Raw genomic sequence first — 72,089 nt, 5'->3', positions numbered from 1 at the left:
GTGGATAATTGGGATGGGCCTGATGTAACGGGGAGTGAGTCTCAAGGTGGGCATCCGTAGTCGAATATGACAGGTGCTAAGCCAGACCTTGTCCCCTGGCTTCAATTGTGATGCAGGTCTATGGTGTGCATCTGTGGCCTTTTTGGCTCTCCCCACCACCTTCTGGAGCATCTCCTCAGTTTACACCCAAAGTTCCTGGAGCTCCTGAGCAGTCAACTGAGCCACAGGTGAGGGGACGGTCAATGGATTCGATAATGGGGATGACAGCTGTCTTCCATACACAATTTGAAAAGGAGTGGCCCAGATATCTTGGATATCATTCATGTAGGTTCCGAGGAAGCCTTTCTTTGTCCGATTGGTCCACTCAGACTGGCCATTAGCTTGGGGGTGATATGCCAGCATATATTCCAAGGTGATGTTAAATTTCTTACAGAGGGAGCACCAGTAATTGACTGTGAACTGGGTGCCACTATCCAAGATGAAATGTTTGGGCTGACCATGCAGGCAGAAGATGTGGTGAGTGAATAATCGAACCAACTCTGGCACCATGGGAAGGCCAGGAAGAGGGATAAAGTGAGCCATATTTGAGAACCAGTTGACTACAACCCAAATAATTGTGCAGCCATTAGAGGGGGAGGTCCACCACAAAATCGATGAACACATGGATCCAGGGTTCCCTGGGGGCTGGCAATGGCTGTAACAACCCTCATGTCCATCCCACTAAGGATTCTGCTGTGCGCAGATGGAACAGGAGTCCACGTAGGCTAGGACATCTCTCTGCATTGGGGGCCACCAGTAGTATTGCTGGAGCCAGGTGCAAGAGTTCGGGTCCCAACCAGGGTGACCTGCAACATGGGAATCATGAGACCACTTTAACACTTTCTCTCGGAGTTTGCATAGAACCACCATCTTCCCTGGTGGAATGGTCTTGGTGGAGGTAAGGAGGATCCGAGCTGGATTGATATTGTACCTGGGTCAATCCGGGGTGACCTCTGCCAGGAAGGACCAAGAGAGGGCATCTGCTCATATGTTCTTGGTGGCTGGACGATACCTCAGTTCAAAGTTAAAACGTGTGAAGAACAGCGACCACCAAGCTTGTCGAGCATTCAGTCATTGAGCATAATGAAGATGTTCTAAGTTTTTGTGATTGGTGCAAACAGTAATGCGGTGTTGAGCGCCTTTGAGCCAATAGTGCCATTCCTCAAGTGCAAGCTTGATGGCCAAAAGTTCTCTGTCCCCAATTTCATAATTGCACTCCATGGGGGAGAATTTCTGCGAGAAGAAAGGGAAGGGGCGAAGGACCCCCATATCAGAGTGTTGACTTAGAACTGCTCCTACTCCCAACGAGGAGGCATCAACTAAGAGACATGTGGGATCAGGGTGGTGGAGGCATGGTTCTTGTAGAAAGGCGTTCAACTCTTATAAGGCAGTAACCGCTTCAGAAAGCCAAGTTTTGGAGTTGGCTACTTTTCGAGTGCACGTTGTGTGTGAGTGGAGCCGCAATCCGGGAATAGTTATGAATGAAATGCTAGTAGTAGTTAGCAAAGCCTAGGAATTCTTTGCAAGGCACGAAGACCTGGAGGGTTGCAGCCAGTCTTAGATGCGCTTGACTTTATCTGGATCCATATGAAAGCCCTTGTTAGAACAATATATCCTAGGAAAAGGAAGACTCTCCTTCTTAAAAAGGCATTACTCCAGCTTTGCGTTTCCCACCGTCAGGATATTCACCTAGTCCTCTGGAGGACTAGGTGAATATCCTGATGGTGGGAAACGAGGTCCTTAGAGAAGATGAGAATATCATCAAGGTACATGAAGACACAGACATTTAGATAGCCATAGTTTGATGGGACACAGTCAGCATGATTTACCCAAGGGAAGTCTTGCCTCACAAATCTGCTTCATTTTTTTGAAGGGGTTAATAAACATGTGGATAAAGGTGAATCAGTAGATATAGTGTATTTGGATTTTCAGAAGGCGTTTGACAAAGTCCCTTATGAGAGGCTTCTAAGAAAACTAAAAAGTCATGGGATAGGAGGCAATGTCCTTTTGTGGATTACAAACTGGTTAAAAGACAGGAAACAGAGAGTAGGATTAAATGGTCAATTTTCTCAGTGGAAAAGGGTAAACAGTGTTGTGCCTCAGGGATCTTTACTTGGACCGCTGTTTTTCAATATATTTATAAATGATCTGGAAAGGAATATGATGAGTGAGGTAATCTAATTTGCAGATGATACAAAATTATTCAGAGTAGTTAAATCACAAGCGGATTGTGATAAATTGCAGGAGGATCTTGCAAGACATTGGACATTCAAATGGCAGATGAAATTTAATGTGGACAAGTGCAAGGTGTTGCATATAGGGAAAAATAACTCATGCTTTAGCTACACGATGTTAGGTTCCATATTAGGAGTTACCACCCAGGAAAAATATCTAGGCATCATAGGCATCATAGTGGATAATGCATTGAAATTGTCAGCTCAGTGTGCTGCGACAGTCAAAAAAGCAAACAGATTGTTAGGAATTTTTAGGAAGGTAATGGTGAATAAAATAGAAAATGTCATAATGCCTCTGTACCTCTCCATGGTGAGACCGCACCTTGAGTACGGTGTACAATTCTGGTCACCACATCTCAAAAAAGATATAGTTGTACTGGAGAAGGCACAGAGAAGGGTGACCAAAATGATAAAGGGAATGGAACAGCTCCTGTATGAGGAAAGGCTAAAGAGGTTAAGGCTTGGAGAAGAGATGGCTGAGGGGGGATATGATAGAGGTCTTTAAATTCCTCAGAGGTCTAGAACGGGTAGATGTGAATCTGTTATTTACTCTTTCGGATAATAAAAGGACTAGAGGCACTCCTTGAAGTTAGCAAGTAGCACATTTAAAACTAGTCAGAGAAAATTCTTTTTCACTCAATGCACAATTAAGCTCTGGAATTTGTTGCCAGAGGATGTGGTTAGTGCAGCTAGTGTAGCTGGGTTTAAAAAAGGTTTGGATAGGTTCTTGGAGGAGAGGTCCATTGACTGCTATTGGGTTGACTTGGGGAACCGCCATTGCTATTGCTGGCAGCAGTAGATGGAATCTATTTAGTGTTTGGGTACTTGAACCTAGATTGGCCACTGTTGGAAAAAGGATGCTGGGCTTGATGGAACCTTGGTCTGACCCAGTATGGCAATTTCTTATGTTCTTATGTAGGAAGTAAGATGTGAAACTCCCTTAGTAGACTGGTGTCTAGAAAGTTGGAAGCAGGTTCCTATGAATTTTCTTCGGGTCATTCCCCTTCCAGGAGATGAGGTATTCCCGCCTCTTGCTTCTGAGCCGGAATCCAAGATTTATTTTACTTCATAAATCGTGCTTTCCTCACTACTCATTTCTTGTGGTTTAGGTGGTGCTCTAGAAGGCCAGGAGAATACTAGTGGCTTTAATAAGGATATGTGAAAACGTTGCTAATGCCCAATGTAGGTGCCAGTCTTAACTCTTAGGTCATGGGTCCTATTTGTTGAAGAATGGCAAAAAGCCCTATGTATCTTGAAGCGAAACACAGAGGGCACTCTAAGGCCTAAGTGGCAATTGCTTAACCACACCTTTTCACCTGCCTTGAAATGAGGCAAGGGCCTCTTGAGTGCATTGGTGGTCTTCTTGGCCTTTTCAGCTGCATTTTGAATTAGGATATTGGTGCAGGCCCAGAGGTTCTGGAGTTCCAGGCAGATAGCTAGGCTGCTGGTAAAGGTACTGCCACGGGGAGAGGCTGAAGAGGCAAGGATTGCTTCCCATAAACCACTTGGGATGGTAAAGAACCATAGCGCTACAGACATGGGATTTGGGCAAGAATTTTGCTCAGGGAAGAAGGGATGCTCAATTATCCTGGCATTCATTAGTGTAAGCCCTGAGGTAGGTTTTGAGCATCGAGTTAGTCCATTCAGACTTTCCATTTTCCTGTGGTGATATGCTGTAGTGAAGGTCCAGAGTGATATTGAATTTCTTACACAGTGAATGCCAGTATTTCACCATGAATTGTACTTCCTGGTTGTACAAGATGTGTTTGGTTAATCCGTGCAAGCAAAAGACATGGAGAGTAAAACATTGTGCTAGATCCTGTGTGGAAGGGAGTCCTGGGAGTGGGACAAGATTGTTATGATTCCTGCCCGCAGAGCTACTCTCTGTGAGCAGGCCTCGCCACCTACCTGCCCAGACGCCAGCAAGCAGAGCTTAGTTCCGTGACGGGATGCCACCCGACGCCTTTCTCCGCAGCCTGGGCGCCGCCCCCATCTTCAGCCCTGCACTCCAGGGCTGAGCCTCCCAAGAGCCGTCCTTCGTGGCTGCCGCCGACGCTGCAGCTCCCGGGGTCCTCGCTGGGCAGAGAGGCTGCCTTTGCTTCTGCCTCCCTCCCCTGCCTTCTTCACAGCCTAGTGCTGCCGCTGAGACCTGCGGCCTGGAGGCCGCACCTGCCAGCGTCCTGAGGCAAGGAGCCTCCGCCAGGGATCCTTTTCGAGCGGCAGGGGGAAGCCCGCTGCTGCCCTGACGTCATCGTGCAGCCTGGAAGCCGCCCCAAAGCCTGCCTGCTCCTGCGCGGCGGGGTGCTGCTGTCTGCGGTGCTGCAGCTCCCCTCTTCAGCTCTGGTCTTCTTTCGTGCCGGCGCGCGCCTCTTCACAGCATTTAAAGGGCCAGCCACAGGAAGTGTTGCTGGCTCCACCTCATGATGACTTCCTGCTTCAGCCCTATATAAGGGATTCTTCGTCAGTCTCTCGTGGCCTTCGGATCGGGTTCCACAGTTCCCTGTGTCTTCAGACCGGTCAAGGTCCTCCGTGGTCTTCTCTTGCTTTGATGGCTTCATGTTCAGTGTCTTCTTGTTCCTTGTTTCCAGTCCTGGTGTCAGCCGAATCCGGATGTCCGTGTCTTCAGCTGTTCCCATGTTCCAAATGTTCGTCGTTCAGGTCTTCAGCGTCTTCAGGTTCCTAACGTCTCCTGTCTCTGTCTTCAGATGTCTTCAAGTTCCCGGTACCTGATGTTCCAGCCCTCCTTGATGTTTTGCTCCTGTGCTCATGAGCCTTCTGTTCTGCCGGCCATGGATCTCTGGGTGACACGTCTCTATCTGTGGAGATGCCGGCAGTGGACTCTTGTCCTGCACTCCTGAGATTCCTGACCTGCCAGCCTTTGTGGTTCTCCGGATGACACCGGCTCCATCATCAGAATCTCGCCTCGACTGGATTCCTTCCTGCGCTTGTCCCGCTCTCCATGTGGTCCGTGACCAGCCTCCTCGGGCTGTATAGGGTGCGCAGTGGGACAGGGTGGTCCGTGACCAGCCCATTGGGTCCGCCCATGAAGGTGGGCTGTGTAGGGCACCCTGAGAGACAGTGCCAATGTCTACCTTCCCAGCTTCTCGCCTTGTTTGTGATGCCGTTGCATCAAGCCCTCGCCTGTGATGTCTTCGTCCATGATGCCGTCGCATCAACCCTTGTCTGTGATGCCGTCACATCAACTCTCATCTATGATGCCGCCACATTAACCCTCATCTGTGATGTCTTCACATCAGTCCTCGTCTGTGATGTCTTCGCATCAGCCCTCTTCTGTGATGTCTTTGCATCAGTCCTTGTCTGTGATGCCGTCGCATCAGTCATAGTTCCAAATCTTCTGTGTTTCAAGGACTCAGTCTACCCTCGTCCTCATTCCGGCCTGCCGCCCATTGCTGTACCCAGCGGCAGGGCCGAAAGGGCTTGGAATGGTCGGAGGACTGTTCATCAATCAACATTGCGTTGTTGGTTGTCCGGAGTGTGCAGATCCGGTTGAGGGTCAGCTCTTGTACCCGAGTCCTTGCATATGCCATGTCTTGCCATGTACCCATGCTCGCACCAGCTCACCTCCCATGGTTTGGCTTGGGGCTCCTCCCTGGGTCATGCCGTGGCCCAAGGACTCACAACCCTGTTTTAGAGATGACCGCGCCTCTGTGCCTCAGAGTGTGATGGCCGACGGAGATCGCACTTGTAACAAAGGTGAGCCATCTTTGAGAAGCGGTCAATAACCACCCAGATTATGGTGGCGCCGTCTGAGAGAGGGAGATCCACTATAAAATCAATGGACAAGTGGATCCAAGATCAACCCAACAGAGTCTTCTGCTGTATGCAGTTGGGGCAAGAATCTATATAAGCCTTAACATCTTGCTTCATTTGAGGCCACTAATAGTATTGTTGGAGCAGTGCAAGAGTTCGGGCCAGTCCAGATTGACCTACAAATTGGGAATCATGGGCCCATTTCAGTACCTATTCATGGAGTTGAGTAGAAGCAACCATGACTGGAGTCATGGAGGCCACTAGGAGGATCCTGGCTGGGTTAATGATGTGTCCAGGGTGGTTCTGAGGTGTCCTCTCCCAGAAAGTAGTGTGATATTTTTGAGAGCTGCACGATACCTCAGTTCAAAATGAAAATGGGCGAAGAACAAGGACCAACAAGCTTCTCGTGCATTTAGTTGCTGGGCATGATGAAGGTGTTCAAGATTTTTGTGGTCCTTATATACAGTGATACAGTATTGAGCACCATCTCAATACTGTATTGAGGAAGGAATCCACCTCAATACTGTATTGAGGAAGGAATCCACCATCTCAATACTGTATACAGGAAGGCATCCACTCTTCTAGTGCTAGCTTGATTGCCAGGAGTTCTCTATCACCGATTTTGTAGTTATGTTCTACGGGCAAAAGTTTTTTTGAGAAGAACGAGCAGAGAAGGAGGACCCCCCTTAGTTGAATACTGGCTTAGTATGGCCCCCTACGCCTAGGATGGAGGCGTCCACCTCCAGGATGAATGAGTACGTAGGGTCCGAGTGGTGAAGGCAGGATTTCTTCAAAAAGGCATCCTTTAGTTCTAGAAAGGCTGCTACAGCTTTGGGAGGCCAATCCTTACAAGTGAGAGCAGTGATTAGTGCAGCAATAGCTGAGTAATTTGCAATGAAGTGGCGGTAATAGTTAGTTAGTGAAGCCCAGAAACCTTTGTAGGACTTGCAGCCCTACTGGACGGGCCAGTCTTAGATGTTCTTAACTTTCTTGGGGTCCATATGGAATCCCTCTCTGGATACGATATACCCCAGAATATTTATGTTCACCACTTACTTATTAGCAAAAGATACAGGCAGTGTAGAGTCAGTCACATCTATGTGCTCTTTTTCTATATCTATCTGAACTAGTTCAGCCTTAACCATATCCTCTCTAGTGGGATATTCTAACTTCCCTGTTTTGCAAGTATCTGAACCATGCAATTCTGATTGACTATTGGCTTTCCCTCATGTTCTATCTCCTTTTTAAAAGTTAGTGCCTACAGCCTGGTTCCACCATGGTTAAGGGGGATACTATGCCATCAGTATAGGCTCCCCCCTCCCCAGAATGTTCCCCAGTTCCTAACAAATCTAAAGCCCTCTTCTCTGCACCATTACCTCAACCACGCATTGAGACTCTGCAGCTCTGCCTGCCTCTGGGGTCCTGTGCATGGAATGTGGAGCATTTCTGAGAATGCTACTCTGGAGGTCCTGCATTTCAGTTTCCTACCATTTTATTGCAAACATATAAGAATTTACTTGCCTCTTACAAAACACAAATCAAAACAACGAAGAAAGAATATTTTTCTAAATTCGAGCCATAGGTTATTCAAACTTGCAAAAACATTAACTAGTAATCCTACCTTTTCTGAGGTTCATTCAGTGAACTCTTTTTCATTACCAACCTGTGAAGATTTTCAACAATTTTCAGTGCAAAAATTAGTACTTTGATGAACTCTTTCATTAACATTCCAAATGGTACAAGAAAATCTCAGCCTCTATAGAGATACATTTGTTATGGCTGGCGTCAGTCTTGAGCAAGCACTCGAGGCTCTGCGTAGCAAGGCTCTCTAGGTGGAAGAGAAGTAAGGTGTGCCCTTGCAGTGGTGAAGACGGTCCAAGTCCCGGCCACTCTGCCGACCCACACGCCCTGGGAGACCACACTATTATGGTGGTCTCTGAACAGTCCTCCGACCGTTCCCAGCCCTTTCGGACCTGCTGCAGGGAGCAGCAGAGGTGGCAGGCCGGACGGAGGTCAGGTTGGCACAGGACTAAAGTGGAGAAAGCAAGGCCTTGGAACTTGGAGCAAAGCACAGAGGAGTTCAGGACGAAGACAGGAACAAGAGGGATGAGCAGGACCCTCAGGCGCCCTACCATTCCATTGCCAACGGGCAGCCCCAATGGATGGTCGCGGACCACACTGTCTCCTTTGCGCCCTACACAGCCCAGAGGCTGGTTGCGCACCACGAGAAGAGCGGGAAAAGCTCAGGAGTCACTCGGTCCAGAGTGGTGGAAACCCCTCGGGTCCTCCAGAGTTGGAACTAGGAATCAGAAGCAAGAGTCTAGGAACTTGGAACAGAAGCAGGAACTCTCAGAGGCATGGGTCCCACATCCTGGAGCATCAGGACTGGAACATCAGGAGCAAGCAGGAACATCAGGAAGTCCAAGGGAGACACAGCCTAGGTAGACTAGCACCATTGCTGAAGCAAGGACTGAGAGCAGAGGAAGTCCTTTTATAGGACAGGAACAAGCAACTCCCTGAGAGGAGTTCAGATGAGCCACACCTGGCTGGCCCTATAACTGGAGAGAAGAGCTACGGGCCGGCCCCTAGGGAGAAGGGCGTGGCCCAAACCAGGAAGTCCAGGCGAAGACCGAAGCAGGCCTCAGGCAGGCCCCGAGGACATTGAAGGCCTCCCAGGCCAAGAAGCAAAACCTGGGCAACCAGATTAGGCAAGGCCCCGGCTTCAGAGCGGCCTCCAGAGAAAGGTGAGAGGCCTCCCATAGCTCCAGCTACGGGAGGAATTGTAACAACATTGGTGTTCATTTCAAGTAGTTTCAAGTGATGATGTTGTCAAATCAATTGCCAAGTTGAATTCTTCTTTTTGAGAATTTTTGAGACCTTTTGTTGAAGGTTTCTAAAGAAATCATTGCTCCTATACTGACCAATATTGCAAATGCATCTCTACAAGAAGGATTCATCCCTACTAGGGATGTGAATCGTTTTTGAACGATTAAAATTATCGTCAGATAATTTTAAAATCATCCAAAATCGTTAGAGTGCACGATACAATACAAATGCCCCCGATTTATCGTCAGGGGCATTTGTATTGTATCGTTAAATAGGGCACGGGAATTATTTGGGGGAGGGCGGGAAAACCGGCACACCAAAACAACCCCTAAACCCACCCCGACCCTTTAAAACCAATTCCTTACCCTCCCCCACCCTCCCGAACCCCCCAAAAATGTTAAATTACCTGGTGGTCCAGTGGGGGGGAGGGTGTCCCGGGGCGATCTTCCGCTCTCAGGCCATCGGCGCCATTTTGGCTGCCACTAATTAAAATGGCGCCGATGACCCGATAAAAAAAAAACCCACCCAACCCTTTAAATCGACCCCCCCCCCTCCCGACCCTTTTTTTTTTTTAGGAAGGCCCGCGCCGCTAAAAAAAACAAACCACCCGACCCTTTAAATCGACCCCACCCTCCCGACCCCCCCAAAACCTTTTAAAATTTACCTGGTGGTCCAGGGGGGCCTCGGGGGGCCTCGGGGAGAGATCCCCTATAGGGGCTAATGAGTAAAGATGGCCGGCGCCATCTTTAAAGATGGCGCCGGCCAGCCAGTGCTCCTACCATGTGACAGGGGCCAGCCAATGGCACGGATACCCTGTCACATGGTAAGGGCAAAGGGGCATCGGCGCCATTTTTTTTTAGAACAGGTGATGCCTGGGAACGGGACATCTGTCCCCGAGGCCCCCCTGGATCTCTCCTCTCCCCGAGGCCCCCCTGGATCTCTCCCCGAGGCTCCCCGAGGCCCCCCTGGACCACCAGGTAAATTTTTAAAGGTTATGGGGGGGTCGGGAGGGTGGGGTCGATTTAAAGGGTCGGGTGGGTTTTTATTTTTAGCGGCACGGGCCTCCCTCAAAAAAAAAATTTAGCAATGTGAATTGGAATCTGAAACGATTCCAATTCACATATCTTAACAATCAGATTCCCCCCCCCCCCCCCCCCAGCCGAATCTGATCGTTAAGACGATCTGGCAGACGATTCACATCTCTAATCCCTACATGTCTAAAACAAAACACTAGTAAGACCTCATCTAAAAAAGCCTGATCTTGATGTCTCAAACCCGGAAAACTACAGGCCTATATCTTCCTTATCATTTCTGGCCAAACTGATGGAAAATTTGGTCTTAAAGCAATTGACTGATTTTGTGGAAAAATATCAGAGTCTTGACTCTCACCAGTTTGGCTTTAGACAACACCTCAGCACAGAAGTTCTTATGGTCTCCCTGATTGACAAACTAAGAAGAGGTGTTGATAAGGGCGATAGTTATGTTCTTAGCTCATTGGATATCACCTCAGCTTTTGATACCATAGACCAGAGCTTTCCAAACTTTTCATGTTGGTGACACACTTTTTAGACAAACATAATTTCACGACACGGTAATTCAGTCTACTAGTAAACCAGAGGTTAAAGGTTAAACGAACGAAAAATATATTTCGACAATTTATCTATGTTTCCTTAAATATATACATAAATAAAATGTTTCACGACACAACCTATCTCATGAAAACCTTAAATTTATATTAAAAATATATATTCCAAGATTCATGTTATTGTTATAATTTATGAGAAACAATAATAAAACAAATTGTCTGTCCCCCACACCCTCATCTCTCTCCTCCCCCCAGCACATGTCTGGCCCCCACACACTCATATCTCTCCCCCTCAAGCACATGTCTGTCCCCCCAGCATGTTTGCCCCCCACTCACTCATCTCTCTCTCCCCAGCACATGTCTGGCCCACACACTCATGTACCTCGTCTTTTTGATTGTTGCCAGTTAAGTGCTTCACTCCCTTCCATGATCACCAGACACTGCTGCTTGCAGTCAGTACTCCTCATGGCCAGGCCTCATCGGCAGCAGCAGCCAATGCAAGGATGGCTGGGCTCGTTCCACCCACCAAGCCCCCCCAAAAAACGCAATTGACAGCAAAAATCACCCAATAATAAGCAACCCATAAACTGAAAAAAAAAGTGAATCTCTAGAAAAAAAAAAGCCCAAACTCGCATCAGAGTTGACCGGGCTTGCGCGACACACCTGCACACTGCAGGCGACACACTAACGTGTCCCGACACACAGTTTGGAAAGCTCTGCCATAGACCATAACATCTTATTATTTCACTTAAAAGAATCTGGTATAGCTGATACTGTTTTGGCTTAGTTCACATCTTACTTGTCTGACTGCTCCCAGCAAATTCAGCTCAATGGTAAAAAAATCTTCATGGTAGACTGTGCATACAGGAGTCCCGCAGGGCTCTACATTATCATCAATGCTTTTTAAACGGTTTGTAAGCTGTTGTATCCCCTTATAGATGGATACAAAATTTTTGCAGATGATATCCATTTTCCTGTTCATGTCCATTCAATTTCATCGGACACCTATGAGATCATTGGTATAAGTCTGCCGTCTGTCAGTCGCTGCATTACAATAAACTCGCTTTGAATCAGTCAAAATACAAGTTTATCCTAATTCAGAGTCCACATTCTAAATGGTCAGCTTCCAATGTGATCAATGATAAGACTATATACTCCTTGCTTCCACAACCTAAAAGCTTAGGTATTTAGATTGTCTCTGGTCTGACCTTTAAGCAATACATTAAAACAGTAATTCAATCTGGATTTTTTAAGCTACATATGCTTTTTGGTTTAAAACATCTGTTAGAACATGAGGATTTTCAGACTGTTGTCGAAGCTTTTATTTTACCTCTGCTCGATTACTTCAATGCCTTCTATGTAGGTTTACCTGTCCACCTTGAAGCCCTTAAAGCTGCAGGACTGATCGCAGGAATCAATTGTCACTAAGAACCATTGTGATGTACCCGCAAACGATGGTATATAAAACCCATTAAATAAATATAAAGAAAGAAAAAGCATAAGATATTCCATTCTGGGTCAGACCAAGGGTCCATCAAGACCAGTATCCTGTTTCCAGCAGTGGCCAACCCAAGTCACAAGTACCTGGCAAGTGCCCAAACACTAGATAGATCACAAGCTACTATTGCTTATTAATTACCATCATAGCAGTTTATGGATTTATCCTCTAGGACAGCGCTTCTCAACCGGTGTGTCGTGACACACCAGTGTGTCGCCAAGCACCGGCAGGTGTGTCGCGTGCTCCCAGTCTCTCCCACTGCTCTTCCTTCCCTACTGCCGTTGCCGCCAGGCTAACAGCACATTCAAACCCAATGGGAACGGCAGCATTGTTAGAGAAAGCTGTGGCACCCGCGGCTGGCCTTTTCTTCTTCCTGCGCCTGCCCCGGAACAGGAAGTGATACGCAGTGCAGTGCGCGGGAAGGAGAAAGAGCCGTGTCGTGTGGAAAAGTAGTGGCGGTGGCGGCAGCAGTATCGGCCCCCGAGCAGTAGCGTGGCCCGGAGTAATTGAAGCAGCCAGCAATCGGCAAAGGAGTCAGCAGTATATGCCTCCCTCGGCCGATGGGATTCTTCTTTCTTGGCCTGCAGGGGCTGGAGGAGGCTGCTGCAGCTACCATTTGTGCTGGGGGTGGGGGTGGGGGGGGGGAGGAAGTGAATGTGAGAGAGAGAGAGAGAGAAGACAGCCAGCTGTAAGTGAGAGAATGTGTGTGTGATTGAGAGCATGTATTTGATTGAGAGCATGTGTGTAATTGAGAGCATGTGTGTGATTGAGAGCATGTGTGTAATTGAGAGCATGTATTTGATTGAGAGTATGTGTGTAATTGAGAGCATGTATTTGATTGAGAGCATGTGTGTAAGTGTGTGAGAGAAAGCATGTGTGTGATTGAGAGAAACTGGTCAGAGAGATGATGTGTGTATATGTGAGAGACAATAAAAGTGACTGGTCAGGGAGATGATTGGCGTGTGTGTGAGTGAGAGATTGGTCAGGGAGGTGACTGGTGTGTGTGTGTGTGTGTGTGTGTGCGCGTGCGTGTGTGTGTGTGTGTATGAGAGAGAGAGAGAGAAAAAGCATGGAAGTGAGAATCTGGGTATGTGAGAAAGCATGGGAGTAATAAGCCTGGTGTTGTGGGGGGGGGGGGGGGGGGGTGAAAGAAAGCATGGGACTGAGAAGCCTGTATATGTGAGAGAGAGCATGGGAGTGGGAAACCTGTGTGTGTGTGTGCATGCATGAGAGAGAGACTGGTTGGTAAAGTGACGGTGTGTGAGAGAGAGAGACTGGGTTGTGTGTATGTGAAAGAAAGTAGGGATGTGAATCGTTTTTTGACGATTTAAAATATCGTCCGATATATTTTAAATCGTCAAAAATCGTTAGAGGCGATATATAATAGGAATTCCCCTGATTTATCGTCAAAAATCGTAAATCGGGGGAAGGGGAAGGGGGAGGGGAAGGGGGAGGGGAAGGGGGAGGGCAGGAAAACCGGCACACTAAAACATCCCTAAAAACCACCCCAACACTTTAAAATAAATCCCCCACCCTCCTGAACCCCTCCAAAATGTCTTAAATTACCTGGGGTCCAGTGGGGGGGTCCTGTTGTGATCTTCCACTCTCGGGCCACGGGTGCGTTGATAGAAATGGCGCCGGCGCTACCTTTGCCCTGTCATATGACAGGGCAAAGGTAGTGCCGGCGCCATTTTGCTTCCTGTCCCCCGACGTCACGCGCGTAGGAGATCGCTCCCGGACCCCCGCTGGACCCCCAGGGACTTTTGGCCAGCTTGGGGGGGCCTCCTGACCCCCACAAGACTTGCCAAAAGTCCAGCGGGGGTCCAGGAATGACCTCCTGCACTCGAATCGTGTTGCCGTAATGAAAAAATGGTGCCGGCCGTATGGCCATATTGCCGTAATGCAAAATGGCGCCGGCCATACGGCCGGCACCATTTTTCATTACGGCAACACGATTCGAGTGCAGGAGGTCGTTCCTGGACCCCCACTGGACTTTTGGCAAGTCTTGTGGGGGTCAGGAGGCCCCCCCAAGCTGGCCAAAAGTCCCTGGGGGTCCAGCGGGGGTCCGGGAGCGATCTCCTACGCTCGTGACGTTGGGGGACAGGAAGCAAAATGGCGCCAGCGCTACCTTTGCCCTGTCATATGACAGGGCAAAGGTAGCGCCGGCACCATTTCTATCAACGGGACCACCCACTGGACCCCCAGGACCACCCACTGGACCCCCAGGTTGATGGAAGATCACAACGGGACCACCCACTGGACCCCAGGTAATTTAAGACATTTTGGAGGGGTTCGGGAGGGTGGGGGATTTATTTTAAAGGGTCGGGGTGGGTTTTAGGGATGTTTTAGTGTGCCGGTTTTTCCCGCCCTCCCACTGGACCCCATGTAATTTAAGACATTTTGGGGGGGGTTCGGGAGGGTGGGGGATTTATTTTAAAGGGTCGGGGTGGGTTTTAGGGATGTTTTAGTGTGCCGGTTTTCCGCCCTCCCCCGATTTACGATTTACACGATATTTAAAAAAACAAAACTGCGATGATCCGATTCCCTCCCCCCCCAGCCGAAATCGATCGTAAAGACGATCGATCACACGATTCACATCTCTAAAAGAAAGTGATTAAGGGAATGAGAGCCTGTGCATGTGGAGAGAGCAAGCATGGGAATGAGAGAGAGACTGGTGTGTGTAAGAGAGAGAAAGTGATTATGGGAATGAGAAGCTTGTGCATATGGAGAGAGTGAGTATGGGAGTGAGAAACCTGGGTGTGTGGGTGTGTGTGAGACACAGTATGGGAGTGAGAAGCCTATATATGTAAGATAGAATACGGGAGTGGGAAGCCTATGTGTATGTATGGCATGAGAGAAACTGTTCAGGAAGGTGACTGGTGTGTGTGTGTGTCAAAGACTGGTTGGGAGATGATCGGTGTGTGAGAGACAGAAACTGGTCATGCAGGTGTGACTGGTATGGTGTGTGTGTGAGAGACAGAGAGACTGGTCATGGGCCTTAAGGATGAGGATCATGAGTATAGAGCTTAGCCACTACTGATGCTTCTGGTGTGTGCTACGGCCTGCATGGAAGAGGACAGGAGTAGGAGAGCTGCTGGAGGGGGTAAGTAAAGGTGGCTTTTTAAGTTTATCTTTTTTGATTAACTGCCATTTTAATTATTTAATATTATGTGATGTGTCTGCTTTTTTTGAAATATTTTATTGATGTTTGGAGAATTTTTAAAAGTTTTTAATAGTTTTTAATAGTTGGATGTTATTCTGTTCATAGCTGTTTTCAAACATTTATTCTGCTTATTAGTATAGTTTTACAATTATTTCTGTGTGCTAGTTCTATGTGCTAGTTCTGTTTTCCTAATAGAAGGTGTATTGGTGTTTAGGGTCTGATTTAATATTTGTAGTGTTGCCTTTTCATAGATAGGGTTGTTACTGGTTGAGTGCATTCCATAATACAGGTGTAACTGTGTGCGGATTAGTTTATGTACATAACTGCAGATCCTGGGAGTATGTTAGGTCGGTTCTGTGTGTGTTATTGAGGTGAGATATTTTACTAGCATGTAAGTGTTTGTATCAGTCTCATTTGTTGTGTTTTCTCAAGAGGACATGCATTGGTGGTAAACTGCTGTCTTTTCATAAGTAGGGCTATTGAGCCTGGTAGTAGAAGGAGTTTGAGTTGCTGTTACTGAGATGACACCAGAATATCTTTTTTGTAGGGTGAGTTGTATGGGGAATGTCGTAATTCTGCTTTACATCCATTATTGTGGGTCAGGGGAGGGGGTTCCCATGGGTGCAAACTGTACTTTTACATCTAGCCCCGTGACGATTATGGGTTCAGTGTATCATTCATGTGAGAACCATCTGTCAGGTGTGTCCCGACAGAAAAAAGGTTGAGAACTACTGCTCTAGGAACTTATCCAAACCTTTTTTAAACCCAGTTACACCAACTGCTGTAACCACATCCTCTGGCAATGAATTCCAGCCAACATACTGCTTCAGTTCTGATTCAGTTGCACTGACTCCCCATCAAATTTAGAATACAATATAAAATTGATCTGGTTACTTTTAAATTGATTAGTGCAATTACTTCCCCTTGGATTAATGCACTGCTGAGATTCTATCAGCCCATGCGATCTCACAATGCTCATCACAATGACATTTGCTAGATGTACCCTCAGTCAGTCTTGTCTGTCTGACATTAAAGAATGGGTTTTTTAGGTGGTTGCACCTATAATCTGGAATTCTTTGCCTGATGAGTTTTGCAGCATGGAATGTGTACAATCTTTTAGAGCCTTCTTAAGACCACTTTATTCAAGCTTGCTTTGGATTGACTAATATTTTAATAATCTGTTTAGACTTGAATTTATAAGTCTGATGTTGCCTATTTTATTTGTATTTTAACTTGATTTAATGTTATGGCATTTTAATTTTGATATTGGCCTTATATTTATAATATTGGTTGCATATTGTGTTGTATATCATGTCGGGCCTTTGCAACAAAAATTAATAAATGGCAATACACATAAACATAGTTATTCATTGATAACCTTCACTGAAGCTGGCTGGGTATAGCATGCAGTCAAGTGAGTGAAAATTCACTCCAGTTTACTATGAACCAATTATATCTTTTGTAAATGACTATAGCTAGTTACTTTAAATAAATAACATTTACAAGACTTTCCAAACCTCACAAGTCTGTTCTCATCACAGACATCCCTCAATGTGACAGATGTGACAGATGTTGGGAGCACTATGATATGGCACCTGTGTGCACTAGGCCAATGTGTTCACTGCAAGTCATGATTGCTTCCTAGAGAACATAAGAACATAAGAAATTGCCTTGCTGGGGCAGACCAAGGGTCCATCAAGCCCAGCATCCTGTTAACAACAGAGGCCAAACCAGGCCACAAGAACCTGGCAAGAACCCAAACACCAAGAAGATCCCATGCTACTGATGCTAGTAATAGCAGAGGCCATTCCCTAAGTCAACTTGATTAATAGCAACTTATGGACTTCTCCTCCAAGTACTTATCCAAACCTATTTTAAAAGCCATTTAGAGGCACATCCATTTGGTATAGGGTTGCCAACCGGCTCCAGATTTTTAGGACAGGGTGATCCAATCCTGGTTTTATCCCACTACGTGTACAGGCTTGTAGTCTTGCTTTCATACGGGATGCAATATCAAAATCAGAACCTCATGTCCCTGCAAAACACGGTGGTAAAATCAGGACTGGCTCAACCTGTCCTGAAAATCTGGAGCCAATTGGAAACAATAGTCTGGGATGGTTTAGGGACAGTGGCTCCTGTGAAGAGGGGGATGGATTAGATGACCTTGTGAGATCTCTTCTCTATTTATATTTCCCTCTCAATAACCAAATATTAGTCATAGTTAGGGTTGCCAGCCGACTCCAGATGTTCAGGGTAGGCTGATACAGTCCTGATTTTACCCCACTTGTACTAGTCCTGCTTTTATTAGCGAATGCAATAGGTTAATTAGAATTAATTACCTCCACATGCAGTGGGGGTAAAACAAAAAAAAAAAAATCTGCCTTATTTCCCTCTCAGCGTTATTCCAGTACATAACGTATGTTTGGGTTTTTTAAAATTACATCAGTCACATTCCACTATGACCACTCTCTTCTTGCCAGATTTGCCAGCTGCTCCCATTCTCCATATGAGTATCAGCTGCAGGAAATGGCATATAGAAGAGATGCTTGCTTATACTGCTAAGGGAGATGAAGAGAAAAATGAGCTGATATAACGTGCTCTTTCCAAAGCATGGGCTGCAGTTCTGAGCAAGAGACAGAGAGGGAGAGCAAGCAGCTAACATGTGGTGCTTACTTTGCCTGGAGTGTCAGTCCCTCCTTGATGCAGAAACACCTGAGATTAATGCAAAGTACATCGCTTGGGACCCATTTGGCAGTAAATTAATTTAGCACAGTCTCACTAAACTTGGTGGATGTGGGGATTATTACAATGCTTGGCAATAAGACACAGCGAAAGGGGCCTGCTTCTTTGTAAGAAGCAAAGCTGAAGATGGCAAGGCCTGACATGGCCTTCTAGCAAAGATGGTAGAGGCACATGAGTGGTAGAAAAAGGGCTGAGAGCACAAGAAAAAGACATGGGGGAGAGGAGAGAAGGTGTTGGGTTGCTTTTGGGAATTGCTATTTGCATCTACCCAAAGTGGAGGAATCTGAACCATCATTTAATATATCCCTTAGGGGCCGATGCTATAAAAAAACGCGCGAACAAATTGTGTTTATTCGGAACACACGCGGTTTTAACACGTGCACATTTTTTCACGAATGCAGTATTTAAATTTATCTGAAATTAAAAGTGCACGAAAATGGCGCTATAGACGCTCCGTTTCGGAGCGTCTATAGCGCCATTGTTATTAATGCATCGCTCGTGCGCTCAGTCTGCGTATATCTGTCAAAAAAAGGTTTGGCAAATGTAATACAATTGTTGAAGTACAAAAATCGATATTTAAAACAAATAATGCATATTTGATATCAGCTTTGCTCCTCCATTGTGCCTGTGACATCAGCAAGCGTGTCATAATCCTATCAGGAGCAGGATATATCAATTGCTGCAACCAGGCAAACTTCCCCTTTGTGTCGAGTTCGATTGGACCTGTACTGGCTACAGACTGGTCCCTTGAATTCACACGACCTGAGCTTCATTGAGACTTGAGCTTCATCGAGACTTGAGCTTCATCAAGATTCATTTCATCTCTTCATTTCCTTCATTTTGCAAAGGTAAGAACTGGTTGCTTTCTACTTATACAAACACTTTTTATATTTTATATTTTTTTTTTTTGTTGCGTATATTGTAAATGTATGTCCTTAAATATAGTGTTTGAGGATAGAGCGTGTGAAGGATCAACGTCCGAACATATGGGCATCGCAAAATCTATGGGTCCACTGGTATTGGAAACGTTTGTACAGTGGGGGCAAACTTTTTCTAAGATAAGCGTTCCTGAAAGCCGCTCATGTAAAATTTTTCTCGGTGTGTATTTTTGTCGGCGTCCTATTCCTGTATGCCCGGCTTGCATCATCACACGGCCATAAAATTGCATTGTAGATTGACATCTCATGCTTGAATGTTTATAATACCTGGAGGCAGCCACCCCCGGCACCGACATTCATATCCACTTTTCTTATCCACTTTTCGAAGTCTGTTAGCTTCTTAAAGGATGCTCGATCCCTGTACGCCGGTGACTCGGCATTAAAACCCTTGATTTCTTTTTTGTTATTATTTTGGGGTAGAAATCTGGAAGGCCTTTCTCTCTTTGTCTCTGTCCATGCTCTCTGGCGGGCCTGTGTTTCTTTGTCCTTCCTGGAGTTTTTCTATACACGTTCAGAAATTCCTTTCTGGCCCCTAGAAATCCATTTTGCGGCGCCGAGTTAAGAACATCTGTTAACTTAAGGACGCTCGATCCATGTCGGTGCCATTAAAGCCCGCCTTTTATTTTTTATTTTGTGGTAGCAATCTGGGAAGCCTTTCTCTATCTGTGTCCATGCTCTCTGGGGGGCCTGTGTTTCTTTGTCCTTCCTGGAGTTTTTCTATCCATGTTCAGAAATTCCTTGCTTTCGGGCCCCTAGAAATCCATTTTATGGCACCTAATTAAGAACATCTGTTAGTTTAAGGACGCTCGATCCGTGTACACTGGTGATTCTTATTTGGCACAATTAAAGCCCGCCTTTTATTTTTTATTTTGTGGTAGCAATCTGGGAAGCCTTTCTCTCTCTGTCTCTGTCCATGCTCTCTGGGGGGCCTGTGTCTATTTGTTTTTCTGTCTGTCCATGCTCTTTGGGGTGCCTGTGTCTCTTTATTTTTCTGCCTGTCCATGCCCTCTCATAGCCCTTTCTCTCTCTGTATCTGTCCGATCTGTTTTCTCATGTATCATAGCTGTTCTTTAAATTGCCACTAACTGGAGTACAATAATTTTCTTTCCTGTCTCTGTTTCGGTAGCGAGTAACTGACATGGAGAACAACGGTCGAAATGCCGGTGGTCAAGTGGATGGACATCAGAATGCCAATGGAAGAAAATGAAGCTTGCATCCGGATGAAGAGCAGGCGGGCCCTAGTGGTGTCCAACCACTTCCACAGAAGCGTGTGCATGATATGCGCTTCTCTGATGCGGAGGAGCAGCTCTGCCGGAGTGTGTGCGAAAACTACCGGACGCTCTTCAAATCAAAGTGCTCACAGTCGACCAAAAAGCAAATCTGGGAGCGGATCACTTGAGAGATCCATCTCCAGGGGTTCAAGAACAGGGATGTGAAGCAGATCCAGCACCGCTGACGTGACACCCACAGGGAGGTGAAGGAGAAAGCTGCCAAAATTGCAGCTTCGCGTAAACGAACAGGTGGTGGACCTGCTTATAGTCTGCAATTGACTGCCCTGGAGGAGCTGGTCCTCTCTACACTGCACCCAGAGGCGCTTGACGGAGTGACTTCACCTGATGGCTGGGACTCAGGTCGACCAGAAGGTACAATTTTCAAAATGACTACAATGTTTGCATTCTTTGTTTATTTCTATGTGTTTGGGCGAGTGACCTAACTAATTTTTGAATGTTTCGTCCATCTGCAGCTGCTGTGTCAAACCTGACAAGATACAATATGGTTGAGAGTGTAGAAGGTGATTCAGACTCTCCTTCCACACCTGAATTAATGTTCCCCGACATCACCGATGAGAACCCTCCCACTGAGACCCAAGTGGTCAAGGAGATGCAGCCCGAATAACTTTGGACGCTGACCCTGCAGGAGGACACCCCTCTGGAGGACGTCCCTGAAACACAGCTGGCAGAGACTACAGGGGCTCCAGTAGAGCAGCAAGTGGAGGAGATTGGCATGCCCATCTTCTGCCTAGATGAGCTTGCCAACAACATGGTGACCAACCTAATAGAACATCAGCAAGGTCACAACTCTGCTGTTGCGGAGGGGTGGACCGGAGTCCAATCAGTCCTCTAGCAGATACAGCGGGAGAATCTAGAGTTCCAAAACAACATCACTGCACTGGTGGGAAGACTGGTTCTGGCTGTGGAGGCCTTAAGCCAAGTCTTCACATCAGCAACACCACAGTAACAGTTTTATTTATGTCTTCTGAATAAATTAGTTCCCTGTTTTTCAAAGGCTGCAATGTCTCTCATTTTTACAGTGTTTTCAAGATGTCTATTTTTTACCTTCTTATGCTTTATTAGAGTATGATTAAAGGTGGGAAGCCTGCTAATAAAAACACAGGAGATAATGGCACAACCTCAGATTTTCATCACTTTTCTTACCTCTTCCCCCAACCGCTAGACATCTCCACCCCTTGCCTGGTATCTTCATGTACCCTCTCCCACTTTCGTGAAATTACCCTTGTCATTATCCTCTCCTCTAATCTCTTCCCACTCTATCATATTTTTCCCCTTGCACATTACAGGGACAGCACTGGAGGCTGGTGCTGGTCATTATACTGCAGAGCCAAATAATAATAATAATAATAATTATTATTATTATTATTATTATTTAAAAAAACTATTTGCAATATTTATATATGTACAGGAGGGGGTAGGGATAGAGGACAGGGATTGGGCATGTTTCCCGGGGGGGACGAGGAGGAGCGTCACTGGTGGGGCAGCTGGGGCCCACTTGGCTGGGGCTGGGACAAGACCATCAGCGATCCAGCTCCTGCCATGGTTGACAGAAGCTCAATCATCTGCTGCTGGCCATGTTCCAGCTCTGCCAAATTGGCCCCCACATACATCAGGAGCCCTTGCATTGCGTCAATTCTGCGGTCCAGCCGACCAAGCAGTGCTACGATAGCATCCAGTCATGCCTGGATTGAAGAAGACCTTCCTTCCTCACCAGGCACATCCTCGGATGCTGCCTCTTGCTCCTGCTGATCCCGGACCGCCGATGGAGCATCAATGGAGGGCTCCTCGTCCCTCCGGGACACGGGGCAGGGAATGGGGCTGTGGTGATGTTAGGGGTGGTGGTGTTGGGGTGTGGGGGCCAGAAATCGGGTGGTGGTGGGGGTGGGAGTGGGGGTGTTGGTGGTGGGAGCCAGAAATTGGGTGGGGTTGGGGGTGGTGGTGTTGTGGGTGGGGGCCAGAAATCGGGTGGAGTCGGGGGTGGTGGTGTTGGGGGTAGAGGTGTTGGCGATGGCCCTTCCTCCTCCTCCGTCTCTTCTTCCACCACAGCCTCCTCTTCCTCTTCCTCCTCCTCCGTCTCTTCTTCCACCACAGCCTCCTCTTCCTCTTCCTCCTCCTCCTCCTCTGAACTCGAGGTGTCTGAAATAGGAAATTGCAAACAATGGGGAAAAAGAAAGATGGAAGGATGCATTGATTTAACACAACAGATATAAATAAACCTTATTATCTCTTCTCACAACAATAATTGTATTGACGGAAAGCCAAGTAAATGGACAAGCGTCTGGTGCAGAGGGCCAGGTGTCACTCCTTCTCCTCCCGCCGCAGACACCTGGCCCTCTTTTTCAACGCCTCCACCTGGTGACAGAAATAAAAAATGCAAACATTACTTTATACACTACAGTATTTAATGCTGGGCTTGCTCCTCTCACCCATACTATAATTCAAGCTATAAATCAAGGCTTCAGCCATACTCACCTCCCTGGGGTATGACGCTTGGGCATTGAATCTCGTCCTGAGCACCAGCCAGGCAGCATCTGCCCTTTCCTGATTTTGCCGGAGCCCAGGGCGAAAAAAGAGGTGCCTCTCATCATCCACAATAAGGTTGGCCAGCAGCTGTACATCTCTCTCCGAGAAATTCGGGAGGTGCCCTCTCCTCGGCATTGCTGCAGCTGCTGGCTTGAACATGCACAAAATGGATGTATTAGGTGTGGCCGCGGGGATGAAACCTGTAAGTCATGCAGCCCCTCGTGGATGTCGATGACTATGCTGTCCCTTAAAGGCGCCAAATGGGTTTACGAACAACCTGACATTGGCGGCCCAAATCCGGCGCCTTTAAGGGACCCCCCCTGAACTAGTCTTCATGCGTCCCTTAAAAGGGTCAATTTGGGGACTGCCTTTCATGCATCCCTCATGGACATCTATAACCTCGGCGCCCTTTCTAGGCTGGCGATTGGACCTCAAAGAACGCCTTGGGCGTAAGCGTTCAAGTTTAGAATGTCAATAAAGATTAAAGCAGGGTTTCCCAAATTTTTAGCCAATGTGACCCCATTTTAGCACTTGAAAATTCACATGACCCCAGAGGATAACCAAACCTAATTAGCGGGGGTGTAGTTTGCCTTCAACAATCCCTCCACACACCTTCATCCCCCTCCAGAGGGCCTCTCAACCTCTGCCCATCCAGCTGATCCCTCTTACATCCCCCAGTTCCTCTCCCCTTCCCAGCCTAGCCTGTCACTCACCCACTCCAGCTTTTTACATCCTCCCCACTGAACCTCTCTCACCTCCAAGCCATTTTGTAACCCCAATTGATCATATGTCATCTCCTTCCTCTCTCTTTTCTCACATCCCCCCCCCCCTGTTGATATTCTTACCCCTAGTTCCTCTCTTGCATCCCCCTCTCACCTTCCACAGCCAATCCTTCTCCCACTGATCCAACCCTCAAACACTTCCTGTATCTGATCCCTCCCTTCAAACAGCCCCCATCCAAACATCCCCTTGACTAGGATCAGCAACAACATTTTCCTTTGGGCCTCAGGCGATAAGTGGATGACAACTAGTGGGAAGAGAGAGCAGGCTGATGACAGGGGCAAAATTTTTCTCTTAGGTAAGTTCGGTGATGGGAGATGATAGAGAAGTGACAACCTGCACAGACCTGTGCACACTCTGCCTACTCTTCCCCAATGACTGGTCCAATGCCTGATGTTGATCTGCAACTGGCAATAACATTAGTAATAGTCAGCACAGGATCTGTGAGCCAGTAAAAGCTTACAGGCCCAGGCTCCAGTCCCTCCTCACACATGGCTTCCTGTTAACGTGGAAACTCAAGCGAGGGTGGGACCATTGCAGGACCTGAGAGTGCATGCTAGCTCAAAGATCCCATGCTGATTTCCACTACTTCTGCTGCTGGTGATGTCTGGAGAGGGCTGCCCTTTGAGGAATTTGTGAGCCCGGCTGGAGGTTTTGTGACCCCATTTGGGGTCCCGACCCACAGTTTGGGAAGCTCTGGATTAAAGGAATTACATTAAACCACCGAAACACTCAGCTGTATAAATGTTATTTATTAACTATAAAGAAGTCAGAAAAGCAAGATAACATTATAAAATCATTGAAGATCCAATTACAACCCCAGAAATATAAAACACAATGGAATTTGGGAAATATCTTAGGAGAGGGGTTATTTGTAAGACTTCATGCAAAATACTCCTTGATGACCCTTCGGCGAACCTCTGAGCCTCGCATTGTGTTGTCCACTTCTGCAGTCGGTTGTTCAGGTGATCTGGGGGCAAGTTTTCTGGGACCTCCACTTCCAGGCCAAAGCGCAAGGCGAGGTTATGTAGCATGCAGCAGGCCATAATAATGCATGCAATCTTTTCAGGACTGTACTGGAGGGCACCACCAGACCAATCCAAGCATCTTAATTGCCCTTTCAGCAAACCAAATGTCCATTCGATGACAGTCCTAGTGCGTGTATGTACCTCGTATCGTCTTTCCGCCACGGTGTGCGGGGCCTGGAATGGAGTCAGCAACCATAGCTTATAGCCATATCCAGCATCACCTATAACAGAGGTAATAAATATTGCATCTTTGACACTGACAAAACAAACACCAGGAAACACATATCTACACAATAGTAAAAAAACACTTTAGGATAAGGCAATTTACTTCTACTTGTGCATTACCCTGTGCTACCTGGCTCTCTAACAAGGCTCCGGTTACCTACTGTTACTTACCAAGCAACCAGCCATCCCTTCCGGAAACCAGCCATCCCTTCCGGAAAATCGGTTCCAAGCAAGGAACAAGCAAGGATGTAGGAATTGTGGCAGCTCTCCGGAAACCTCAAAACTACATTCAGGATCCATTGACGGGCATCACATACTACCTGCACATTCATCGAATGGAATGACTTTCGATTGTGGAATGCACTCTTCTGTTCTGAGCTGGGGGTAAGTGCAATATGGGTGCAGTCTATTGCTCCCAATACATTGGGCATCCCAGCTATGTCAAAAAATCCATGCCAGATCTCCTGCAGTTGCACTGGGTCCACCGGGAAATAAATATACTGTCGAATGCATTTCATCATAGCCCTCAAGACTTGTCCATAGTGCCGCGAGACTGAGGACTGATTCATCCCACAAACTAGTCCGACTGTATTCTGGAAGCTTCCTGTGGCAAAAAAATGCAAGGCACACAGAAGTTTCACCAGCCCCAGGACAGCATGGTTGCGAGAGGCGACGGGATCTATATCATTGTGCAGGTCCTGGTACAGGGTCTCAATTGCTCTAGAGCTAAGACAGTATCTTCGCACCAGTTCAGGCTCCGGTAATCCTAGGATAGTTGTGCGTGGCCAGATTATCGCTGCCTCAGGGGTCTACGGATGGCTCTGGGCTGCACCTGGAAACAGAATAATGTAAGGATCATAAGACATATGGACCCTTGCTGCTGTGACCCTAAGGTGTTTTCTAACAGTTACACCAACCACATTCCCAGCTTACACAAGAACAGTTGCAAATAGACCCAGAACTAAAGAAATGTATTATTAAAAGACACAAAATTAATGAATGTTCAACGGTAAACCGTCGATGTAATCAACATCCAATTCTAGGATATCCTAATGGCCCAAAAACTGGATGTGAATTCAATAGATTTCAATGAAAATTTAAAACAAAAGTCATTTCCTTACCTCTGCCTGCTCCGCACAGTCTGCACGATCTTTCAGTCTTCTGTTGGCGGGGTTATTCGCTATTGCCCGTGTAGTTGCCCTAATTCTTGCTCACAGATGCAAGAAAAAGGTCAACACAACGAAGAATAAAGAGTATCCATTACAGAAACGAAGAAAAAAACCATAAACCAGAAGCTAACAGCACAATAATGCCAGTGTAAAACAGGCACAAAGTTTCAATAGCTAAAAAACTCGCTAAAGACACACAAACTTTCAGCATGCGTTATTGCATCAGGTACAAATATACCTAATTGGCACATTTAACTAAGAATTGCATGCCATTGGCATTATGCCATTCACACAGATTTTCCGCATGCGTTAAGGACGTGAAAAACCTGTTATTGCATTCGTGTTCCCTTTGCACTCGAAAAATGTGTGTTCAATTGCGCGTTCACGACCTTGCTAAGCTGAACGTCCTGTATTGCATCGGCCCCCAGACTTTATCTTTCATGCTTATAGTGTCTTCTCCCTCCTGGAGATATAGCTGGAGAAAGGAACAACATATGGTAAGACTGTGGGTGAGTTTCCATTGTTAGCCAAGGTTCCTGCTACTCTGTGGGCTGGCTGCGTTCGTGTGAGCAGTCATTCTTAGAGCAATGGCTTGGATTCAGTGCATGGACGTAGTGTGGGAAGTTCAAGAAGTCCTGGGGCAGGCACAGAGTTATTAGTGATGGGAAAGGGGTAAAGCTGGAAATTAGACATGCTCTGTGATACTACAGTAGGAAGGGAAGGTGGGCAGATTGCAGAGGGTTGGAGATTTTTATTTGCCATTGGGTTTTCACAGAGAAACTAGGTGTGTGGTACTTTCCAAGCAAGAGAGCAACCCTTAGCTTTCCTTTCAATGACTGTTTACTGTCTCCTGAAGATGCCAAAAAAGAAAAATAAAGTTCCCACCCTCCTTTTATTTTTTCATCAGGAAATCCAAAACAAAACCAGACTTGTCCTTCTTGGGTGAAGATACCCATCCCTTGCCCCAGGTGCTGAAGCAGAGAAGACAACAATTGAAACCGATGCACTTGAAAACCTAAGGAAGCTTCTGCTGTTAAGCCCAGCCCGTCAATGAGCTGTCACATCAAAGGGCTGATGTGTGTCGGCTCCTCACTCATAATCCGGACACAGAGCACATTCAGCTGGAAGTCCCCAGAGCTAATCTCTGCCAGATATTAACCACAAGGGTGAGCAGGTGCAAACGTTGAGGCCAATGGAAGGTGAACTGTGGCTAAGAGGAAAATCACTGGCTATCTTTTTTGTATTTGCCCTGATGATTCAAGGTAAGGAAGTTCTCGTATTATACTGCAGGGTGCTTGGAGCGGGAGGGTGGGGTTCGTGCAATCTGCATTTGAGGTCTTTGTTGTGTCTTTTGCCCTTTGAATATCACAACTCATTCCCACCACTTTTTGGGATATGAATCTCGCAAAGCAAAATGAACTAAACAAGATGCAGATTAAACCTGCCCCACTCCCCCAGCCAATAATTAGGTAGGCCATGAGGGTGCAAAGCCATTCTTATGGGGATCAAATAGTGGCAGCCACCCTGGGCCCTATGCTGTAGGGGGCCCCACAACACCACAGTAACCCTGCACTAGCACCATCATTTTCTATCAGTTTGGATATAGAACCGCACACATCAGCATTCCAGCGTCTTGCTGTGACTGATTTGCCCCAGGCTCTGCATCCCCTTAAAGACAGCCCTATATGGGTGCATGGTATCTTATTGCTTAAATAGTGTGAGCAGTGGTACATTATGGGGGAACTTAAGCACAAACTAAAATTGCAGTGTCACAACGAACTATGAATAGAAGGAAGGAATCCATAGAATTCCACTTTCTTCAAATACCACCCTTTGTTTTGCAACAATCTATAAGAAGGCGAAAAAGCAATCCTGCAAAGTTTTGGACAGTTGTGCTGATTGAGCTTTGACATGTCCCTTATGAATGCCCATGTCTGACGGTCTCTGATGGTAGAGTCTGGAAAACATGGGATAGCGATCTTTGTGGGAGAACTGATGGGTACCAAGATTGTTTCCAATGTTATGACCCAATAGCTGATGACAGAGAGCAATGGGTCCCAATCTGGTTTTATTTATTTATTTATTTATTTATTTAAAATCTTTTCTATACCATCGTTAAGTGGGTGCCATCACAACGGTTCACAATAGGGCACGAAAACTATATGTTGTATAAAGTGTCTGGAATTCTAACTCTTAAACAGGTGCCATTAAAATACTGTAACATAATTTCACAATAAATATTATTTGGTGGGTGTTATAAGTCAGGTCCAGTTTCCTCTTACTCAGCTATAAGATATAGTACTACTTTACTCTAGTTCTTTGTTGTTTAAAAATAAAAGGAAGAATTTAGAATATAAAAATGAGGAGCACACGCTTTAAGAAAAAAGGTGTGTGAGTGGGAATTTGACCGACCGCAACCAACATTTAAGAACATAAGAACATAAGAAATTGCCATGCTGGGTCAGACCAAAGGTCCATCAAGCCCAGCAAACTGTTTCCAACAGAGGCCAAACCAGGCCACAAGAACCTGGCAATTATCCAAACACTAAGAAGATCCCATGCTACTGATGCAATTAATAGCAGTGGCTATTCCCTAAGGGGTAGATTTTCAGACGAGCGCGAACAGCCTACTTTTGTTTGCGCTCCAGGCGCAAACAAAAGTACGCTGGATTTTAGTAGATACGCGCGTAGTCGCGCGTATCCACTAAAATCCTGGATCGGCGCACGCAAGGCTATCGATTTCGTATAGCCTGCGCGCGCCGAGCCGCGCTGCCTCCCCCCGTTCCCTCCAAGGCCGCTCCGAAATCGGAGCGGCCTTGGAGGGAACTTTCCTTTGCCCTCCCCTCACCTTCCCCTCCCTTCCCCTACCTAACCCCCCCCCCCGGCCCTGTCTACACCCCCCCCTTACCTTGTCGGGGGATTTACGCCTCCCGGAGGGAGACGTAAATCCCCGCGCGCCAGCGGGCCTGCTGCGCGCCGGGCCGCGACCTGGGGGCGGGTACGGAGGGCGCGGCCACGCCCCCGGGCCGTAGCCACGCCCCGTACCCGCCCCCAAAACGCTGCCGACACGCCCCCGGAACGCCGCGACGACCGGGCCCGCCCCCCGACACGCCCCCCTCCGAGAACCCCGGGACTTACGCGAGTCCCGGGGCTCTGCGCGCGTCGGGAGGCCTATGTAAAATAGGCTTCCCGGCGCGCAGGCCCTGCTCGCCTAAATCCGCCCGGTTTTGGGCGGATTTAGGCGAGCAGGGCTCTGAAAATCTACCCCCAATGTAAACTTGATTAATAGCCGTTAATGGACTTCTCCTCCAAGAACTTATCCAAACCTTTTTTGAACCCAGCTACACTAACTGCACTAACCACATCCTCTGGCAACAAATTCCAGAGCTTTATTGTGCGTTGAGTGAAAAAGAATTTTCTCCGATTACTCTTAAATGTGCTACTTGCTAATTTCATGGAATGCACCCTAGTGCTTCTATTATTCGAAAGTGTAAATAACCGAGTCACATCTACTCGTTCAAGACCTCTCATGATCTTAAAGACCTCTATCATATCCCCCCTCAGCCAAATCTTCTCCAAGCTGAACAGCCCTAACCTCTTCAGCCTTTCCTCATAGGGGAGCTGTTCCATCCCCTTTATCATTTTGGTTGCCCTTCTCTGTACCTTCTCCATCGCAACTATATCTTATTTGAGATGTGGCGACCAGAATTGTACACAGTATTCAAGGTATGGTCTCACCATGGAGCAATATAGAGGCATTATGACATTTTCCGTTTTATTAACCATTCCCTTCCTAATAATTTCTAACATTCTGTTATCTGTTTGCTTTTTTGACTGCTGCAGCACACTGAGCCGACGATTTTAAAGTATTATCCACTATGATGCCTAGATCTTTTTCCTGGGTGGTAGCTCCTAATATAGAACTTAACATCGTGTAACTACAGCAAAGGTTATTTTTCCCTATATGCAACACCTTGCATTTGTCCACATTAAATTTCATCTGCCATTTGGATGCCCAATCTTCCAGTCTTGCAAGGTCCTCCTGTAATGTATCACAGTCTGCTTGTGATTTAACTACTCTGAATAATTTTGTATCATCCGCAAATTTGATAACCTCACTCGTCATATTCCTTTCCAGATCATTTTAGGGATGTGAATCGTTTTTTGACGATTTAAAATATCGTCCGATATATTTTAAATCGTCAAAAATCGTTAGAGCCGCGATACAATAACAATTCCCCCGATTTATCGTCAAAAAATCGTAAATCGGGGGAAGGGGGAGGGCGGGAAAACCGGCACACTAGAACAACCCTAAAACCCACCCCGACCCTTTAAAATAAATCCCCCACCCTCCCGAACCCCCCCAAAATGCTTTAAATTACCTGGGGTCCAGAGGAAGGGTCCCGGTGTGATCTTTACTCTCGGACCTCCGTGCGTTGTAGAAATGGCGCCGGTGCTACCTTTGACCTGTGACAGGTCAAAGGTAGCACCGGCGCCATTTGTTTTTTGTCTCCCGACGGCAGGAGCGTAGGAGATCGCTCCCGGACCCCCGCTGGACCCCCAGGGACTTTTGGCCAGCTTCGGGGGGCCTCCTGACCCCCACAAGACTTGCCACAAGTCCAGCAGGGGTCCGGAACGACCTCCTGCAGTCGAATCGTGTTGCCGTACGGCCGGCGCCATTTTGCGCAAAATGGTGCCGGCCATACGATTCGACTGCAGGAGGTCGTTCTGGACCATGCGTTGTAGAAATGGCGCCGTGATACCTTTGACCTGTGACAGGTCAAAGGTAGCACCGGCGCCATTTTGTTTTTTTGTCCCCCAACGGCAGGAGCGAAGGAGATCATATGACAGGTCAAAGGTAGCGCCGGCGCCATTTCTACAACGCACGGAGATCCGAGAGTAAAAGATCACACCGGGACCCTTCCTCTGGACCCCAGGTAATTTAAGGCATTTTGGGGGGGTTCGAGAGGGTGGGGGATTTATTTTAAAGGGTCGGGGTGGGTTTTAGGGTTGTTTTAGTGTGCCGGTTTTCCTGCCCTCCCCCTTCCCCTCCCCCCCACTGGACCCCAGGTAATTTAAGGCATTTTGGGGGGGTTCGGGAGGGTGGGGGATTTATTTTAAAGGGTCGGGGTGGGTTTTAGGGATGTTTTAGTGTGCCGGTTTTCGATTTACACGATTTACACGATATTTAAAAAACCCAAACTGCGACGATCCGATTCCCTCCCCCTCTCAGCTGAAATTGATCGTTAAGACGATCGATCACACGATTCACATCTCTAATTTATATATATATTAAAACGCACCGGTCCAAGTACAGATCCCTGAGGCACTCCACTGTTTACCCTTTTCCCACTGAGAAAATTGACCATTTAATCCTACTGTTTCCTGTCTTTTAACCAGTTTTAATCCACAAAAGGACATCGCCTCCTATACCATGACTTTTTAGTTTTCGTAGAAGCCTCTAATGAGGGACTTTGTCAAACGCCTTCTGAAAATCCAAATACACTATATCTACCGGTTCACCTTTATCCACATGTTTATTAACCCCTTCAAAAAAATGAAGCAGATTTGTTAGGCAAGATTTCCCTTAGGTAAATCCATGTTGACTGTGTTCCATTAAATCATGTCTTTCTATATGCTCTACGATTTTGATCTTGAGAATAGTTTCCACTATTTTTCCCGGCTCTAAAGTTAGGCTCACTGGTCTATAGTTACCCGGATCGCCCCTGGAGCCTGGGTTCTACTCTCAATTTTCTTTGTGGTATGCTTGCTTAAATAGCCATGTTTTTAAACTTTTTCTGAAGGTTTTGATGTTACTTTGCAGTCTGATTTCTAACGGCATATTGTTCCATATTGGGGTTCCTGCTAGGGATAGGGCCCTATCCCTTGCCTGGGTAAGTCTGGCCATCTTGACTGAGGGAATAGTTAGCAGTGCTTTGTTTGCTGACCTCAGATTTCTGTGTTCAGCCACTCTGCTTTTTCATCGAGTATTAATTTATGTATGGTGCATAAAGTCTTGTATTGTATTCTTTGTTCAATGGGTAACCAGTGTAGTTCTATTAAGGTTTTGGTGATATGGTCTCTTTTACTTTTTCCAATTAAAATTCTTGCCGCTGTGTTTTGTAGTATCTGTAGTGGTCTTATTGTGGTGTATGGTAGGCCCAGTAGTAGGGCATTACAGTAGTCAGTACTGGAAAAGATTAAGGCTTGTAAGACTGAGCGGAAGTTGGTGGGCGTTAGTAGTGGTTTTAGTCTTCTCAGAGTCATAAGTTTGGCGTATCCTCCTCTTACTTTTTGAGATATATGTTGTTTAATACTTAGTTCTGAAACGATTATCACTCCCGGGTTTTGTACTTTCTCTGCTAGTTGTATTTTTTGGTTGTTTTTGAGTGTAATTGAGTTCTGAATGATTGCCATGTTTTTTCATTCTAGATGTAAGAATTCAGTTTTCTCTATATTGATCACTAGTTCCATTTGATTTAGAAGTTGTTTTATTATATCTAGGTACATGTTGGCTAAGTTTAATGTTTTCTCAATTGTGTCGTCGATTGGGAGTATTAACTGAATATCATTGGCGTAAATATAGTGTGAAATTCCTAAACCTGCTAGCAGGTGAAATAAAGGCAGCATATATATGTTGAATAGTGTGGCAGATAGGGCAGACCCCTGTGGAACTCCTGTTTGAAGGTTTATTTTCTCTGACATAACTTCTTTGATTTATACTTGGAAGTATCTGTTATTTAGGTATGATTTAAACCACTTGATTGTCATGTTGCTTAGTCCTATTTCTTCTATTCTATTTATCAATATGTTATGGTTTACTGTGTCGAATGCCGCTGATAGGTTCCTTAGACCATTGGTTCCTGATCTGGTCCCCAAGATCTACCCAGCCAGACTTGTTTTCAGGATATCTGTAATGAATGCAGGTGAGTTATACTTGCATGCATTGTGGATATCCTAAAAACCAGAGTTGTTGGGTGGGACTGGAGAATTGGTTTGGAAACCACTGTTCTCTATGATAGAGCTCCACATGAACACCTTCCCATCACTATTCTTCATATACTCTGGCTTAAGAGTGAGGTTCATTCTTTTCATAGTATGTGCAAAACAAACCTCATTTGGAGACCCTGACCTGCCACAGCAAGCCTTCCTTCCTTTCCCAGGTGCATTGTAACCCCCAGTGCAGAATCATGAGCCTGCAAGTCCAAATGATGGTGGACCAGAGCCTGACAAACAGAGGGGAGTATGACATTTGTGCTGCCATGTCCCAAATGCTGCCACTGATTGAGCTGGCTGCTGAAATGCAGAGAGAGCCTGTGCCCTTTTCCAGACAATCCAAAAAGGATCTTCATCTCTGGAGAAGACAGCTTAATTTATAAAGTTTTTATTTAAAAAATGTCCAATGCTTCTTAACAATTATTAGCAAAATGTTAAGACAGTCCCCTGTTCAGGCCTGTACTTTCAGAGGTTCTCAAATGAGAGTTTTTTGTTTTTAGTTTTCACAATTTTCAGGGCAAAGTGGCATGCAGCATTCATCGTTCTAACTGCTGTGCGCATCACTGAGAGAGGAGTGGTGTTCAGGCAATTTTCAGGGATACTAGCATTTTATCTTAAGGCCTGACCTCTATCCTCCTACCAAGCCAATGAGGGAACTGCTGAGAGAATGGGCAACTCCTTGATAGACTGGGGGGGAGAAGGGGTGGAAGAGCCAACTGGAAAAAAAGTGGCACAAAATGCCACATTACAGGTCTCTAACGTTTGTAGCCTACACCCTGCACAGAGTGTATCAGTACAGCGAATACATACGGCAAATAGTGCCAATCCACCAGACACACTGTGAGCCGGTCCTGGCTTTTAAAATCCCAGCCCCAAACATTCTGGGAACTATAGTCTTGCATTTCACTCTTACTAAGAGCAGGAAGAGAATGAATCCCAAAAAGTTAAGAGATGGGGAACCAAGCAGGACAGGCCGCATGGTGTCCCTGAGGGACTTGTGCTGGGATCCATGCAGCTGCTGGCCCTGGACCTAGTTAAAGCAATGATAAGAAACGTGCAGGGAGAGGCTTAAAGGCAGCTCTTCCCAGAACTTTAGCAGTAAAGAACTGTATCTTGGTGAAATTCAAAGTTCTTTGCACTATATGTGGAGCTACTGTCCCACAAAGACGTAAAGTGAATACCACAGAGCCTGCGGTGGCAAGGCAAGCAGGTGCACGTCTTGCTATTACATAAAGGCCTTTGTTCTGCTCACTGGCTTTGACATAATTAACCTGCAGGGAAAAAAAATAAGATCCATCCAGTCTGGGTGTGCTTGAACTAAACATTTCAGCAAACAAGGGAAAGGAGTTGGCAAGCAAGAGGATTTGAATTGGCCCTTTGTCCTTCCCCTCCAGGACAGACTGCTCAGGAGACTGGCAGAGGAACCAGATTTGTCTCCCAAATAGCTTATGAACTGATTGATTATGGGGGAGGTTAAAAGACTTGCAGAAATTTTAAGTACAAGAAATAGAAGTTGATTCAAATGAAAAGCAACTGTAGTTATGGCAGAGTTTATTTCCACAGACAATCATATTTTGATATTTATTTTCTTTATACAAAGTTATACATGGTTTTGTACTCTTTCAGTTATAATGTTATACTGTAAAGCACTATGCTGAATTAATGTTTGAATGTAAACCGAGGTGATGTTACTTACGTGCCCCGGAATATAAAAAAATCTGTAAATAAATAAATAAATAATTAAGGCTAACAAATGTAGGCAAATACTGCCAGCTACAGTGAGTGATGGTGTTAGCAATGGGATTGAAAACAGGGACTGTAGGTGTCACAGCTCTGAGTGATTCAATGCTGAAAGTCATACAGTGTGGGTTGGTTGCAGAAATGGAATTGGAAGCTCATTTATATGTGACACAGTTCTAAGTGATTCCATGCTTCTGGTCACACAGTAAGAGCTGGTTGCAATAGTGGGACTGGTAATAGAGTTTGCAAGTTTCACAGCTTTGAGTGACTCAATGCCAAAGGTCACACAATGTCAGCTGGAGGTAGTAGTGGGTTGGAAACTGGGTCTAAGTAACTATATGCTGATGGTCACACACTGAAAGTTGTAGGTGTAAATAATGAGATTGGAAGCTAATTCTTCAGGTCTCAAAACTCAGTGCTGTAAATATGCTGCTGTGTTTTCAGCCCGGATGATACATTTTTTTATATGGTACCTCCAGGAATTCAGCCAGATATCCAGAGTGCCCTAGAATGTTATAGTTGCATTGACCAAGGAGACCACGGATGCTCCATGGAAAAAGCCATGAAGGTGAAATGCCAGGAAGGACAGGAAAATGTCTGCATGGAGGCAGTATATACTGTGCAAGCAAGTAAGTAATTCATTTCATGTGAGCAAGTCCTCAAGCAATAAGCAACTTAATCTGAAATGGAACTCTTTACCTTCAGGACTTGGGGACATCTATGTGGTACAGGAATTCAAGATGCCCAAGTCAAGAGAAAGGGTCTTCCCACATTTAACTCTCACTGTAGGTTTCTACTGTAAATATGGAATTCACAATAGTTTCAGAATACAATGCTTTAGAACTGTGAATTAACCCAAAGCACTGCCATCTTAGGATACACTTGCACATCTTCTGTGTCACACCCTTCAGTATCACTCTTCCAAGATAGCCAGCCCTCTTTCACGTGGTGGGACAGACTCACATTTTGGTTATATAAAATGGTTTGACAAATATATTTACATTCCTTCCTGCATAAATCTTCATCCGTCCAGTGCATGATAAATGGCATGGAATGACTGCCTTATGAGGAAAGGCTAAGGAAGTTAGTGCCATTCAGTTTAGAGAAGAAATGACTGAGGGAGAATATGATAGAGGTGTACAAAATCATGAAAGGACTTGAATAGGTTAATGTAAATCGGTTATTTACTTTCTCAAATAATAGAAGGACTAGGGTCACACCATGAAGTTAGCAAGTAGTTCATTTAAAACAAATAGAAAAAAATTATTTTTCACTCAGTGCATAGTTAAGCTCTGGAATTCATTGCCAGAGGATGTGGTTATAGCAGTTAGTGTAACTGGGTTTAAAAAAGGTTTGGATAAGTTCCTAGGGAAAAATCCATAAACTGCTATTAATTAATAAGCAATAGTAGCTTGAGATTTATTTAATGTTTGGGTACCTTCCAGGTACTTGTGATTTGGATTGGCCACTATTGGTCTGACCCAGTATGGCATATCTTATGTTCTTATTTTCTTATGTGTATGTCCATGGGGATTGATTCCAACCAAACCCCTGCCAACATATGCGTCAAAAGCTGACTACCACACAACCCACTGGTGGAAATACAACACTCTATCTTGGATAGGATAGGTATCACTCTTTGATTTGGTTTCAGCAGCAACAGCAATCAATCAGGGAATTAGTGTGGCAGTATTCATATGTAACCCCTGCCGGATGGGGCACATAAAATATCTGAGGTCTGGCACCTGAGTGAAACAAATGCTGGCCTCTTGGGAGGGTTGAAAATGGAATGTAGATCAAGCAGATGGTGCAGAGTACCCGAGTCCAGAGGCAACAAGGGTATAAGCTTCCTGAACTGGCTAGGGATTTCTACTTTAGCAGCTTCCCCTCTATGACCCCTTCTGACTGCTTTCTCCTCCCTACTCCAAAATAGAGAATCACTCAAAAGATATATTCTAACAAATACAACTTTTATTTTCTGGTCTTACCAGTAGTTGGAGTATGCAACATAAAGTGGAAAGCACTGATTAAATCAGAGTGTATAGGCTTCCACAGCTAGGTTGAAATAGTTACAAAAATAGAAAAGAGTAAATGAACAAGCTCTTCAGCAAGCATATATACTTTCTCCTCTCTGTGAGAACTCTCTGCAGCTGCCTTTCTGCCAGCAGGGGCCCTCAGTGGGCCACGATCATGCTGCCCCTATGGCTTGGAGGTCCTGCTGGCAGCCATGTTTGCTGATGCCTCACTCACTGATCCCTGCCTCAGCTTGGAGTCCTTTCTCCTTGTGACCCTTGTCTTGTCCAGGCTTTAGCCTTGTTGTTGCTTTGTACTTGGCCTTCCTAGCTTTGCACTGGCCTTCTGTTTGTTGCTTGGCCCTAGTTTAGTAGCCTTTTGTCTTGTCTGTATTTGTCCCATTTGTTTGCCTCTCTTCTTGGTTGGCCCCGCTTTGTGGCCTTCTGTTTCTGTTTGTTTTGCTTTGTCCTTGTGGCCCGTTATGTGGTGCACTTCCTTGTCCTGTCTTGTGTTTCTATGTGGGCACCTTTCTGCCCCCTGTGTCCCCCCGCCCAGGATTGCTGTTCATTGGCCGGGAAAGAAAGGGGAGGTAAGAGGAAGGAATAATGTGCATCATAGAAACATGACAGCCTATCTAGTCTGCCCATTCACACCACCTACTAAGCTCTACAATCCTTACCACTCCCTCAGAAATCCTCTGTGCTTATCCCATGCTTTCTTCAATTCAGATACTGTCCCTATCCCCATCACCTCCACAGTGAGACTGTTCCATGCATCCACTGTAAAGAAATATTTCCTCAAGATTACTTCTAAGTCTACCCTTTTTCACCCTCATCCCATCTAACCCCTCCCTGCTAATCCACACTCTCTCCGCCACCCCACCCCCCCCTTGAGATGATCACAGTATTCTTCCCTTCCTCCCTCCCTAACCCCAGCATTTTTCTTGCTCTCATCCCCTTATAAGTCACAGCTCACAAACGTGTGCACCCTTATTCTGCTCTCAACTAAGCCGCAAGTCCTGGCATCAGAGCTGCAATTTCTCCCCACATGCTGCCTACAGTGTGTGCTCCAGGTTTACCTCTCTCTGCCTGCAGGCTTACTGAAGAGGAATGGCTAAAGCAGTAAAATGAGAATTCTGGAGCTTCATAGTATTTCCCCTGATATCCAGCAATTGATACAAATTTCTTGAGTCTCTGGGGGAAATCCAGAAAAACCCTCTCTTAACACCTCTTCCCACATTTTTCACCAGGCAAATGCATCATATAATTTTACAGAAAGGATTCCATCTAGTGGTCATTCTCTATACCATACCTTTCCCATGCAATAGAGGCAACATACAGCATCTGCTATCCTATAGTATTTCCACACTCCCCTTCAGATCTCAAACCAGGATTAAGAAGCCTCCCTTACTCAGAATCCTTCAGTGATGGAAAAGAGCTCCATGTTGGGAGACATGGGAGGATGGGCAACTACTAGCAAGTGGAACACATGTCAAATCCTGTTTACTTCTTCAGGTCATGGCACACATACTATAACCATGAAAGCCTGTGGGGCCAGCACCTCAGGACAGCTGAACAAAACTGAGTCCTACCATGGATTGACCCTCTTCATCCAGGTCAAGCAGTGTAACACCAGTTTGTGCAACGCAGAGGCCGACCTAGAATACCAGCTTTCCCCCTCAGGTCAGTGCTGCTGTACTTAGTGATATAGAGGTGGCAGGGTCCTACTGATGCCCATATGTGCTATACACAGACTACATGTCTTGCTCAGGAAGAAAAACTAGATTAGTAGAGATGTTACTGATAGTTCTCTCTGAGCAAGGAGTAGTTCCTCTCTCTAAGGTAAATCAAGCATGTTTTACCTACTTAAAGTCTCCCCTTGCTTTATTTAATTGAATTAACATTAAAAATGTATATTCCATCTTTCCTCCACATCCATTTGTGCAAAGCAGATTACAACTTAAAATTACAGCATGCATTGTCACAATTAGTCACATTAACCACACATTAGAAAGTGCTAAAATCAATATAAAACATTAGTAACCATGATTTTTGTCATAGACCCACTTCACACTCCAGAACCCAATTACATTCTTTATAAGCTAAATTCACATCATAACTGTAATCACCACACTGGCTTAAGGCTCCATAGCCAAATTGACTGCAGCCCACTCAACCACTACTTAGAGGTAGTTATTTAAAAGATAGCCATCTAGGAAAGTTATCCAAATAAACATATTCAGCTAACTTAGCAGATAAATATACCTGGATACATTTGAGTTAGCTGGATTGAGTTCATCTGGCCAGCTTTAGACAGCTCTATAGCAGATCTAACTTATCTGGCTAAGTGAGCCGGATAAGGCTGAATATCACCATTTATCCAGCTAACAGGCCGATACAGTAAAGCGCGGCTGCAGTTACCCCGTTTCTAACCCGCTTTGGATGCACAATTTGAACACATAAGGCAAACCTGCGATTCAGTATCCAGTTTTACGCGTCCTTACTGCTTCCTGAAATCGACGCGTATCCCTTTCTGCCCGCGGCATGTATATGATATGTTAATGATCGGATTAGCTATTCCCTCCGATACAGTAACATGCGCCCCAATTATCTCCTTTTTAACCTGCTATTTGCCGCGTCTTTAACCTGCTAATTTACCTCCTACCCTTACCCTGGCGTTAGTGTGGTGTTCAGTCAGCTTCCCACTGCCTTGAGCTGTATCTTCGCTCCCTCTGGATCCCTCCTTCAACCTTCTCTGCAGGTGACATACCCCCCCCCCACAAGGAGAGGGGGGGGGCAGTTTAGCAGGGAGGTCGCGGCATCCGTTCATGTGAAAATACTTAAACCCTGTCCTAAGTGCCTGGCCAGGTCCATACAGGAAACCCTATTATTTACTATATTTAAAGTATTTATGCTACTCACCCTCTAGTTCTTTGGAGGGCCACAGGGAGTCCTAGTTGTTGCTGCTCAAGGCTTAAGGCAGCGGGAGGTCATGGCATCCCTTCATGAAGCTAGAGTGTTTCCTTGAACCAGCGAGATGAGCCACGACCTCCCGCTGCCTTGAGCACCTGGCTGGGCGCCCAAGCAGCTTGGGCGCCTAGCCAGGTGCTCATGGCAGCGGGAGATATGAGAAGAAGCTAGAGTGTCTCCTTGAACCAGCGAGATGAGCCGTGACCTCCCGCTGCCATGAATGGACGCCGCAACCTCCCGCTGCCTTGAGCACCTGGCTAGGCGCCCAAGAGGCTTGGCCGCCCAGCCAGGCGCTCAAGGCAGTGGGAAGGTCCATGAACAGACGCCGGACGCCGCGACCTCCCGCTGCCTTGAGCCCAGCCTTCCCGCTGCCTTGAGCCTTGAGCAGCAACAACTAGGACTCCCTGTGGCCCTCCAAAGAACTAGAGGGTGAGTAGCATAAATACTTTAAATATAGATAGTAAATAATAGGGTTTCCTGTATGGGCCTTCCCGCTGCCTTGAGCGCCCGGCTGAATGCCCAAGCTGGACGTCCGAGGTCGTGGCTTGGTCGCCCAGCCTGGTGCTCAAGGCAGCGGGGTCTGTAGAAAAGAACTTACCTGGTGGAATGACATTTCAAATGACATTTCAAATGACATTTGAAATGACAGGTACCGGCGCACCCAGGATACTGTATAGGCACCATATACCGCTCTATACAGTAAAATGGATTGCGCGTGCCTACCGCTTCACAGACGCGCTTTGGACGCAGCTTGCATTTGCGTCTCATTTGAATACTGAATCAAGCGATATGTGAACCAAATTGTGCACGCGGCAAACGAGCGGGCGCCCGGCACTGCCGCACTTTTTCTTACGCATCCTTACTGTATCGGCCTGTATGTTAGCCGAATAAGTAGATCTTGATGCATTAGAATTAGGGCATCCTGACAGTGAGGTTCCAATAATAAGAAAAGTAGTCCAAGTGCCTGTAACTAAAAACTCACCTGAGCTAAAAAAAATTCTAACGTATCCCTATCAATTAAAAAGCAGAATGAAAATACAAACAAAAAACAAACTTTGAAATGTTTGTATACTAATGCCAGAAGTCTAAGAAGTAAGATGGGAGAATTAGAATGTATAGCAGTGAATGATGACATAGACTTAATTGGCATATCAGAGACATGGTGGAAGGTGGACAACCAATGGGACAATGCTATATCGGGGTACAAATTATATCGCAATGACAGAGAGGAGCACCCGGGAGGCGGTGTGGCGCTTTATGTCTGGGATGGCATACAGTCCAGCAGGATAAACATTCTGCATGAGACTACATGCACAATTGAATCTTTATGGATAGAAATCTTTTGTGTGTCGGGAAAGACTATAGTGATAGGAGTATACTACTGTCCATTTGGTCAAGATGGTGAGACGGACAGTGAAATGCTAAGAGAAATTAGGGAAGCTAACCAAATTGGTAGTGTGGTAATAATGGGAGTCTTCAATTACCCCAATATTGACTGGGTAAATGTATCATCGGTACATGCTAGAGAGATAAAGTTCCTGGATGGAATAAATGACAGTTTTATGGAGCAATTGGTTCAGGAACCACCAAGAGAGGGAGAAATTTTAGATCTAATTCTCAGTGGAGCACAGGATTTGGTGAGATAGGTAATGGTGGTGGGGCCACTTGGCAATAGTGATCATAATGGGGTAGATTTTAAAAAAGTGCGCCTTAGCGTACTTTTGTTGGCGCACCAGGCGCCAACAAAAGTACGCTGGATTTTAGTAGATACGCGCGTAGCCGCGGGTATCTGCTAAAATCCAGGATCGGCGCGCGCCGAGCCGCGCAGCCTGCCTCCGTTCCCTCCAAGGCCGCTCCAAAATCGGAGTGGCCTCGGAGGGAACTCGCTTTCGCCCTCCCCTCACCTTCCCCTCCCTTCCTCTATCTAACCCACCCCCCCGGCCCTATCTAAACCCCCCCCCCTACCTTTGTCGGGGGATTTACGCCTCCCGGAGGGAGAAGTAAATCACCGCGCGCCAGCGGGCCGCTAGCGCGCCGAGACGCGAGCTGGGGGCGGTTCCGGAGGGCGTGGCCATGCCCCCGGACCGCCTCGGGCCGAAACCACGCCCCCGGGCCCACCCCTGAAACGCCGCGTCCCGCCCCCAAAACGCCGCACTGATCGGCCCCGCCCCCGACACGGCCCCGACACGCCCCCTCGAAAAACCCCGGGACTTACGCGAGTCCCGGGGCTCTGCGCGCGCCGGCAGGCCTATGGAAAATAGGCGCGCCGGCGCGCAAGGCCCTGCTCGCGTAAATCCGGGCGGATTTACGCGAGCAGGGCTTTTAAAATCCACCCCAATATGATCAAATTTGAATTAATGACAGGAACTGGGATAGTAAGCAAATCCACGGCTCTCGTGCTAAATTTTCAAAAGGGAAACTTTGATAAAATGAGAAAAATAGAAAAATACTGAAAGGAGCAGCTACAAAGGTAAAAAGCGTAAGAGGTATGGTCATTGTTAAAAAATACCATCCTAGAAGCACAGTCCAGATGTATTCCACACATTATGAAAGGTGGAAAGAAGGCAAAACGATTACTGGCATGGTTAAAAGGGGAGGTGAAAGAAGCTATTTTCGCCAAAAGATCTTCATATAAGACAGGCTAAGAGAGGATTTGAAAAGAAATTGGCCATAGAGGCAAAAATTCACAGTAAAAACTTTTTAAAATATATCAGAAAGCCTGTGAGGGAGTCAGTTGCACTGTTAGATGATTGAGGGTTTAAAGGGGCACTTAGAGAAGATAAGGCCATCACAGAAAGATTAAATGAATTCTTTGCTTCAGTGTTTACTGAAGAGGATGTTGGGGAGGTACCCGTATTGGAGAAGGTTTTCATGGGTAATGATTCAGATGGACTGAACCAAATCACGGTGAACCTAGAAGATGTGGTAGGCCTGATTGACAAACTGAAGAGTAGTAAATCACCTGGACCAGATGGTATACACCCCAGGGTTCTGAAAGAACTCAAAAATGAAATTTCAGACCTATTAGTAAAAATTTGTAACCTATCATTAAAATCATTCATTGTACCTGAAGACTGTAGGATAGCTAATGTAACCCCAATATTTAAAAAGGGCTCCAGGGCAATCCGGGAAACTACAGACCGGTTAGACTGATTTCAGTGCCAGGGAAAATAGTGGAAAGTGTTCTAAATATCAAAATCACAGAACATTTAGAAAGACATGGTTTTGTTCCCTCATAAATCTGCTTCACTTTTTGAAGGAGTTAATAAATAAACATGTGGATAGGGGTAAACCAGTAGATGTAGTATACTTGGATTTTCAGAAGGCATTTGACAAAGTTCCTCATGAGAGGCTTCTAGGAAAAGTAAAAAGTCATGGTATAAGTGGCGATGTCCTTTCATGGATTACAAACTGGCTAAAAGACAGGAAACAGAGAGTAGGATTAAATGGACAATTTTCTCAGTGGAAGAGAGTGGGCAATGAAAAGCCTCAGGGATCTATATTGGGATCCTTACTTTACAATATATTTATAAATGATCTGGAAAGAAATACGACAAGTGAGGTAATCAAATTTGCAGATGATACAAAATTGTTCAGCGTAGTTAAATCACAAGCAGATTGCAATAAATTGCAGGAAGACCTTGTGAGACTGGAAAATTTGGGATCGAAATGGCAGATGAAATTTAATGTGGATAAGTGCAAGGTGATGCATATAGGGAAATATAACCCATGCTATAGTTACACAATGTTAGGTTCCATATTAGAAGCTACTACCCAGGAAAGAGATCTAGGCGTCATGGTGGATAATACATTGAAATCATCGGCTCAGTTTGCTGCGGCAGTCAAAAAAGCAAACAGAATGTTAGGAATTATTAGGAAAGGAATGGTAAATAAAATGGAAAATGTCATAATGGTGAGACCGCAACTTGAGTACTGTGTATAATTCTGGTCACCGCATCTAAAAAAAAAATATAATTGCACTGGAGAAGGTACAGAAAAGGGCAACCAAAATGATAAAGGGGATGGAACTGCTCCCCTGTGAGGAAAGACTAAGGAGGTTAGGGCTGTTCAGCTTGGAGAAGAGATGGCTGAAGGGAGATATGATAGAGGTCTTTAAAATCATGAGAGGTCTGGAACGGACCTGTGAATCAGTGGAATGTGAATCAGTTATTTGTAGGGATGTGCATTCGTTCTGAACGAATGCGCAATCCGCAATGTATAGGTCCCTATTCGTTGCATTCGTGGGTCCGCGAAACGTATCACGATCCCCCACGAATGCAACATATCATACGTTTCCATTCTTTTGGTTCGCGCCACAGTATTTGAGAAATAGAAGGCCATGTGATAAAGTAGGGGCAGATTGGCCTATCGGGGGATCGGGCTTCCCCCGGTGGGCCGGACTAGCAGATCACATGGCCTCCTCTGCTCCGGGCCATTGAGGGTGCCGGGCCGAAGAAATGAAGAGACCAGGCCGGCGGGGCCGAAGAAAATAAGATGGCCTTTGCCAGCCGCTGCCGGAGAAATGAAGACTGGCGCAGCCCGAGACTAGGCCGAAGAAATGAAGATGGCCACTGCCAGCTGCCGCTGGAGACGAGCTGTTCAGCTGGGGGCCTTTGTGTGTATATGTATTTGAGATCGGAAGAGTGCTTCTGTGTATGTGTATGTGAGAAAGGAATGGTGCTTCTGTGTAAGTGTGTGTGTATATGAGAAAGGAATGGTGCCTCTATGTGTGAGACAGGGAAGGTATTTCATGTATGTGAGGTAGGTAGGGTTCTTCTGTGTGTGTGTGGTGTGTATGTGAGAAAGGAATGGTGCTTCTGTGTGTGTGTGCTGTCATTTCAAAACACCACTTTGTGTTGTTTTGTGTCATTTTCAAATAAATAAAGCAAAAAAAAAGCCCTGAAATGAAAGATTTTCTGTGCACAGCTAGATAGTAGATTTGCTGTAAATAAATTTGGGTCATTCCCACTACACGGGACATTGGTCATGGCATAGTATAATGTGTGTTGTACTTCATGTCTCCCCACAGGCAACAGCAGCCAGAACTCCAGTGGTCTGCAGTGCCACAGCTGTATTGGGAAAGTGCCGGGTCAGTGTCTGCCCTCCAATGCTCCAGTTGTGGATTGCCTCCGTAATGAGAGCTACTGTTTTGACGGGAATGCCACCATTACCATAAGTAAATCCTGGGGAAAGGTGGAGGGTATATGGACTGGGATAAGTGTTCCTAATCCCATTAACCAAAATCCACAAGCCAGGGTGGCCTGTAGCATGTCCTAGACCTGGGCTATTACATCTATTAACATGTACTTCCAAATTCTTGAAGGAAGGCAGGAACTATGTAAACTATTGCAATCCGCTCCCCTCACAGGTCTCCTGCAAGCCATCTCTCTCCACTGCAATCTGTCCTCCATTCAGATGCACGACTTATCTTTCGCCAAAGACGCTACGCTCACATAACCCCTCTTCTGAAGTCACTGCATTGGCTCCCTATCCACACCCGCATACAGCTCAAGCTCCTCTTTCTCACCCTCAAATGCCTTCACTCTGCAGCACCTCACTGCCTCTCCTCTCTTATCTCTCTCTACACCCCTCCTCGTGCACTCCGCTCGTCAGATAAGTCACTCCTATCTGTGTCCTTCTCCTCTACCGCCAATTCCTGACCCCGTGCTTTTCATCTGGCTGCGCTGTATGCTTGGAATAGTCTTCCTGAACTGGGGCATCATGCTCCCTCTCTTGCCGTGTTTAAATCCCATCTAAAGACCGCTTTTAAATCGTATGCCTGATTGTCTACGTTTTGTCTTGTTAGCTTTCTTTTCTTTTTACCATTGTTTTGCTTTCTGAAATACCCCAAGTCTCTTGTCCTATATGTTTGTCTTATTAGATTATAAGCTCTATTGAGCAGGAACTGGTTTTTTTTTGTATCTTTGTACAGTGGTGTGTATGTCATGTAGCACTATAGAAATGTTAAGTAGTAGTAGAAGTAACTACAAGTCCTACAATTGCACTAGGGGTAACATTAGGTCTGGCTCAGCCTGTCCTTTATGGCAGCGAGACAGACCTTCTAAGAGGTGTTTCAGGCTCCCTAATTATCCATTCACTATTCAGGCAGGTAGACCACCTGGAGGGATGTAGAACACACATTATACTGTAAAGGTTTATACCAAAAAACCCAGAAAATTATAATAAAACCTTTCAAGTATCTGAAAGTCTGTATCATATCATCTCTGCTCCTCCTTTCCTCCAGGGTGTACATATTTAGATTCTTCAATCTCTCCTCATAAGTCATTTGATGAAGACCATTCACCTTTTTGGTCGTCCTTCTTTGGACCGCCTCCATCTTGTCTCTGTCTCTTTGGAGATACGGTCTCCAGAACTGAACACAGTACTCTAGGTGAGGCCTCACCAAGAACCTGTACAAGGGGATACTTACTCGATATTCCTCTCTGCAGGCCAGCATTCTTCTGGCTTTAGCTATCGCCTTGTCACATTGTTTTGCCGACTTCAGATCATTAGACACTATCACCCCAAGGTCTCTCTCCTTCTCCGTGCACATCAGCCTTTCTTCCCCCATCAAATACAGTTCATTCGGATTTCCACTCCCCATATGCATGACTCTGGCATTTGCATGACTTCTTGGCATTGAATCTCAGCTGCCATATCTTCGACCAGTCTTCCAGTTTCCTTAAATCCCATCTCATTCTCTCCACTCCTTCCGGCATGTCCACTCTGTTGCAGATCTTAGTGTCATCCGCAAAAAGACAAACCTTACCTTCTATCCCGTCCGCAATGTCGCTCACAAAGATATTGAACAGGACTGGTCCCAACACCGATCCTTGCGGTACACCGCTTAAAACAGCTCTCGCTTCAGAGAGAGCTCCATTTACCATCACACATTGTCTTCTGTCCGTCAACCAGTTTGCAATCCAGGCCACCACCTCGGCACTCACTCCTAAGCTTCTCATTTTATTCACCAGTCTCCTGTGCGGGACCATATCAAAAGCTTTGCTGAAATCCAAGTAGATGACATCGAGTGCTCTTCCTTGATCCAATTCCTTGGTTACCCAGTCAAAAAAGTCAATCAGATGTGTCTGACAGGATCTTCCCCTGGTGAATCCATGCTGCCTCTGGTCCATCAATTCTCCCGACTGTAGATAGTTCACTATTCTCTCTTTCAACAGTGACTCCATTACTTTTCCCACCACCGAAGTGAGGCTAACTGGTCTGTAGTTACCAGCCTCTTCTCTGTTCCCACTCTTGTGAAGCGGGACCACCACTGCTCTTCTCCAATCACTCGGCACCACTCCCATTTCTAGGGATCTATTGAACAGGTCACACAGCGGACCCGCCAGCACATTTCTGAGCTCCCTCAGTATCCTGGGATGGAACTTCATCAGGCCCCATGACTTTGTCCTCAGATTGACATTGCTGACAAGGCTCTGAATTGGTTCTCTTCTCTCAGATCGTTTTTTTCAAGTGTACTGGGATGATAACATTTCTATAGAGATTAAACTTCCATTTGGTGTGCATGTTTGTATGAGAGAGCATGAGGGTGTATGTGAGAAAGAGCATGTGTGTATGTGAGAGACAGAGTATGAGCCAGAATGTGAGAGAGAGAGATAGGGGGCACCCATCTCTTCTGAGTCATTTGTTAGAGAGAACATCCAAATATTTGAACAGCTTGCTCAAGATCACATGACCAAAAACAGCCAATCAGGATCTCCTATACACATCATTCTATTGAGTGAACTCACACCCCTTCAAAATACTTCCTCTGTGTCCCCTAAGCTTATCATCAGCGGAGAGTTTTTATTTGATGACATACTTAGGGGGTGCTCAGATCTACTGTAGGGATTCTAGTGATATTCAGTATTGTCTGTGGTCCGAATGAGGTGTATATTAAAAACAAATGCCTGAGCACTAAATCTAGCTGCTAAGAATTAGGACACTTGGCACTTTTCCTAAACTTAACTGGCTAAAACTGAAAATCAGCACAAGCTGGCCAAGTCCTCTCTCATGGATTGCATACAAATTTGATGTGATACCCAGAGCACCCCAATCCCCCTCTTCCATCCACCCAAAGAAATAAATTCTGTAGCAATCCAAGGGCACACTGTTTCTCCCTCCCATCTGCCCACAGAAATAAATTCTGTAGCGAATCAAGGGTGCCCCATTTCCCCCTCCCATCCAATAAAAAAATAAATTATATGTAATGTCTGGGTATTTGCCAGGTACGTGTATCCTGGATTGGCCACTGTTGGAAATAGGATGATGGGTTTGATGGACCCTTGGTCTGACACAGTATGTCTACGTCTTATGTTCTTAAATTCTGTAGTACACTAGACTAGAGAGTACTCTTTTCTAAATCTACCTGACTAATAATGTTTTATAGCCTTTGTTTCCAGGAACTCACCCAAATAATCAAACTTAATTCTGTAGCAGGCTGAAGGGCACCCCCTAATCACACTACCCTCCCCCCCCCCCCCCCCCCCCCCCCCCCCCACTCAGGGTAAATTTTAAAAAGTACACACGGGTGTCCATCTGCACGCGGTCCCGACGCGCACACACATGGACGCGCTGATTTTATAACATGCGTGCGTCACTATACGCATGTTATAAAATACGATCGGCACACGCATATGTGTGCGGGTGCCCACTCGCGCATGCAAGGGGGAGGATTTTATTTAAAAGTGTGTAGTGATGCAATTGGGCATTCACCAGTTCCCTCCCAATCCGCTCCAATAATGGAGCGGACTGGAAGTAAACTTTCCTAACCCCCTATCCTTCCTCCCTCTTCCCCTCTCCTCCCCAACCTCTAAAACTCTCCTATCTTTTTTTTTTTTTTTTTGCTACTTGCTTGCTCTCTGGATCAGTAGTAACTTCAGTGGGACAGCACTGGCTGCCAGCATGCGCTTCAGTGAGATAGCGCCTAATGGTGTTGTCCCGGCCGGTCTCTGCCCCACCCCCCCCTAGACCCCGCTCCCAGTCCGCCCCTTTTGGCTGCAGCCGGGTTTCCACACATACCAGGAGATACGGTGGCCGGGCTGCTTAGGAAATGCGCACGGCCCAGCCATGCACCCATCTCCCAGTATTTGCACGTGCCGGGATTTAAAATTTCCCTGTCAGTGAGGAAATACATTTCATAGTGGCCTAAGAGCACCCTGATCTCCATCCTCCCTTGCCCTGATGAAATCAATTATAGTCAGAGCAACAGCCAGGAGGAGGTAATTCTGTGTCCTTCTCCTTCTGGTTTGGCTGGGTACGTTTCAGAGAGGGGAGAGCGAGGCTTTGAGGGCTTCCAGCGGGTGGGAGGAAGGTAGGGATTAAGACATCCTTGACCCCCATCTACAAAACTTATTTCAGCAGCAGGAGGGAGGGGGGGATTAGGCTTCCCTCCACCCACTACATTATTTATTTATTATTCCCTCCACCCACTACATTATTCATAAACTGTTCCCTAACTCAAGGAGACTACCCAGATGAGCTAAAATCTGCATCTCTCAAACCCCTCTTGAAGAAACATAACCTGGATACAAAAGAACTCTCCAATTACAGACCTATATCCAACCTTCCGTTTCTAGCAAAGCTCACAGAGAAAATTGTGAACACACAACTCTCTGACTACCTTGAGGAACATAAAATACTATACCCCTCACAGTACGGTTTCAGGAAATCCTCCAGTACAGAAACCCTTCTCATCTCCCTATCAGACCATATCCTCTTGGGTCTTGACAAAGGGCTTTCATACTTACTGGTCCTCCTAGATATCTCAGCGGCTTTCGATACGGTAAACCATTCCATTCTTCTAAACCGCTTATCTGACATTGGAATCGCTGGACTCGCCCTCAGATGGTTCAACTCTTTCCTCAAAAACAGAAGCTACAAGGTTAGAGTCAACAACAGAGAATCACCAACTTATAAAGCAACGCTAGGCGTCCCACAAGGCTCTTCTCTATCACCTACCCTCTTCAATATCTAATTACTGCCCCTCTGCCATCTACTCACAAACCTAAAACTAACACATTACCTCTATGCAGATGATGTGCAGATATTGATCCCCATAAAAGATTCTCTACCAAAAACGCTCGACTACTGGGAAAATTGCCTGAAGTCCATAAAAAGCCTCCTCTCTAGCCTGAACCTGGTTCTAAACGCATCCAAGACGGAAATCCTTCTTATCTCCCCTGAACACTCGACCAACACCGACATTACAGCTCTGGACCCACAGATCTCTCAAACCAGAGATTTAGGAATTATACTAGACAATCATCTAAACCTAAAGAAATCAATTAATAATATCACCAAGGACTGTTTCTATAAGCTTCAAGTTTTAAAAAGAATCAAACCCCTTTTCCACTTTCAGGACTTCAGAACCATCCTTCAATCCACCTTATTTTCAAAAACAGACTACTGCAATGCCTTACTCCTGGGGCTACCCATTTCAGCCACAAAACCTATACAAATGCTCCAGAATGCAGCAGCGAGAATCCTAACCAACACCAACCGCCGTGCTCACATTACCCCCATCCTTCGAAACCTGCATTGGCTGCCAATAAAATATAGAATTCTATATAAAGCTCTCATGATAATCCACAAATCTATTCACCAACAGCTCACACTAGACCTTCAGAACCCTCTCAAACACCACTCGTCCGAAAGACCCATCAGAGAAGCTTATAAAGGGACCCTACAAGTCCCACCTTCAAAATACACCCGTCTAAAAACCACCAAAGAACGTTCCTTCTCCACAGCAGGCCCGGTCCTCTGGAACAGACTCCCGACCGACCTAAGACTGGAACCTTGCCTTCATACCTTTCGAAGACAACTGAAGACGTGGCTTTTCCTCCAAGCCTTCCCCTAGTCAAAATGCCACTTCGAACTCAGCCTAAGGAATGAGATAATTACCAATCTCATAACCAGTTATTTATTATTTATTTGTTGCTTATTTCCGCCCTACCTTTCTTCCTGGCTACTCTAGCCCCCAAGTTCAATGCCCCTGTTTTATGTAACTTTGCTTGATTCAGCCTTCTTGTTCTTGGTTACACTTGTTTTTCCCCCAAGTTCCATGTAAACCGGCCTGATGTGAATTTCTATTCGTGAAGTCCGGTATAGAAATATATATTAAATAAATAAATAAATAAATAAATAAATTTATTCTGGAGTCCACGTTGGTGGGTGGGATCGAAGTGTCATCAGAGAACATTTTAGATTCCACTGAGAGGAGAGATCATAGGGAGAGATAGTCTTGAGCGATGGCCGGCCATATTTAGGCTGCTATTGCAACACCTAGATCTGGCCAGCTACACTGAGTGCTAGTCACCTAACTTTCTACTCTCAGCCCAAATTCTCTCCCAGAATTTGCCCAGCCAAAGTTAGCTTCCTAGTGAAAATTAGAGGGCTATATTTCGCCACAGATTGTCAAAGGCTATGATCTAGCTGGCCCAAGTCCGTATTTAGCCAGCTAAATCCCTTTGAAAAATGTATCAGTTTATTACCTGTACTAAGAGTGGCCTGGGACAGCATGGATTTGTTAAATGCAAAGTAGGGTGTGATCTGGCTAACAGCCAGGGTGGGGAATACTAAAGAAGACCTGGAACTGTGGGATGCAGAAAGCAGTAACAAACCTCTGCAGTTTTGGGCAAGAAAAAGTCACAAGCACTATGGTGGAATTATGATTACCTCACCTTAATTGCCTTGAGCACATTTGGAAAAGTGAATGGAAATAAACCTCAAAAAGGAGAGGAGAAACCACCACCACAAGAGGTTTGCTATTGAGCGTGTTTTTATTTTTTTTGCAGGGTCTCGTGTTATGACACAAAGTACCTGGTAGTGGATGGAGTTTGTGTTGCTGTTACTGAAGTGACACCAGAATTTGAATGTTCTTGTTCTCTTTCCTGCCTCACTCCCTTTGCATTCCCGTGGCCTCTCTTTCTCCCTCCCTCCTTCTCTTTCTCTGCCTTCCTTGGTCTCTTTTTCTCTCTCTTTGCTCTCTCCAGTGAGTAATATTGTGTCCTGTATTTCTCTTCTCTTTAAGAGAACATCACCCTGGACCTGCCCATTAAGAGTTGCTCCACATCATCTGTCTGCTCCAAGCTATCCAAGGCATGGGCTGGTGTCTCCCTCACCATGCTAGGTGCCTGCTGCTTTGGGAATAAGTGCAACCAGGACTTGTCCCAAAACATACAGTACGGAAATCTACCCCCCCTAATTCTGATCCCCCGTAATCCGTTGACAACCCCAGGTCTCCTGGACAATGTCACTGGCCTCAACACTACCGAGGGAGCACCATCCAACACCAGCACAACCCACCTCGCCACATCCATCAGTGAAAGCAGCACCATAAAGGCCATCAGCGAAGCAATTATCAGCCAGACCACCAAGCAGACCCAATCAACAGGAGGCACGACAAGAGTCATCAGCTGTATTTGGTCAGCCATTCTCTTGGCTGCACTTACCTTATGATCAAGAGATAGATGGAGCAGACCTACCCTTCTCTTCCTCCTCTTCCAGTGCTGCCAGTTTAACTTGTGTTAAAAACATTGAGCTCCATATTCAGCTGCTAGCCAGCTAGGATACTTGTCCAACTAACTTGGCCTGGATATTCAGTGGCGTAGGCATGCTGCATAATATACCCGTTATCTTAAAGTTAGCCAGATAAGGTTATCAATTTAACATTTGAACTGCTCTTTGGCTGTCCTAAAGTTAACCAGCTATGACCTAGAGGCACTAAACCGCAATGTTTTATCGCAGGAGGTGTCACCACGATAGTGGGGCCCCTCCCCCGAAAAAACAATGCAGTTGTATGGTGCGTTCTTTTGTCTTACAGGTAAACACCGAAGAACAAAAGAACACAACGCACGGCTCTTTAACATGATGGCTGCCCCAACATCGCCTTAAAGGGCCGCTGGCAAACGGGGAGGTAGAGTGGGGATCATTGCTGAACCTATCTCAACCTGGGGCCACAGTCGAGGCAGCCCCAACACCCCCAAAATGTAAAAAAATAAATACGTAGGCCCGAAGCACACCGCCAGCCCTCCCCCCCCAAAGGCCATCATGGCCCTGGACCCCCCCACCCCCACAAAATGTAAAACATAAAAAATAGAGTCTCAGCCTCTTCCCATTCTTCACCCCTACCCCCATCCCGCCTAGTCAAAGATGGGCCCGACTCCCCCCAGAAGTCAGAAAATAAATTAGTGTCCAAGCCCCCAACCCCCCTCCCACATCCTCCTGAATCTTCAAATGGATCCCATGTCAGGGCCGGCACCCCAATCCCTGGACCTCACCCCAGTCACATGGCTGGGGCAAAGTCGGCTCAGCACCATTTTGGAAAAGGGCACCAACTGGGCCGGGTATGATGGTGCAGTCAGCCCTGATACGGGATCCATTTGAAGGTTCAGTGGGGGTGGAAGTCCGCATCCTCATTTTTTAATTTTCTGGCTTCTGGGAGGAGGGAGAGGGTATGGAAAGGTGGGGCTGGGACCCTACTTTGACTAGTAAGGGTAGGGATTGGGGGGCCGTGAACCTATCTATGACTTTGGGAGGTGGGGAATGGGGATCTGAAGGGGCCAGGACCCTATTTATTATATTTTACGCTTTGGGAGTGGGGGGCCGGGGCCATGATGGTCTTTTGGGGGGGGCATCATCGCATGCCTACATGTTTAGTTTTTTTACATTTTGTGGGTGTCAGGGCTGCCTTGACTAGCAGCTCCAGGTTGAGACGGGGTCAGTACTGACTCCATTCTACCTCCCTATTTGCCATGACTTTTTTTTTAATCTGGCTCTTTAAATGTTAAGGAGGAAGCCTCAGGACTCGCGTTAGACTCCTTGGCCTCCTGCCTTACATTTATCACTTTTCAAAAAGATGTAGATATTTTATCACAGCTGACCACCTTCTGAGTCAGCAGCGATAAAATATTTGCATAGGATTCCCTATGCATGATCTTCTATGCATGCATTTGTATTATTCATGCAAATCACATGCAAAGAAGGTCATTGTAGTAGGGGAGAGAATCTGAATGGGGAAATGCATCCGTGGCTTAATGCAGAAAATCTGCATTTATCCAGCTAACAGCGGGATATCCTGCCCCATCTCGGAATGTTCTGACTAAGCCATGGGGCAGTCAGATCAGCGTTTGAATGGCTAAATATGGAGCTCATAAGAATTTAAGAACAAAAGAAGTGCCAGGCTGGCTTAGACCAATGGTCCATTAAGCCCAGCATCCTGTCTCCAACAGTGGCCAATCTAGGTCACTTGGAAGTACCCTATAGGAAAGTTAATTCCGTGCTACTCATCAGGGTCGGTGCTAGTCTTTTTGCTGCCCTGTGTGAACAATTATTGTGTCCCCCCCCGCCCCCCCCCCCCACACACACACACATTTTAATTTAGTCTCTGTCTTGGTCCCACCAAAAAAAACCCAGCTCCTTCCAGCAACCTAAACTTTAAAAACTGTCACCCCCCACTACCAGGTCTTCATTCCCTCTCATGGAACCCATGGCTAGTGCAAGAGTGTTAGGTGCCCCCACCCTCTCCACGCACACAGTTAAAAATATGCATTCATAATAAGAGATTTTACAAATGCTCCCATCAACTTTCTACTACCTCCCCGTACCTTTATGATGCACAGAGCCACTGTGACCAGCACCTCCACCCTCCGCCACTGTTGAGGAGGGCAGCAGAGGCAGGGCCAATCACCCCACCTCTTTCCTAACACCCTGTGAGCCGCAGGAGAGGGGGAAGGATCCTTCCTTGACTGCCAGTGATTGTAAGGGCTGCAGGAGGCATGGAAAATGCTCATGTAGCTACCTCCTCCTCTCTGTATGTGCTGTGGGAGGCAGAGGACAGCCCTCCTATGGCAGCTATCTGGGACTCTCCTCGCAGACAAAGGCTCCTTCCACTCAACAGCAAAAATGTATTTTGTTAATTTTGCTCTTCCAGACATGTGACAATCCAAGCAGCCACCAAAACCAGTGAGGCCCTTGCTAAAATATTCTGCCACCTAGGTCCCTGTGGTCTTGTTGGACAGAAACTGGTACTGAAACAGCTGGTTTCTCGGGAGCTGTGGCCCACTGGTACCAGTCAGGTTATCTCATGACCTGAACTGTTGCAGGCTCAAGCTTTTTTTTTCTGCCCCCTTGTTTTCTCCATATATTTTTTCTGGAATGTAATTGGCCACCACCAACATGCTAACACTGACCTCATGCTTTCTGGGAATTTGTGGTCTACTGGTACAAGTCCAACTACCTCATGGACCTCTTAACATTGTTCCTGCCAGTGCCTTCCATATCTGATCCAAGCATGTCCAGATTCCATTACAAGGGTAGCCACCTCCACCTTCATTGGTAGGGTATTCCAGGCCCTGTCAGCTGTCAGAGCAAACTTGTAGCATCTATACAGTCACCAAAATTAGCAAGGCCATTGTCCAAAACATCTGGCCTTGCCACATTAACTGTTGCTTGGATTCTGACCATGGTCTCTACCTGCAGGTTATCTCAGCTTTCTTGGAGGTTGTAAGATGTTAAGTACATGGACTGCTACCCTAACAAAATTCAAGACAAGGATTTTTCTGTTTATCCTTTTATTTTTCATAGAAAATCAGTTCAAGTAGCCCACATCAAGGAACTCTAGCTTGCATAAGAATCATGGTGTTAGGAAGTCAGTTTTTGTTACTGATTTTTTAAAGTTAGGGAGGAGAGAATGCCGATAAAGGAAAACCAATGCCTGCCGCAACTGGACCTATGATCCAGGAGATGCCTGTTGCAATCAAACTCGGTGCACCAGAGCTTTGACAACAAAGGACCAAAGATAAGTGTGCACATCCACAACAAGGAAGCACATACTAGGTCTGGCCAGACTTTCAACATTTTACTGAACACAAAAATAATGCATAAAGGTTTGAATGTGTCGGAGTTTCAAATTAACTAAGTATTTAAAAAAGCCTCTTTGTGAGGTTTTGTCTAAAAACCTATATTTGTTATGTAATCCTTTTTTGGGGAAATTTCTTTACGTGGGCTAGCTCTTCTGTTTTTTTTTTGTTTTTTTTAATTTATAGTTTATTGAATTTCTTTCAAACATTTTACAATGCAAAAAGGAAAAAGAAAATATTGCTTCACATCAATCAAAGGTTTAAGAAAACATACATTTGCCCACTTCATGTCATGTGGATACAATAATCAGCCCACTTTATGGGGAGTATAATAAAGAAAAACTTGTTTCACAAAAAATAATATCTCATATTAATGAGTTCTTTTAGGAGATTGCCTTTTAATTATTCCAGATTCCCCTTTCATGGAGGGGGGTTAAACCGAGGACAGCGGCACGCAGTCGCCGGCGCGCCGAAGCCGCGCGCCAAAGGGGCGCGCCCCTGGGTGATTTTTTTTTTCCTTTTTCTGACTCTTTCATCGTTGGATATTTCCTACATTTGGATGGGAAAGAAAAGAAAAATTAAGATGGCGATATCAACACCTGTAAGAGGAGACGTCACAGGCCCGATGGACCAACATCTTATTCGGAGGGTGAGTCAGAACACTAGAGAAGTCATACCGGACATCTCTTTTTCATCAGGAGCCTCCGGTAGTCCAGCCATTGACCAGTCCCCTAATGTAACTGCTGGGAATAGTGGGGCCAGTGGAGGGTCTGACCCTAGGATTGAGGCATTAACATCGCCGGGACCCAGAGTTCAGATACCAGGACTACAGGAAGGGACTAGAAATAATAATGATAGTGATTTGGGACATGTGTTTCCTAGTGATTTAAATGATGAAGAAGTCCCCCCTGATAACATCACACTGGTGGATGTGTGGAGGGTGGTTTCTAAAATGGAAAGGTTATTATCCCTTTCCATGAGTCAGTCCACCACTACGGCATTGGAAACTAAGAAACAATTGGAGGATCACAATAAAAGAATTGTTTACTTAGAAACTGTGACAGAGTCAAATCTGTCACAAGTTGCAACTCTACAAGCTACCAGTACAGCATGTATAAAGGATTCTTTAATTATGTATAAGAAGTTAGAGGGATATGAGAACATTCTAAGGAGAAATAATTTGAGGTTTCTAAATTTCCCATGTATCAGACTAATATCTGCACAAGAATTATTAAGTAAATATGCTAGGGAAATTTTGGGTATAACCAAGGAATTAACAATGTCTAAAATGTTTTATTTACCTATAAAAAAAAGGGATATCTCAACACCTGAAGGTGGTATTGATGTTTTAGTACCAGCTAGTCCCAATTTAACTGATTTCCTGGAATCATCCAATGATAATATCCAATCAAGAGCCACATTGTTAGTGACTTTTGGTTTGGAAAATGAGAAAAACCTCATTCTCCAGAGATACTTTAGAAATAAAGAAATCTTATTTTGTGGTCAGAAAATTCAAGTGTTTCCGGACGTTTCCAAAGACACTCAAATGAGGCGGAAACAGTTTTTGAATTTGAAACAGAGGGTGGTTGCCTTGGGAGCCACCTTTTTTCTCAAATTCCCCTGCAAATGTTTAGTTACTTATCAGAGTAATAGATTTGTGTTTCTGGAACCACCTCATTTAGAAACATTTCTTGCAGACAAGGGTGGATAGACAAGCTCTTCTGTTTTTTCCCCAATTCTTTTTTCTCACAAGGGAGGATTCTTTCGGAGGAGTTGAAGGATAACCTTCATGGCCCAGGCAAGGGTCTGTATGTGTGTGTGTTTCTCTTGCTCTTTGGGACAGGGTCATGGACAAAGTAGGCAGGACTCGCTGGATGGGTGTTCAAAATAATATTTACTGATATTGACTGGAGGGAAATTAATAAAGGGGCGGATTTTCAGAGCCCTGCTCGCGTAAATCCGCCCAAAACCGGGCGGATTTACGCGAGCAGGGCCCTGCGCGCCGGGAAGCCTATTTTACATAGGCCTCCCGGCGCGCGCAGAGCCCCGGGACTCGCGTAAGTCCCGGGGTTCTCGGGGGGGGCGTGTCGGGGGCGTGTCGGGGGGCGGGCCCGGTCGTCGCGGTGTTTCGGGGGCATGTCGGCAGCGTTTGGGGGGGGGGTACGGGGGCGTGGCTACGGCCCGGGGGCGTGGCCGCGCCCTCCGTACCCGCCCCCAGGTCGCGGCCCGGCGCGCAGGAGGCCCGCTGGCGCGCGGGGATTTACGCCTCCCTCCGGGAGGCGTAAATCCCCCGACAAAGGTAAGGGGGGGTTTAGACAGGGCCGGGCGGGTGGGTTAGGTAGGGGAAGGGAGGGGAAGGTGAGGGGAGGGCAAAGGAAAGTTCCCTCCGAGGGAACGGGGTAGGCTGCCGGCGCCATTTTCCGTACGGAAAACGATTCGCGGCAGGAAAATCGCTCACGGACCCCCGCTGGACACCCAGGAACTTTTGGCCAGCTTGGGGGGGCCTCCTGACCCCCACAAGACTTGTCAAAAGTCCAGCGGGGGTCCGGAACGACCTCCAGCAGTCGAATCGTGTTGGTCTATGGCCGCCGCCATTTTGCGGCAGCCATTTTGCAAAATGGCGCCGGCTGAAGACGACACGATTCAATAGCAGGAGGCCGTTTCGGACCGCCGCTCTACCCCAGGGTAATTTGTGGCATTTGGGGGGGTTCGGGAGGGGGGGGAATTTAATGTAAAGGTCGGGGGTGGGTTTTAGGGTGCCGGTTTTCCTGCGCTTCCCCTTCCCCCGATTTAGCTAAGGACCGCCGCTGGACCCCAGGGTAATTTAAAGCATTTGGGGGGTGGGGGATTTAATTTAAAGGGTCGGGGTGGGTTTTAGGGGGTTTTAATGTGCCGGTTTTCCTGCCCTCCCCCTTCCCCCGATGGACCCCAGGGTAATTTAAAGCATTTGGGGGTGGGTTTTAGGGGGTTTTAATGTGCCGGTTTTCCTGCCCTCCCCCTTCCTCCGATATACGATTTTTGACGATAAATCGGGGGAATTGGTATTGTATCGTGGCCCTAACGGTTTTTGACGATTTAAAATATATCGGACGATATTTTAAATCGTCAAAAAACGATTCACATCCCTATTAAGCATATATTATATTGGGGGGGGGGGTTTTGCCAGCCAATATCTAATTTTTTTCTAATACAATAAAATTGCTAAATCATTTACAGGTTCTTTTATTGCAGAGATCTTAATTATTATCCTCACACAGAACATTTCAAACATTTTATTCCTGCATTCCCTCCATACCCAGCAGGAAAGAGGACTTTCAGGTGTGCCCCCTCAAGAAAACATTGTGGGTACATACTTATCTTCACTCCTTCAGCCCAGGGCACCAAAGCAGGAGGGACTACACTCTGAGAGCAGTTTACACATGGCTTAGAGGGGGTGGAGCTAATGAGTGTTAAATTGGATGTGGGAAATTATCTGCTTATCTACCAGGGAACCAAAGAAGAAGACAACAAAAACGGATGTGCATAAAGAGTAATATCCCACAAGAAGTCAAGTTTCTATAGCTGGTGGCCAGGAAATATCCTTAACAACATAGACTAGAATAACTGCATATACTGGATGAGGCAGATGGTCTTTTTTTTTTTTTTTTTTTACATCTTCTACTGTGTTACTCTATTACAATTGGTATCACATTCTCATTTTTCATGTAAAATAAATCTGTTAGTATAAATGCAACATTTTTATCCGCACTAATGCTGTAAGGCAGTGGTTCTCAAACTTTTTTCTGTCAGGACACACCTGACAGGTGATTTTTACATGTGTGACACACTGAACACATGAATGTCATGGGGCTAAATGTAAACATACATTCTGCATCCTCAGGAACCCCCTCAACCCCCAACAATGGGTGCAGAGCAGATCTAGGGCATTACCCGTACAACTCACCATACAAAAAAGATATTCTGGTTCTGGTGACATCTCAGTAAAAGCAAAACAAACTCCCTTTACTACCAGGCACAATAGCCCTTCTTATGAAAAGACAGTAATTTACCACTAATGCTTGTCCTATTGAGAAAACACAACAAATAAGATTGATACAAATGCCTACATGCTAGTAAAATATCTCACCTCGGTCACACACCCAGAACTGACCTTCACCAAGTACAGAAAGACCACAAATTATAAATATGGAGAGAGAAACTGGAATGGAAAACAAAAAAAGCCACTCTGAATGCAATGCAAACCTGAAGAAATGGAAAGAGAAATATAGCACCTAACAGACTCTCAGGATTTGCAATAATGCACACAAACTAACCTGCACAAAGTTACACCTGTATTATGGAACACACTCAAACAGTAACGACTCTACCTATTAAAAGGCAACACTAGAAATATTAAACCAGGCCCTAAACACAAATACACCTCCTATTAGGAAAACAAAACAAAGCCATGAAATAATTGTAAAACTATACTAATAAATATTACAAAACAGCTGATGAACAGAATAGCATCCAACAATTAAAAACTCATAAAAATTATTAAAAATTGCCCAAATACCAATACAATATTTCAAAACAGCAGACACATCACATTTATTACTTGTATTATGTAAACTGTAAAGATAGAACCTTGTGTTCTGAACAACGGTATATAAGAATTGCATAAATAAATAAATAAATAAAAATAATACCCAATAATTAAAAAGGCAGTCAATCAAGAAAAATAAACTTTAAAAGCCATCTTTACTTACCCTCTCCAGCAACTCTCCTACTCCTTTCCCTTACAGGCCAATAGCACATACCAGAAGCAGCAGTGGCTGCTGAAGTTCTGTCCTCACAGTCTCTTCCTTAAGGTTCACAACCAGTAACATACATACACACACACACACACACACACACACACATACACACACACACCAATTAGACCCTATGACCAGTCTGTGTCTATTACACACCAGTGACTTCCTCCCTAACCAGTCTCTTTCACTCTCTCACACACACCAATTGCCTTCCTGACCAATCTTTCTCTCTCTCCCTCAAACACACCAGTCACCTCCCTGACCAGTCTCTTCCTCACACACACCAATCACCTCCCTGACCAGTATGTCTCCCTCACACACACACACATACGTCACCCTCCCTGACCAGTCTGTCGCTCTCATACACGCACACACCCCAATTACCTCCCTAACCAGTCTCTTTCACTCTCTTTCACTCTCTCACACACACCAGTAACCTTGCTGACCAATCTTTCTCTCTCTCCCTCATACACACACCAGTCATCTCTCTAACTAGTCTCTGTCCTTCAACACACCAGTCACCTCCCTAACCAGTTTCTCTTCCTCACACACACAGTCACTTCCCTGAATAGTCTGTCTCCCTCACACACACACACACACACACACACACACACACACCAGTCACCTCCCTGATCAGTCTATCTCCCTCACACATTTACCAGTCACCTCCCTGACCAGTCTGTCTCATACACACCAGTCACCTTCCTGACCACTCTCCCTCATGCACACCAGTCACCTCCCTGACCAGTGTCTCTTCCTCATATACACAGTCACCTCCCTGACTAGTCTGTCTCCCTCACACACATGCACCAGCCAGCTCCCTGACCAGTCTCTACCTCAATAACACACATGCTTTCTCTTTCTTACACACACATGCTCTCAATCACACGCATGTTCTCTCACTTAAACACATACTGTCAATCACACTTGCACAAACATGCTCGCTTGCATACAGGCTCTCACACACACATGCTCTCTCCCCCTCTGGCTCACTTTCACTCATGACCCCCCTCCCCTCCTTCCCAGCACAAAAGCGGCTGCAGTAGCCTCCTCCTCCAGCCCCAGTGGCCTGAGAACAAAGGATCCATTCAGCTGTGGGATAACTCTGTTCTTTCTCCCATCGCTGATCACTGGATGCGCTTCATTTTGGTCTGGGTCTATGCTGCTGCCATACTTTATACAGCATAGTCTTCTCTTCTTTCCATGCACCCTACTGTATATCACTTCCTGTTTCAGGCCATGGGGGTGGGAAGAAGAAAGGGTCATGCCGCTGATGGTGCCAGCTTCCACTAATGCCTTCAGTTCACTAGTTGGTTTAGAGAGATTCAGATAGTCTTATCTGAACCATTGAGAGATGTTTTTGTGATTGTTGTGTGTGAGTGGATGATATCTATATGTTGAGCAGATTAGATGTAGGGTAAATTATAAATGAATAAAAATGATGATTTTCAGTATTTTAATATTTATTAAAATTCATTAGATATGTTGTATGTACAGATTATACTTTACATACTAAACATATTTGGAAGTAGATGCTATCAAGCATGTGTTTTAATTAAAAAAAATCTTTGTTATATTATATTTTAAGACATTTTTGTGCCAATAAATGTATTATTGTTAAATTGATGTATTGGTGCACTTTAAACATTTGCAAACTATTTTATAGATTATGTTTAAGTATTTTTATTACTTTTTTTTTAATTACATCCACAAAATCTCAGCGGTGGTGAGATCTTATCCACCGCCCAGAAGGTAACACAGAGGATCAATTTACAGAAAAGCATAGAAAAACAAGGAATACCTCTTTACATGCCCTCCTCAATGTAGACACCATCCCATCCCATCTTCCCAGCCTATATCTATACCATCCTTCAACACACTATAAATTTAGTTACCTAATCAGTGAAGCTGCGTCACTCTACAGACAGGTCGTTAATGATCTTACTACGCACTTTATGTGGCAACTATTAAAAAGGTGGGTTTAGGGAGGTCACGTGATGCGATAGCCTGATGAGACGCATTCACCAGAGCTCCAGGTGCTGGCCCGCTAAAACCTAATGATCCAAAGCGTCCAATTAAGCTAAACCCATGGTGTGGAGTGCAGGAGTGCGGCAGAGTAGCCCTGGAACTCGGCGAACCGTTTTTCACCGAGACGGTAATGTCGGCGAAACCGCCCAGAAAGGAGAAAGAAAAAGCAAAGAGTGGGGGGTAGGGGGGGGCCGAGCTCAAAATGGCCAACAGTGGGAAGGTGACTGAAATGGCAGGCTTTGATGAAGCGGCGATCTCTCAGCTGACTGCGGCCGTGGTGGAAGCACTGGAGCCTAATTTCGCCGGTATTGCTGAGAACTTTGCAAATATTAAAGAATCGCTGGGAGATATCGGGCACCGGATTGAGATTGCAGAGGGACGGATAGTGGCAGTGGAGGAGAACCAGCAAGCCAATTGGCGAGAGTAACAGCTTTGGAGACAGCAGTAAGCATGGCGGATAACAAATTAGAAGACTTAGAAAATAGGGCGAGGAGAAACAACTTAAAATTCATGGGATTGCCAGAAGAGATACCGGAGGGAGAGCTGCAGACAATAATAGAATCGTGGCTCCCTGGGGCTTTAAACCTGGAGGTGTTAGCAGGAAAGCTCATTATCGAAAGAGTACACTGGCTGAGACCCAGGAGAGAACATAAGAACATAAGAAAATGCCATACTGGGTCAGACCAAGGGTCCATCAAGCCCAGCATCCTGTTTCCAACAGTGGCCAATCCAGGCCATAAGAACCTGGCAAGTACTAGGGATGTGAATCGTTTTTTGACGATTTAAAATATCGTCTGATATATTTTAAATCGTCAAAAATCGTTAGGGCCACGATACAATACCAATTCCCCCGATTTATCGTTAAAAAATCATAAATCGGGGGAAGGGGGAGGGCAGGAAAACCGGCACACTAAAACCCCTAAAACCCACCCCGACCCTTTAAATTAAATCCCCCACCCTCCCGAACCCCCCCCCCAAATGCTTTAAATTACCTGGGGATCCAGCGGTGGTCCAGAACGGCGGCGGTCCGGAACGGCCCCCTCAATTGAATCCTTTTGTCTTCAGCCGGCGCCATTTTGCAAAATGGCCACCGCAAAATGGCGGCGGCCATAGACAAAAACGATTCGACGCAGGAGGTCGTTCCGGACCCCCGCTGGACTTTTGGCAAGTCTTGTGGGGGTCAGGAGGCCCCCCCAAGCTGGCCAAAAGTTTCTGGGAGTCCAGCGGGGTTCAGGAAGCGATTTCTTGCCGCAAATCGTTTTCCGTACGGAAAATGGCGCCGGCAGGAGATCAACTGCAGGAGGTCGTTCAGCGGGGGTTCCGGACCACCGCTGAACGACCTCCTGCAGTCGATCTCCTGCCGGCGCCATTTTCCGTACGGAAAATGGCGCCGGCAGGAAAACAATTCGCGGCAAACGTACGGAAACGTACGGAAAACGATTCGCGGCAAACGTACGGAAACGTACGGAAAACGTACGGAAAACGATTCGCGGCAAGAAATCACTTCCTGAACCCCGCTGGACTCCCAGAAACTTTTGGCCAGCTTGGGGGGGCCTCCTGACCCCCACAAGACTTGCCAAAAGTCCAGCGGGGGTCCGGAACGACCTCCTGCGTCGAATCGTTTTTGTCTATGGCCGCCGCCATTTTGCGGCGGCCATTTTGCAAAATGGCGCCGGCTGAAGACAAAAGGATTCAATTGAGGGGGCCGTTCCGGACCACCGCTGGATCCCCAGGTAATTTAAAGCATTGGGGGGGGGGGGTTCGGGAGGGTGGGGGATTTAATTTAAAGGGTCGGGGGTGGGTTTTAGGGGGTTGGCTCACGATTTTAACGATTTTTCATGATAGTTTACACACCCAAACGGCAACAATACGATTCCCTCCCCCTCCCAGCCGAAATCGATCGTTAAGACGATTGAGGACACGATTCACATCTCTAGCAAGTACCCAAAAACCAAGTCCATTCCATGCAACCACTGCTAATGGCAGTGGCTATTCTCCAAGTGAACTTAATAGCAGGTAATGGACTTCTCCTCCAAGAACCCATCCAATCCTTTTTTAAACACAGCTATACTAACTGCACGAACCACATTCTCTGGCAACAAATTCCAGAGTTTAATTGTGCGTTGAGTAAAAAAGAACTTTCTCCGATTAGTTTTAAATGTGCCCCATGCTAACTTCATGGAGTGTCCCCTAGTCTTTCTACTATCCGAAAGAGTAAATAACCGATTCACATCTACCCGTTCTAGACCTCTCATGATTTTAAACACCTCTATCATATCCCCCCTCAGTCGTCTCTTCTCCAAGCTAAAAAGTCCTAACCTCTTTAGTCTTTCCTTATAGGGGAGTTGTTCCATTCCCCTTATCATTTTGGTAGCCCTTCTCTGTACCTTCTCCATCGCAATTATATCTTTTTTGAGATGCGGCGACCAGAATTGTACACAGTATTCAAGGTGCGGTCTCACCATGGAGCGATACAGAGGCATTATGACATTTTCCGTTTTATTCATCATTCCTTTTCTAATAATTCCCAACATTCTGTTTGCTTTTTTGACTGCCGCAGCACACTGAACCGACGATTTCAATGTGTTATCCACTATGACACCTAGATCTCTTTCTTGGGTTGTAGCACCTAATATGGAACCCAACATCGTGTAATTATAGCATGGGTTATTTTTCCCTATATGCATCACCTTGCACTTATCCACATTAAATTTCATCTGCCATTTGGATGCCCAATTTTCCAGTCTCACAAGGTCTTCCTGCAATTTATCACAATCTGCTTGTGATTTAACTACTCTGAACAATTTTGTGTCATCTGCAAATTTGATTATCTCACTCGTCGTATTTCTTTCCAGATCATTTATAAATATATTGAACAGTAAGGGTCCCAATACAGATCCCTGAGGCACTCCACTGTCCACTCCCTTCCACTGAGAAAATTGCCCATTTAATCCTACTCTCTGTTTCCTGACTTTTAGCCAGTTTGCAATCCACGAAAGGACATCACCACCTATCCCATGACTTTTTACTTTTCCTAGAAGCCTCTCATGAGGAACTTTGTCAAACGCCTTCTGAAAATCCAAGTATACTATATCTACCGGTTCACCTTTATCCACATGTTTATTAACTCCTTCAAAAAAGTGAAGCAGATTTGTGAGGCAAGACTTGCCCTGGGTAAAGCCATGCTGACTTTGTTCCATTAAACCATGTCTTTCTATATGTTCTGTGATTTTGATGTTTAGAACACTTTCCACTATTTTTCCTGGCACTGAAGTCAGGCTAACCGGTCTGTAGTTTCCCGGATCGCCCCTGGAGCCCTTTTTAAATATTGGGGTTACATTTGCTATCCTCCAGTCTTCAGGTACAATGGATGATTTTAATGATAAGTTACAAATTTTTACTAATAGGTCTGAAATTTCATTTTTTAGTTCCTTCAGAACTCTGGGGTGTATACCATCCGGTCCAGGTGATTTACTACTCTTCAGTTTGTCAATCAGGCCTACCACATCTTCTAGGTTCACCGTGATTTGATTCAGCCCATCTGAATCATTACCCATGAAAACCTTCTCCATTACGGGTACCTCCCCAACATCCTCTTCAGTAAACACCGAAGCAAAGAAATCATTTAATCTTTCCGCGATGGCCTTATCTTCTCTAAGTGCCCCTTTAACCCCTCGATCATCTAACGGTCCAACTGACTCCCTCACAGGCTTTCTGCTTCGGATATATTTAAAAAAGTTTTTACTGTGAGTTTTTGCCTCTACAGCCAACTTCTTTTCAAATTCTCTCTTAGCCTGTCTTATCAATGTCTTACATTTAACTTGCCAATGTTTATGCTTTATCCTATTTTCTTCTGTTGGATCCTTCTTCCAATTTTTGAATGAAGATCTTTTGGCTAAAATAGCTTCTTTCACCTCCCCTTTTAACCATGCCGGTAATCGTTTTGCCTTCTTTCCACCTTTCTTAATGTGTGGAATACATCTGGACTGTAATCACCAGATTCATGAACTGAGCACAACGCTCTACCATATTAACCGCTTACCGAAAGAAAAGGGACCTAAGATATAAAGAACACAAGATTGTACTGTTTCAAGATTTTTCAGCCACAGTGGCAGCCAAGCGCAGATTGTTTTCCTCGATATGTAATGATCTGTACAATAAAAATATCCAGTTCGCACTCCAGTTCCCAGCTATCTTAAAGGTGTGGTGAGATGGCAAAGTCAGCACCTTTGATATGCCAGATAAGGTGATGGCCTGGCTAGGCACTACTGGGGGCAATTCGTAACTTTATAGGGCCCTGCTAAACTCTGGCGCTCACATACAAAGAAGGAAGGCCCAACTACTTAATGAAGCACCTGGTAAAAAAACAGGGCACTACACAAGCTGAACGGTATGTTTATGATAGTTTGAAGTTTGCTTAATTGCAGAGGAGGACAAAAAATAGGTTGAAATTTCATTTGTCCTCGGGTACATGTTCGCCCTGGTTAATGCCACGACATATCATCAGATCCTAAGAACCAAGTGGAGGTATTTTGGCTCTGAAGGCAATATGGAAACTGAGGGGATCTGTCTAGTGGAAATATCAGATAAGGCAGGGGTGTGATTGAAAGACATGCCTAGCAAGATAAACCCTCTTAGTGGAATATGGACTTCAATACCAGGACGTGGGCAATTTTTCTATGCCTAGTACCATTCAGAACATAATATTTCGATCCTTATGTTTATTAGGGATGTGAATCGTTTTTTGACGATTTAAAATATCGTCCGATATATTTTAAATCGTCAAAAATTGTTAGAGCCGCGATACAATAACAATTCCCCCAATTTATCGTCAAAAAATCGTAAATCGGGGGAAGGGGGAGGGGAAGGGGGAGGGCGGGAAAACCGGCACACTAAAACAACCCTAAAACCCACCCCGACCCTTTAAAATAAATCCCCCACCCTCCCGAACCCCCCCAAAATGCCTTAAATTACCTGGGGTCCAGAGGAAGGGTCCCAGTGTGATCTTTTACTCTCGGACCTCCTGTGCGTTGTAGATTAGGCGCCGGCGCTACCTTTGCCCTGTCATATGACAGGGAAAAGGTAGCGGCCGGCCGCCTAATGGCGGCCGGCCGCTACCTTTGGCTACCAATGGCAACCAATGGCAGCCATTGGTAGCCATTGGCTACCAATGGCTACCATTTGGCTACCAATGGCAAAATGGCGGCCGGTGCCCTGTCATATGACAGGGCACCGGCGCCATTTTGTTTTTTTGTCCCCCGACGGCAGGAGCGTAGGAGATCACTCCCGGACCCCCGCTGGACCCCCAGGGACTTTTGGCCAGCTTGGGGGGGCCTCCTGACCCCCACAAGACTTGCCAAAAGTCCAGCGGTGGTCCGGGAACGACTTCCTGCACGCGAATCGTTTTTCCGTACGGAAAAACGATTCGCGGCAGGAGATTGCTCCCGGACCCCCGCTGGACCCCCAGGGGACTTTTGGCCAGCTTGGGGGGGCCTCCTAACCCCCACAAGACTTGCCAAAAGTCCAGCGGGGGTCCGGAACGACCTCCTGCAGTTGAATCGTGTTGCCGTACAGCCGGCACCATTTTGCGCAAAATGGCGCAAAGGTAGCACCGGCGCCATTTTGTTTTTTTGTCCCCCGACGGCAGGAGCGTAGGAGATCGCTCCCGGACTCCCGCTGGACCCCCAGGGACTTGCCGTACGGCCGGCGCCATTTTGCGCAAAATGGCGCCGGCCGTACGGCAACACGATTCGACTGCAGGAGGTCGTTCCGGACCCCCGCTGGACTTTTGGCAAGTCTTGTGGGGGTCAGGAGGCCCCCCAAGCTGGCCAAAAGTCCCTGGGGGTCCAGCAGGGGTCTGGGAGCGATCTACTGCCGCGAATCGTTTTTCCGTATGGAAAAACGATTTGCGTGCAGGAAGTCGTTCCCGGACCCCCGCTGGACTTTTGGCAAGTCTTGTGGGGGTCAGGAGCCCCCCCCCCCAAGCTGGCCAAAAGTCCCTGGGGGTCCAGCGAGGTTCCGGGAGCGATCTCCTACCCTCCTGCCGTCGGGGGACAAAAAAACAAAATGGCGCCGGCGCTACCTTTGCCCTGTCATATGACAGGGCAAAGGTAGCGCCGGCGCCATTTCTACAACGCACAGGAGGTCCGAGAGTAAAAGATCACACCGGGACCCTTCCTCTGGACCCCAGGTAATTTAAGGCATTTTGGGGGGGTTCGGGAGGGTGGGGGATTTATTTTAAAGGGTCGGGGTGGGTTTTAGGGTTGTTTTAGTGTGCCGGTTTTCCCGCCCTCCCCCTTCCCCTCCCCCCCACTGGACCCCAGGTAATTTAAGGCATTTTGGGGGGGTTCGGGAGGGTGGGGGATTTATTTTAAAGGGTCGGGTGGGTTTTAGGGATGTTTTAGTGTGCCGGTTTTCGATTTACACGATTTACACGATATTTAAAAAACCCAAACTGCGACGATCCGATTTCCTCCCCCTCCCAGCCGAAATTGATCGTTAAGACGATCGATCACACGATTCACATCTCTAATGTTTATGCTATGTTTCTGGGTGCAATGGGTATCCAGGGGGTTTATAGTTATGACAGTAGAAAGTTAGTCATTATGAAAAGTTCTCCATTTGATTGTTATGTGTATAGCCGCAGAGACTGTGGGAATAACCTATAGGAGTGGGTCAACACCTGGTCGTATTGTAAACGGACCTCTAGCCCATAATTTTGTGGGCACAAATGTATACACTGTTTTTTCTAGGAGGGGGGAAAGGGGGAGGGAAGGGGGGAAATGTAAAAGGTTTCTGAGGGATTTAACAGAGGGGGATATACACCACACCACAGACAGAAGCAGTATGGGTAACAGAGTCTCAGAGTATGAGTGTTCAAGCTGGGAGACCGCCCACCGGAGTGAAGAATATATGGTTAAGTTGGTATGCGACCGCATTAACTACAGGATAGGACATATAAGGTATATTTCCTGGAATGTGGGAGGAATTGGCACACCTGTTAAGCAGCAAAGAATACTAAGTGCGCTCCAAAGACAAAAGGTGGGGATAACGGCACTCCAAGAGATCCATTTGTCAACCGCAGAAAGCCTGAAATTGAAAAAGCAGTGGGTAGGGCAGTGCTGTATTACGCCGCCGGTGGGGCGTAAGGCTGGAGTAGTAATTCTCATACATAAAAAATTAAAGTTTGAACTAATACAACAGGTGTCAGACGAACAGGGCAGATATCTCATTTTGGTTGGAAAGGCTAACGGCAAGGAGGTCACTGTGTGCAATATATATGCCCCGAATGTTTACACTCACTCTTTTTTTCAGGGAGTGATAAACAGGTTTCTTGCCATTTCCCGGGGACCCTTAGTTGTGTTAGGAGAATTTAATTGTGTGAGTGACCCTAGTGTAGATCGTTCACACCCGGCGCCTGATACAGATGGCGTTCTGGCGGGTATCACCCTAGTGGGCTGTGCAACACGATGCAACGTGCCACGCAGCAACTGTTCTTCCCGTGGAGATACCCCTATTTTGGACAAGGGGCAGAGTGAGTCACAGCATCCAGGGTTTTCATTCACGTAGATTTGTCTTTTTTTTCCTGTACCATGGTAAATCCTTCTCATCTCGCTCTATTAACATGCACTGCTAGATCCTATGTAAAAAAAATAAATCTATTTAGATACTTATTCCCATGTACTTGGTTGCTTTTTTTTTTTTTCCCCTGCCTATACCACCTAATATGAGGGGGAAAGGGGTCTCATACTTATGTGAAGAGCTCCACTTACTTGATATTTGGCGGACGTTAAACCCGACCGAAAGAGATTATACTCATGTCTCGAAGGCCCATTCGACTTTGTCCAGAATTGATTATGTGCTGGTGTCTACCTCCACACTTCCCAAGATTGTACGCGCAAAAATTGGCCCCATAGAAATATCAGATCATGCATTCATTTGGGATGAAATTGGGGATGGAGCAGGGGAGACATCCGCTAGAGCTTGGCGCTTCCCCATTCATTTCTACGGGAACTCTAAATTCAGGGACTTTTTCATAGGCAAATGGGATGAGTTTGCCAAACACAATGCCGCACATAAAAATGACCCCTGGCTATGCTGGGCAACTAGTAAAGCAGTAATGAGGGGAGAAATCACGTCCTACACAATAGCACAATCGAAAGCGATGGTTAAAAATATAGTGAATTTGGAAAAACAACTGAGACAGGCCAAGCAGAAGCTGGCGCAACAGAATACCACCCAGGCGCAAACACAATATAATGACATTCTGCGAACACTTAACATATTACTTCATGAGAGGGCACAGAGGGGGATGCAGCGGGATGCCAACAAATTTTTCAGATATGGTAATAAATCGAGACGGGTATTGACAAACATGGTTCGCTTGGCAAGGGGAAGGACTCTGATTGACAAATTACGAAGGGGAGATGGGACGCCTTTAGTAACAGGGGAGGAGATATGTGCAGAGTTTCGAAAATTTTATGAGACGTTATATACTGAGGACAGGAAGGGGGGATCTTCTCAGGATGAGGAGTTCTTTAGTGGGTTAAATATACCAAAGATTGATGCCAAACAGTTGGAATATTTGAATAAACCTATTCAATTAGAAGAGCTAAGGAGCGCTATTATGGCTAGTAAGGCTAATAAAGCACCAGGCCCTGACGGACTTAGTGCCGAATATTATAAATGTCTAATTTCACGAGCGGTAGAGGATTTACTATTTTTCTACCAGGAAGCCCAAAGACGAGGTAGTTTCCCAGGTGAAACGACCAGAGCATATATCACAGTCTTAGAGAAACCGGGCAAAGATCTATCCTCGCCAGCGGCTTATAGGCCAATTTCTCTCCTTAACTTTGAAGCCAAATTATTTGCAAAAATTATGGCGGATAGGTTGAGTGAGGTTTTTCCGGAAATCATCATGGCGAATCAGGTGGGCTTTGTGAAAGGCCGGGCGATTAGCACTAACATAACAAAATTGATTGTAGCCATGGAGGAATGCCATAAACAGGGGACAGAGGCAATCCTTGTGGGCTTTGATTCTGAAAAGGCCTTTGATAGGGTCTCATGGGATTATCTTTTTTCAGTATTAAGACGTTATGGCTTCAAGGGACAGATAGTTCAAACCATCTGGATGCTCTATCATGACCCAAATCGGCCATTCGGGTGAATGGCCAGCTTTCGGTGGATTTCAGATTACACCGAGGCACGCGACAAGGTTGTCCTCCGTCTCCCCCTACTATATATCCTTTCCATAGACCCCTTATTAAGGAAGATAGAAGCAGGTCCTGAGATCAAGGGATTTACATGGGGAAGGCAAAAGTTTAAAGTCTCTGCCTTTGCGGATGATGTTCTGGTCTTCTTGACTACACCACAATGCTCTCTTGAGAGAGTACTAGCACATCAAAGCCCTTTTGGGTCCTTTGCGGGGTTAAAAATCAATGTGTATAAATCGGAGGCTATGGATCTGAGGTTATCCTTTCGACAGAATTGGGAAGGGGAGTTTCAACTGCGGTGGGTAGACAGGACAATGCGTTATTTAGGAATCTTGCTGACCAGGGATACCACGAAAATTCACGAGGCAAATATACACTCTTTACTTCAAAATATGGCCACAAAATTGAAAACCTGGGGTACTCTGCCGCTTTCTCTGAAGGGTAAGATCGCGCTACTAAAAATGCTGGAACTGCCATGCTGGATATACATTTTGCAGCAGATGCCCCTTTGGTTAGCTAAGGCAGAAATTGCTAGTGTCAATTGGCTGATACGATACTATTTATGGGGAGGTCGCAAACCGAGGCTCTCAGATTCTGGACTCACAACTCCCTGCTACTTATAGACGCCACATGATATTAATGTCCGAGAGAAAGGCCTGGAG

At 46.0% G+C, this 72,089-nt stretch overlaps 1 protein-coding gene across 1 annotated transcript; it reads left to right on the top strand.

Annotated features, from left to right (window-relative positions):
• The first annotated feature begins 26,204 nt into the window (after nucleotides 1–26,204).
• Nucleotides 26,205–52,558, top strand: LOC115076269 (ly6/PLAUR domain-containing protein 3-like). The gene is made up of 6 exons (XM_029577523.1): nucleotides 26,205–26,310; nucleotides 26,721–27,075; nucleotides 35,029–35,178; nucleotides 38,077–38,244; nucleotides 44,561–44,707; nucleotides 51,563–52,558. The coding sequence occupies exons 2-6, from the start codon at nucleotides 27,006–27,008 to the stop codon at nucleotides 51,988–51,990; spliced, it is 963 nt and encodes a 320-aa protein (XP_029433383.1). The 5' UTR covers nucleotides 26,205–26,310; nucleotides 26,721–27,005; the 3' UTR covers nucleotides 51,991–52,558.
• Nucleotides 52,559–72,089: the final 19,531 nt, after the last annotated feature.

The sequence above is a fragment of the Rhinatrema bivittatum genome, chromosome 14, assembly GCF_901001135.1.
Source record: "Rhinatrema bivittatum chromosome 14, aRhiBiv1.1, whole genome shotgun sequence".
NCBI classification, from domain to species: Eukaryota; Metazoa; Chordata; class Amphibia; order Gymnophiona; family Rhinatrematidae; genus Rhinatrema; species Rhinatrema bivittatum.
This window is presented reverse-complemented; position numbering and strand designations above follow the sequence as displayed.

What these genes read in the sequence shown, in the direction of transcription:
- LOC115076269 (XM_029577523.1), top strand. Translation starts at nt 27,006, where the DNA reads ATGGAAGGTGAACTGTGGCTAAGAGGAAAATCACTGGCTATCTTTTTT. An exon ending in ATTTGCCCTGATGATTCAAG is followed by an intron (nt 27,076 to 35,028) that starts GTAAGGAAGTTC and finishes TGGTACCTCCAG; the next exon opens with GAATTCAGCCAGATATCCAG. An exon ending in GAATGCCACCATTACCATAA is followed by an intron (nt 44,708 to 51,562) that starts GTAAATCCTGGG and finishes CTTCTCTTTAAG; the next exon opens with AGAACATCACCCTGGACCTG.